The 60948-nt window shown below is 40.0% G+C and overlaps 1 protein-coding gene across 1 annotated transcript; it reads left to right on the forward strand.

The window, feature by feature from the left end:
• The first annotated feature begins 11834 nt into the window (after positions 1–11834).
• LOC121332961 (bifunctional heparan sulfate N-deacetylase/N-sulfotransferase 3) lies at positions 11835–60471 on the forward strand. The gene is made up of 14 exons (XM_041398930.1): positions 11835–11923; positions 18290–19416; positions 35711–35798; positions 36380–36534; positions 39318–39503; positions 41959–42087; positions 50892–51074; positions 52596–52692; positions 53534–53657; positions 56731–56905; positions 57286–57456; positions 58470–58579; positions 59060–59162; positions 60352–60471. The coding sequence occupies exons 2-14, from the start codon at positions 18436–18438 to the stop codon at positions 60469–60471; spliced, it is 2622 nt and encodes an 873-aa protein (XP_041254864.1). The 5' UTR covers positions 11835–11923; positions 18290–18435.
• Positions 60472–60948: the final 477 nt, after the last annotated feature.

Below are 60948 nucleotides of genomic sequence, written 5' to 3' on the forward strand. Positions count from 1 at the left end.
CATGAAATAAATTATTTTTAAAGAGATACATAGTTGATGAATATGAACAAAGACTCTCTTAAGTATTCATGGAAAAAACACAATTTCCTTTTCTGTAGTGGACTCTTCTTGTGATTCCTCTTCTTGAGCATAAGTCAAATATCAAGCAGAAGAAAAGAGTGATCAGCTTTAAGTTAAATATTTTTTTATATTTATTTTTATGTATTTTAGAGATCAAGAGACAGTAAAATGCTCTTCATTTTTTACTCTTTCCTTAAATTCCTCAAAGATAGGAGAAAATAGGATTTGGGGCTGGTTTTGGTTTTTTGGGTGTGGGTTATTTTTATGAGTGTGATTTAGTCTGATTGCTTCTGCATAGAGTGGATTGAAACTAAGGCAAAGCTCCACTAGCATCACGACATGTGCTTATGTTTCATAATTTTTCCAGGTCTGACAATAGAAAAGACATGCTTTTTGGTCACAGGGAGAGAAAACTAATTAAGTTTTCATTGAAAATGACATCAAGTATCTCTGAGAAGAGATTTATTTTTCCAGCTTTTGAATTATCTTCAGTTCTGGTATAGTTCAAAAGTTTCAGACCAAGAAGACTGAACTAAGCAGAGCAGAACATTCTTGTAAGAACATCTCCTGTGCCTCAGAGATTTGTTTGTATATCTGATGGTAACACATTTTGTACTTTTTCTGGTCCCAGCATCACAGCCCGCTTTTAAAGCAAAGCAGCCTGTAAAACTCAGAGGCTGCCAAGGTTGGCTAGAGCTGTCAAGTTGGCACAGCAGAGGCCCCTCCAGTCGTACCTGAGAGCAGAGAGACTGGATGGCTGCTCACAAGGCACCGGGCTAAATTCAAGAATGAGTTTGGAACATCAGGGCTTGGGTTTCAATCATATCAGCTATCAGCAGGGTGAAGGGTTTGCAGCCAAAGGGCTGCAAGTTGTGTATTCCTGCACTCTGAAGCATAAATAAACTGCAGGAAGCACCACAGGTAATTTGCCTCTAAAATGGAAATTACAAAAAAAAAGAAGAGAAAAGTTTGATGATTTTCTAGGGCACAGTCCTACAGTAACTATGGCAATATTGTCATTAAAATCACAGGGTTTTTGCCTCATTGAACAAGGTCTACCGGAGCAAGATAATAATGTAAGGAAAGGTAAAGCATATATGAGGAGAATCTAATTTGTCCTTAAGGAAGTCAAGCAAGTCAAACAATTATCTCACCAGTGACTTTTGAGAATATACAGAAGTTTAGTTTAAGGCATTTGTGACACAACACCCACACAGCATAGCAAGTGTAGAGTGGAATCCTTTGGTGTTGCAGAATCACTGAATGGCTGAGGCTGGAAGGGCCCTCTCGGGGTCATCTCATCCAGGCCCCCTGCTCCAGCTGTGTCACCCACAGCAGCAGCCCAGCAACAGCTCCAGGGATGGAGACTCCACAGCCTTACCTGTGCCTGTGCTCGGTCATTGCCACAGTGAAAAATAGGGGAACCTCTTGCCTTTCTTTCAGTGTGTGCCCATTGCCTCTGCTCCCTTGGACTCTGTTTATGTACAGGGGTGTCTCAGTTGAGGTCATCTGTGTGTCAGAGAACTGGAGGAGGCAGCAAAGATTCAGGTGCCCAACTGGTGTGACAGACCATGAGAGAACCATAGCAACAATTTCTGTCCAGCATGTTTTTTATCAATCTTCTTACAGCTCACAAGGCTCATTATGGATTCTCCCACTTTAAGTTGATCCACTTCAATCCCTTCACCCAGCCTGTCCCAGCAGTACCATCCAGTTTCACAGAACAGATCCAGTGTCACTGGATCCCTGCTATTCTGGACTTTGCTTACTCTTGTCAGTTTATGTCCCTTTCCATCTGTGTCCAAGCTTCATATCTTCAGTCTTAGTGCCTTCATTTTAAATAGGAATAGAAAAGTAGAAAACTAATATATTCTACTATTTGCAGTTCCCAGAAAGGAAGACAGTTATTTCTCATAGAGGTAAATGAAATTCAGCAGCAACATGGACATAGGCTGTGCTTACTCTCAAAAGAAATCTCTTCCTGGATTTCTACTACGTGACGTGATATTGAAAATGAGCCTTTAAGATTGGAACTTCAGTCTCATGGACTGACAGGAGAGGTTTCATTATGTAGGAATATTTGGATAAGGCTTAGAAGATGTTTTTCAGCCACTTGACAGACCACGTTGTCTTTTTTTGTGTGCTGTACTTTGTATGAAAAAAAAAGAAAAAGAAAAAAAAGTCCTGGGAATATGAGGTAGGGGAGCTCATTACTTATCAGGAAGTGTGGGTGACTGCAAAGTGCAAACTTTGTGAAAAACATGATACTGATGTTTTTATTCACTTTGATTAAGAGAGATGCCAGTAACTCTGAATGTGGGAGAAGTGCACATTATGAACATTTTTGAACAAAGACACTTTATCCCAGTAATGCTGCTGTCTTGTAATAGGATCAAAGAAAGGGTCATGTGGTTTTTGACAAACAAAGTGTAGAAGTCCTTCATCTCATTCCTTAGAGGCTAATTGATGAGCCACAGAGACAGAATAGTTGAGGAAGTATCCAAGGATGTTTTCCAGAAAATAGGACCAGTTCCTGAACAGCAGATTACATAACAGAAGGTTAGCAATGAACACATGCATTCAGTTTGCCATAGGGTTGGTTGTATATATAATTTGTTCTTAGCTCAACAAGAGTTTTTAAGGCTCTTGCCAATACTTTCAGTTTGGAAAGGACAAAATAGTGTCAGATGCTGTGACTTCAAAAGCTTGTCATTGTAAGCACAGAGGCCTTCGTGATCTGTGTTCTTTTTTTGTGCTTTACATTTTCCATCATGTCTGCTTCTGTGAGACTATGCATACCAGCACAGCTGGAAAAGGGAAGAGAATAAATCTGGGTTCCAGTACTGCCACTGAGCGCTGGATGATCTCTGGACACCCACTGGAGATCCCACAAAAGGTTTGAGTATACCCAGACCTCCAGCTGATACAGCTCTTCTCCCTCTTGTGCACAATAAAGTACGAATGGCTGTTCAGAAAATGTATAATTACAAGTAGCACAACAGGAGAGGTAACTCCTGAAATCCTACTGCTCCTGGTCAGCAGTGGAAGAAATTGGTTTACCTGAACAGGCACTATAATTTAAATACCTATTTGCCCACAGCCACCTGAGCATGAGACAATAGAAGGGTTCATGTCATTTAGCTTCTCCCAGTTCTCCTGTAACAATACTGCACAAGCTGGCAATTCAGGGCAGGAATAACAGAGTGTTCAACATGGTGACAATTTCCCAGCTCCCCAGTAAGTCTCACATTTTTCCTTTCTTGGCTTCATAAAATAGTTTTAAACACAAAGCTCTTGGTAACAAACTGATTTCAAAACATAAACCTAATGTACTCTATTAATGACCAGGGATATAAAAACATTTCATATTCTATCTACCCTATGAAAATTAACATTGCATTATACTGACTCTTGGCTTGATTTAACAATTTGAATTGCCAGTTAATATGTAAAGTTGGATTTCTGTTTTATTCTTTGACCTGGTAGAAGGCAAATTGTAAATGGTACCTCTAATTAAAAAAAAGAGAGAGAGAGAGAAAGGAAAAGCTTATGTGGATAACAACAACATGTACAAGCAAATGCTACAAAATTCAATTAAGGCTGAAAGAGAAAACATTGCACTAGGGAATGTCTACTGCAGAACAGGGGGACATTTTCTGTGCAATAGTTCTTCAAAGCGTACAGGAGTTGGCATCACTCTTGTTAGATCATGTTGGGAGTGTAGACTTATAATTATATGGAAAAGTATTGTTCTTTTTATTTGAAGGCTGGGAAAAGGGATGTGATTCATTGTTTTTAAAGGAAAAACCTATACAACTGTGTGTCTTAAGGGCATCATTACCCTCACAGAGCTTTTTGCTTCTAGAGCTGATGTTTGAAGCTGGCTCATGTCCACACCCGTTAAAAATCACCACCATCTGAGGCCTGGTCCTATAAAGCAAAAGATTCTCTAAGGTCAGTTGTAGCTTTGTATGCAGGGGATGTTCATAATGAACCTTTCCTGATTGCTGTTCTGTGGCTTTTGTGAAGTGAGAGTTCTCAGCTGAGAGCCAGTGGATGCCTGCAGCAAGGAAAGCACCCAGCTGCACCACAGGGGGTTTTGTCTGGTATCTTAGCTGGGACACAGGAGCTGAGCTGGAACCTGATAGCTGTGGCCCTGAAATCACAGGGTGTTGCCTCTTGCAAGTGAAGCTGTACTGAGTAAAATAAGAACACAGACTGTAATGAAAACACTTCACAAGAAATTATACGGTTGAAAAGTATTTTAATATTCTGGTCTGAGACTAAGAGGTAGGGACATTCTTCATTACACTGCTAGTTCTAGAAGAGGAGTTCTAGAAATGCTTTTGTAAAGACATTTATTAAAAACTGCAATGCAGCTTGTCTCACAAGAGTGCTGTCACTGTGTTACTTTCAGAAGAAGGAGCTTGAAAATGGATTTTATTCAGTGTTTGCATGGGTAGAGAGATACTGTGGGAGGAGACAAATTAAATTTGAGTTTGATCAGTTCATACTAAAAGCTAAAGAAAATGGAAGGAGAATGGGAAAAATTAGCTTATTTGTTGTTAATTTGGTGCTTTCTTGGTTTGAGCAATGGCTAATGTACCTGTCCAGTTAGTTAAGGACAAACTGTATTGGGCTTTTTCTGATAGCAGCTGAATATGTATCAACAATTCATGGGTAATTAAAACAGATTTTTCCCTAGAAGGAAGCATCAATTCCATACCGTAGCCATGCGTAAAACTTCTCACAAGATGCAGACCCTCGGCTTTCTGTCCAGTATCAACAAAGTTAAATTCTTGCTCTGTATGTAAATGGACAGGCTTGTCTCAAAGGTGGCTATGAAGGCAGAGAGTGCAGTGCGTGCAGTGGTATGATGGAAGGAAAGAGGGAGAGGATTCAGTCTTTTGCTTAAATAACGTTATCAGCATATGGCAGAAGTTGGGAAATGACACCTGTCCTAGAACACGAGAGCTGAGTCATTTGGAAGTGATAGGCTGGAGCTGTAACTTGCAGCTATGGCAGTCTGCTAGCAAGGCAACCTCCCTCAGTGCTCTGCCAGGGCCACTCTGCTGTGTGTGGCATCAGCAAGTGGAAAATGGCAATAGCATGCTAAAATATATTTGCACAAAGCATGAGACTGAGCACCAGAATCTACAAAGATGGATTTTTCAGGAGAATGTGTCCCTGTCCAGTACAGTAATTCATCTTCATCTAATAAGATATAGAGTGCAGTCAAGTATGCATAAATCATTCCTTGTTTGCTCTGTTTGTACTGGGCATGGATGGGATTAGAGTGCTTTGGACACTGTTTATGTCAAAGAGGAGAAACATTGCAGTGTTAAGATAAAGAAGGAGAATGCTGCTTTGCTACAGGCAAAACATGCACTTCCATCAGTCTGCAGTCTGCTTCAAACAGCAAATAGTGTTTGAAAGAGCAAAATACTAATTCTAGAAAAGAATTAACTAACAATGTTCTGTGCAAATTGAGAAGTTCTGATAGTGCCCCTCAGTGAAAAACACCAGTCTCAAAAGTGGACTGAGGGAGGAGCTCCTCAGCAGAAATCCCAACTCCTTAGTTCTTTGCTGGCTGTGGTGCTCACTTGTGGTGAACTTGGGCCTCCTCTCTGAACTCAGTGTGGCTCAGCCTTCCCAGAGCCTCCTGGGTCCAGCCCTCTGATCTCCTGTGTGTACAGTGGCACTTGAGTCGTTTGCAGCATCAACACTTCAAACACTACCGAGATAGTTACAAATCGTGTTGGAAGGCCCAGTGAGTTGTTACAGCATCACAGTCGTGGTGGTGTGCCAGAGATATCGGCTGTGCTCCCCCTGATGCACTGAAGGATGGCAGGAGCATCCCTTCCTGTTCACACATCCATATCACCACAGATGCCAGAGACACTTCAGAAGCAGGTAGTGGGCAGGGAGCTGCATCCAGATTTCAGATGAGTCCTCTGAGTTGTCCAGCTGCCTCTGCGCCGTGTCCTGTGGAATTCGTGGCACAGGAGTGGGCACGATGTGCAAGGGGTGTGGCACGCAATGGGTAAATGAAATTAAATGGTAAGGCTGACATGCCAAAGCAGCATTTTGTAGGCACGGCTCCTAGGAAACTTCACAGGCAATTACATACAAAATTTCTGGCATTATACATCATTATAATTCACTGCTATTATATGACCACCAGCTGCTAGCTTAAGCCTACTATAATTTCTGCTCTAGAACAACCAAGCTGAAAGGTAGAATTATGATGGGAGTCACCTTTTTCATATATTTGCACAATATCTGGTGCAGTGGGGCACTAATAACAATAGGAAATTTTAGCTTTTAATTTTAATCTTTAGTCCGTCTGGGTTAGCATTTGCCTTTAAGTTGACTTAACATTTTGCATGTAATTATAGTCTCTGGCTCTTTGAAAAGAACTGTTTCTCTTGAGTTTTCTTAGTGGAATAAAATATACTTATTAGCCTGTAACCTTTTTTAAATCCCTCTCCCATATGGTATTCATGTGGCATCACATATAACAATATAGGATAATACCCTGGATAATATGGGCTATCATGAATATTGATGAACAGGGTAATTAAGATCTCTGCGTGTAGTGCATGATTACATATGGGCAACCTATTGACGTAATTTCTTGTGATTAAATCAAAATAATATATGACAAATATAAGTTCTACCAGCTTATCTGATATTTCAATCCATTTCATGTTTGGGGAGAACTGAAATATTAATAAGCAGAAAGATCTGGTAGTCAAATTAATTCTAGCAGGAAAGAAAACAATTTTGCCTTTTTTTTCTTTACCTGTTGACTTGTGGGACAGGTGACAAGCTGATACGTTTCCCTGGAGGCTAACATCTTATGTTCCAGTATACAGGCTTTCATTAAAAAATGAAAGCCTGTATACTGGATGACTTGTGAGGAGATGTTCATATTCATATGAACAGAGTGCAGGTGCTCATCTTCTCTAGTGCCTACAGACAGCCTGAAACAACCAGTGTGACAAACAAACCACCACAGCTGAAACAGCTGATAGCAACTTCAACATCAGTGATGAGGATTTATTTGTGTTCTTGTTGGGTTTTATCTCCCAGCACTATAAAAACTCTGCGGTCACTAATTGATGGATCTTAAGCCATCAAGGCCAGTCCAGCACTGTGATGAACAATGTCTGATTGTCACTCAAGCTCCATCTCAAAGTTAACCACTCTTCTTGCCCTTACTACTCAGAACAGTAGTAAATCTTAAATCACTCTGGTGATTGAAGAGCTCCTTCTAATTTCCATCCTCACTTTCTGCACTAGTTTTACCCAATCATTATTATGCCAAAAATCTCTTTTCCGTAAATACTTGTGAGCTACCACTGCATATTGATGTCTCCCCATCGAGTGCTGCAGCTATATCACCTCTCAACCTTCACCTCGACTATCATGGGACAGGCTGTGTATTCACCTGATCATGGGAACAGCTCTTCTCTCCACTTGGAATCACTTTCTCCCAACTTTAACCAGCCTTCCAAGGGAGGGTGTACCTCAGCCATATGAAATAGCATCAACACTTCCATATATCCACCTCTTCTTTTCCTCTCTGAGCACTGCTTGCAGTATTTTGTAGACACATCACTTTGGCAGCTGACAGACACTCCCTAACTTTGACTGGTCCCCACGTCCTTTCTCACCTCAGTGATTCCCAGCTGATGAGCTCTCAGTCTGCAGCAGACAGTCATGTCATTGATCCTGCAGCGTTACCTTGCATGCTGAGTAACTTCCCACTCTTGTGCAAACTCCTCTGGTTATTGCTCTTTGTTTGGTGCCACAGGGAAGCAGGGCTGTGCTTTGGGTGTTCAGGAGCACAGAAGGAAGGAGGGACTCTTTTTATATAGAAGAAAGGGAAGGGTGTGAGGAAGTTGAAGGCAGTGCTAAAGCATGCTGCTTTTCTCAAAAAAAAATCAGATAAATTACCTATTTTCCCCAGAGTTACTTCTGCTAAGGGAAAGGAAAGATGAAACTATGATGATTTTTCCAGCTGACTATGAATGACATTCTGCTTTGGGAAGTGTTTGGATTATTACTCAGCTGAAGTGCTGGGTACAGCAGCTTAATGTTTTGCCTCTCTGCAGATTACAAGACTATTTTAGAACTTTTCCTTTATTATTGGTGTGGAAAATGATTTGATTTTAGGGTAATAATACAAATTCTTCTTAGCCCTATTTTATTATATATCCTAAAATCAATTTTTAACATAAGTTTTAATTGCATATTACTTTCTTTAAAAGGGCAAAGATGCTTCAGACTGTTGACTGTGCTTACAGAGACTTGGTTTCTTTTTAATTTTCTTCCATCCCCATTATCCTTTTCCTGTAACCAATTTCAATATTGCTAAGGAGCTTTCACTCAAATTGACATACATTCAAAACAACTCAGTAAAATTAATACATTATAAATCAGCGCTGCTATTTTTTTCGGTGTATTTATTAACTTGGAACCTCTGAACCTGATATAATGGGAAGGAAGAGTCTTTTCTCTCTTTTCATAAGCAAATTTCCTGGTAAATTGCAACAGAAAATGCTCAGTGCTCCTCATTAATGGATCTGTCTTAGACTTCACGTGGCATGACTTGAGCAGTAAAGGGTGGGTTTGCAGCTTACCACAGACACACCTCATGAATTCCTGAGCTGCCCATTTGATCATTGTACAAAGATGACAATTGTCTCGATACCCTGATTAACATGGAACAGAACATATTTATAACAATAGTTTATTCTGAGCCTGGAGATAACACTGCCTTGCTGCTGCCAAGCAGTCAGCGCCCACGGCATGTAATTAGCAACTTCCTTCCACTGGTTTGAAAGGTATTGCTGCAATGTATGCAGATAGTGGGATTTTTTAGGCTAAGGTATTGAAAATTAAATAGAAAGTTGTGAAAAGAAACAATAAGTGGGTTTTCCATCTAAAAGATAGTGGCTTTATAGGGAAAATCCTTAAGTGTGGCTGGCTTCCTGTATTGTTTGCTACAGAATAGTCATTACACACTTCACAAGTGAAGGGTATTGTAATAACAATACTGGAAAAATGTAGTTCAGTTATAAACTTGAACAGTGTTGGGGTTTTTTTCTTCTCTGAGATAGCCTCTTAGCTGATTACATTTTGGACCACACGCATTTCTTAACTTTTAGGCCACATTTTTCTCCTCATACTGATGAAACATGTAAGGAAAACCTTTCCCAGTTTAACAAGTTTCTGATTAATCCAAAGAGCATTTTAAATCTACAATAAGTTTGCCTTTTGACTAGTAGCATTTGTAATAGCTTTAAAAAAGTAATCACAAAATTACTAATAACAGGCAGTTGTCTTGATGCTCCTTGTTTTCAAATACCTATCTCAATTTAATGGCTTCCTGAAAGAAAATTCCAACAAAAATAATACAAATAAAAATGAGTGTTTGGTTAAAAGATATCTCTAAACTTGGAAATGGCAAGACTGGATATAGTATTTCTGTATTAATGGAAAAGTGTTGCTGTCACAAGTTACCAGTTGCTGTTACAAGTGTTGCTGTTACAATGCTCCAAACAATTACCTTTGTGATGTGCAGTATAATCAATCTGTCCATTGTATGAGCAATTTGTGCTGGGAGTTGTAGTAATGATCACCATACCAACAATAACCAAATTTTGCACAAGTTTGAGTGAGACCAAGAGTTCATTTGCAGATGTAGAACCATGCAATGGTTAGAACTGTTTCTTGCAGTAATTGCCTGAAATTGGTGAGACCCTGAGACAAGGTGGGATTCAGTTCATTTGAGGAAGAGAGGTTGCTGATGTTGCAGAAGGATATAGTTCAGGTGAAGACTTGAGTTGGAAGAAAAACATGACTGGTGAAGGGAGCATTCATGTGTAGAGGTCAGCAGTAAGAAAGGCAGAAAGCTGAGTCCTTACTTCATGGTGGAGAGTAGCAGTTGTCTAGATGTGTCTCTGTTTTCCTCTTCCCTAATTTCTTGTCTGGATTTACTACTCATTTTCCTATTTTTTTGTGAAGTACTGTGTGCCAGGCAGAAATCTTGGCCAGAAGCACAGTCAGCGGTGCCTTAAGATGTATTGCTGAAAGAATGGCTAAGACATGATTCCCAGTTCAGGCTGCACTGACAGCTCAAGAGCAAAAAACCTGAAAAGTAGCACCAAGAAAGATGAAAGCTGTTAATATTCCTGCCAGAAGCACTGTGTGCTGCAGCAGCTGACGTGCAGTGCTGCAGCCCTCAGCTGTGAGGTGTCTAGCACATCTCTGTGAGCAACCAAGTGCTTCTGAGGACAGGGACTCTCCTTCACGTTTCTGACCAGGCTGGCCAGTGATAACCTAAAAACAGCTGCTCAGAGAGAAGGGTAGGAGAGAAACCATGAGTTTGAACTCACAGCTGAGAATTTTGGTCACTTGTGGCTGACTTCCAGCCCATGCTTCCTAGCCTGTTGTAGGAAAAATCTGTCATAATAGAGAGTCCCCAAAACAAGACTATTCAACAAGGATATTCACCAGTCAAGAAGCTTCATCTGGGAGAAAATACCTTTCTGTAGACTACTGAGAGGGCAACAGGATTTCAGATGGACTCTCTATTCCAGGGATTAATAATGTCACACGTAGTAAACCTTTGTGACAAATTCTCTTTTCTACTCTAAATCTTGCTCATGGACCTTGCACTGTTTTGTAGCCCAGAAGGCAGTAAAATTTGGGGTATTTAGTGTGTAATGAGAATAAAAGGGAGAAAAAGAGGAGAAGGTAAATAACAGTATTCCTGAATTAAGAGCCGTGAATTTATGTTTGGAAAAGCAACATTCAGGTGACTGTAGCTTTTCTCCTTTAAGTTTTTGCCTTGAGTTAGTCACAGAAAGGAAGGTTTGGACAGACAAGCGCCAGTGATGGAGTTAATCCGATGTATTGAACTGGCAGCCATTAGGTGAGCTAACAATCATTGGGCAATTGCGAGGTAAATTAGCTAGATCAAGAGGGCACTTGTAAAATTTATTCATTTTATTTCCCATTTGTGAAAGCTAATGCAGTTCACACAGGGAATCGTAACTCCCTCACCTGCAGTAATGGAGCAGCTCCATCTCCAGAGCAAGGGATGCAGGGTATCAGTGAAAAATACAGTGGGACTAACTGTGTTTAACATAGGGTTAGAAAATTCAATAAAGAAAAGCAGCAAGGCTGCAAACACATTAACTGTCATTCTCTCGAGATTTTAACCCTACGTTGTTTTGACAAAATGTAATTGACCTCACGGAATTTCCACCCTTGTGTGCTACCTTTAGACCGGCTCAGAAATCGGCCATACCTAAAGCTGCACCGACGGCGAGGGATTTGGCGGGAGGGTGCGAGTTAAACATCCCCTCAGCGCGTCTGCACCAGGAGCTTCCTAAATTGGTTTTGGAGGAGCGGGGGGTGGGAATCGTACTTTATTTAAGACAGGGACTAAGAATCCCACAACAGAGGCAGCCGCAGGTGCCGTGAGGGGCGGACCCCGCGGGCCGCTGAGGGTGGGCGCAGCCTGAGGGCGGGCACAGCCTGAGGGCCTGGTGCCGGAGCCACCCCCGGCCCGGCCGAGCCTCGGAGGAGGGCGGGCGATGTGGGAGGTGGCGCAGCGGAGCCCCCGCCCGCCCCTCGCCGGCGAGAGCGGCTCCTCCTCCGGGAGGGCGCGGCGAGGCTGCCGGGCGGTGCTGCACCCCCGGCGGCAGCCCCGCCGCACCTCCGCGCCCCGGGCGGCTTCGCGCCCGCCGCGCCCCGGCTCCTCTCCCGGAGCAGCTCTGCGGAGGGCACAGACGGCGGCGGGATCTGAGGCACCTCGCGGGGACATGTCGGCGGAGCGCGCCTGGAGGTAACGAGCGGCGCGGGCGGTGCCCGCGGGCCCGGCGGGGCGAAGCCGCAGAGCTCCGCGCTCGCCGGCTCCGTGCCCCCGGCAAAGTTGTGCCTGAGGCGCCGGCAGGCTCCCGCTCCGCTGCGGGCACCGCCCGGGCCCAGAGCGCGGCGGGACGGGGCGGCTCCCGCTGCGGAGGCAGCGTTTACGGGCTTGTTCTATGGGGTTTCTTGGGGTTTGGGTTTGTTTTTCTTGTTTCCCGGCGCACTGAGCATCTGCCTGGCGCGGTCCCCGCACCAGCCTTTCAGTGGCTGGGCTTCTCCCTTTCACTCTGCTCGCGGAGTTATTCAGCGCGACGCTGTTGCCCTCTAGTGTTTGCGGGAATTGGTTATGGCTCTGTTAGGGGACAAAATTAGTCAGCCTAGTGCAGTAATTATTCATAACTTCAGGTGGTTATAGCTGCTTGGATTCCCTAAGTCCTGTCAAAAATTGATGTGTGCTGCTGCTCGGTTCAGCTGTCATGTCAACCCCCGGGAAATGGCAGAAAACTTGTATATTATTCAATTCGATGCCTGATATGCTGGATAATTGCTTCAGGTTTTGGTGTGGTGGGGTTGTCTCTTCCTAATAGAATGGGAAGTGAAAGAAATAGGATTTCTCTCACTGTCAGCATCCCCGATCAGGTGTCTCGGAAGAAATGGTGCTGAATTCTGCTTTATTAACTCTTTACACTTGGCAGCTGTGGGAGAAAAGAGAGGGGAAGTAGTGGTATGGGCATGGACCAGACAGTGTGCTGGACATTTATCTTAGAGACCTTGAGCAAATCATTTACTCTTTAGATAGTGATGTTTTTGCAATTGCTGAAAAATAACAGGGTTTATCTCAGAAAAATTGTGTGATGTCAAGAGCTTAAAGACCTTTCTGTAGAAGGTGTTGTATGAGAGTAAAGAGTAATTTGAAGACTAAACCAAACCTCTATGTTCTGTTGAAGTCTTTAAAACCTTCTTTTAAAGTGTTTTTAAACATTCTATATTTCATCTTTATAAATATTTTTTCTTGACAAACTGTAATGCTTGAATCCCTATCCTGTAAGGATCTCTAGTAGTGAGTTAGGCAATGCAGCATGGAACTTAGGATATCACAGGTACAGTAGAGACTGGGAGCTGCTTGCTTCAAGGACTTGAAAAAAAATTTCTATCCACCAGAATTGCTGTGCTGTCTAAACCATTCCCTTTTTTCTAACAGCTATGAGGGAATGTAAGCCTTTCAATAATCACACATTCCAGGGTTTGTTATGTGATACTGAAGGGTCTCAAAGACTTCCCTTGACAGCTCATGTCTCATATCACCTTTTTACAAGTTGAAAATGTCTTTTTAATATGCAGTTGTAAGGTCTCATTCTCAGCCTGGATTTACTCATATGGGCTGTTAATGCTTAAATATTTTAGTCAGTAAAATAATGTTGTAAGTAGGGCTACTCAGAGGTTACTTTGGTATTTTCATAACTGATTTAAAAATCTGAGCCCTGCTGTTCAACCCAGCTTTGCTTGTGTTCAGTTGTACTTTGCTGCTTCCTACCATGTCATTTGTGCATCCAAAGATTTCCATTTTAGTAACACTAAAATGACTTGAGAATACTTCTTTTGAAGTTGTATTTTATAGTGACTGGCCAGAGCAGACCTTTATGTTCAAAGCAGTTAAGCAGCATTCTAATCAGTGGAGATTTAAATGTCTATAGTAATATGCTAAACAATATGTCTCCTTTTATTCTGCTCTTCATTTAAAACTCATCCTTCATGTAATACATCCCCAGCATGTCACCAGCACTGGGGTAGTGTCTGGGTTGGTAAAGAACAGAAAGAGAATATAGTGATGGGGATTATTAGAAGAAAGTTATTAAAAATATGTCCCCAGATAAATGTAGTATACCTCAATAATATTGCTGACTACTCAATCCAGAACTAGCGCTTTTTAAGTAGTTCTTGATGAAAAGGATTTTTGTTACCCTTTAAGAGTAAGTTTTGTACCTGTATGTATGACCCAACCTTTCTAATCAAGGGTCACAGTAAACTGTTTCCCTAGCACAGGACTGGGGCTTACCCAGAGTTTTCTTACTGGGCTTTGATAAATTTGATTTGGGAACAATTTCTCACTTATTTATGGATATTTTAGTTGAACACATTGCTTTCATCTTGATAGTAGGACAGCAGAAAAAAGTTTCTTGTCATTTAAAAAATTGTGTTGATACTCATGATTCAACTTGGATAGACATTTTTTTTTTTAATTCTGTGCAGTTTTATGTGCCTGTGCAGTGTCTTACTTGAGCATTTGTTTTTACTGGACTGAGAACCCCTGTGAAGAATACAGTAGGCTGCATTCCCAGCCTGTGTTGTCTCCTGGAAGAGTTTCCATTAGGGTTATCATGGGGAAATTATTTACAGAAGTCAAGAATTTGGTCATTTGTGCTTAGCAATGAAACAACAAACTAAAGAAAGCTGCAAGTGGTAGGAACTCCCTTGTGGTGTGCTTCGGGTCTTTGGGGTTCCTCATGGTATTTGTTCTGTCATCAGTGCTGCTTTGTTAGTGAATTTAAAACACCTGAAACAGAGCAAGCGGAACAAATTATAAACCCACCAAACCAATCCAAATTGAAGATCTCTATTCAAATGCATCTATTTCATGCTGGTTGCCTGCAGATGCCTGTAATTGTGAGTGCCCAGCAGTGTGTTCAGAATGGTAAATCTTCTGCTTAATAGGGTGATATTTCTTTCCTGTACCAGCAAGATTCTCACAAGAGCTGGTTCTGGGCTGCAGAAACCACTTCTGCAGTAGATGACAAGAACACTGAGCCTTCCTGTCTGTGTTCATAACAAAATGTAAAACTCGCTTCCGTGACTCAGCATTCTCTCAACAAGATCTTCTCCACAGTGAGTCTGTGAGTTAAAAATCAAATTCTGAATATTCAAAGATGCTAATTTTCACCTTAAGGGGAGCATTTTGATACCTCCTGCTTTGAGCAGCAGAGGTAAAAGGTTCTGGTCTGAATTTTAACATGGTCGCATGAAAATGCAAAATAGGAGATCAAATGCAGGCTCTTCTAAAGCAATAAAGGTCTAGATAAAAAAAAAGACAGGCAAATTTTATTGCTTCAAACCACGAAAAAATACCATAGAAATTATTTTATAGGTAAAACTTATTGCATGATCAGCATTACAGAACTTTGGATTCGTATAATATCTGACTCCTGTTTTCAAGTACTTTGAGGTACAGGTGGAACCATATTCCTCTGTCATGAAATTCCACCTGACTGTAGAAATCAAGAAGAGCTGAAACTGCTGATGTTATCTATGGGTCTTTTTTATGTTTTTTCATCAAAACAATACTAACAAGCTTGAACTCTTGCAAAGACTTTCTAGACTCTTTCTGGTTTTTTTTCCTTTAAGTCTTTTTCTTATACTTGGATATTTTTTATTGATGTTGAAGCTATCATGACTTCTTTTTTTGGTGAAGTATTGTATTGTTTGGTCATGAAAGTAAGACTCCTCAAGTGTTGTCCTCTTCTGAAATGCTGCTTCTCACAGCTTACTCCCTGTAGGTACATTGAGAATTACACTTTTTGTCTGGTTTTACTGTAGGAAATGACAGCAAGCAGGGACCATCTTCCCTGAAGCCATGTCCAGAGATGTGTTGAAGGTCACTATCACGATCTCCATAGGTCCCACAGTGTGTGGTGTGGTGCATCCCAAGGATGTCACTGTCAAGGGGGTGCATTGTGAGTTCTTTTAGCCTGCTGCTCTAATGCAGCACTAGAGTATCCAGCAAGTACTATTGCTCAGGGGAAATGCTGCTGTCCCTCGAGGAAAGCAACTGTACCTTGTCAAGGCTTTGAGACCGTTGATATTGTAAAACACATGTTCTCTTTGAAATTTTTGTTTTCTTCTTTCTATGTTCTTTGGAACTCCTGCCATGCAAATCAGTCCTTAAGCAAGTGAAAATTTCCTAAGCCTCAAGCTGGTACAGGAGAGCGTGCATTTAAACCTTGTGCCTTGCTCTGTTCCATCCCACTTCCTGACTGCCTTCAGCAGGGAGTGTGCCAAGTCTGGCTGTGTCCTGCTGCCTCAGAGAATTCCTCATTCCTCACAGTCAAACCTCACATCTGTCTTGGCAGTTCCAGCCACTCCTCCTTACAGCTGCGCTCTGTAGCCCCAGGGGGTACCTGCAATTAGGAGGCGAGGATACAATGACAGGGCTTTTCTTGAAGCACACACGGTTTTCTGGGCTGGCTCCAGATTTTTCTCTCTATGGAATGGCATTAGGAACCGTGTCCTTGCTGCAAATGTTTCTTGGGTTGCAACCCTTGTGTAATACCCAGTTCAAAGAGCTCTGTCTCATCAGCCCTTCCTTACTATGAGCTTAGGTCAGTGTCAATTCTCATTTTTTCCATGTATAGACCAACCATATCTGCAGTTATCAAAGAGAAATAGGTGTATGTACAGCTTTTCTACAGAATGCAGTCAGTGTTAATTTTAGGCTCTAAAATTATGTGTTTCTTGGCACTCAGGCAGCTGAATTGGAAATGCAAAATGAAGAGAACCCTTCGTGTGTGTAATGAAAAATCATCTGTCTGGAAACCTCTCTGGTGTTAACTCATTCAGGATGGAACTTCTCTTTGTTATGTGACTTGTTACCATGTTAAATATCTCTGTTAAGCTATCCAGACTGATATTCTTGAAGCTAGTGTGGCAAGGATTGGACATTTCGGTTATTAACCATGTTGAGTTCTTCTAAAGGTACTTCCATATCACTGTTTGGTCTTTATGCATTCTTCGGGGGTTTTTTCAGATAGAAACCAGGAAGCTGGGGTTATGTTATTTTAGTCTAACACTACATAGTGAGCCTGGGTGAAAGGCAGGTCTCCTACCCAAAAGCTTGGAGCAGGACTTTGTGCAGCTGCAGGTGAGGTTCAAGGCTGGGTTTAAGTCTTCCCAGAAGAGAAGGGGCTGATAAACAATTATCTGTGAGTAGAAGGTGAGGAGAGTAAAATCTATCCAGAGTAGAATCTACCCAGACAGGAGGAATCTTGCTATGAATCTTAACTATGAATGAGACAGATCACATACATTTGCTCTTAATGCTGAATTTTGCAGTTTTGATAAATAGAATGACTTGGAGTTTCTTTTTCCCCTCATCTGATTTTTCTCATTTATTTTTACTTTATGTTCATCATGGCACTAGGAAGATCTGTCTTCAGGATTTAATTAAATTTGTGGACATTACATAGGTACTGTTAAGTACATATTTTTTAGCTTTTTTGAAAATCTGGAGTGAAACATGAGTTTGCTTACAGTGTAGGATTAAAAAAACCCCAACTAGGAATAGAAGGATTAAGCTCTCAGTTGGGAAATGAACATGTTAATGCCACACCTTATCCTAATCTCATTTCCAGATGGACCTGGGCGCACACTACACTGAAGTTACAGTGGCATGTTCTAGCTCTTGACACACTTAATATTCTTCAAAATCTGCTTTGAACCTTTGTTTATGACTTACGATCATTATTTTATGCTTGTCACACGATCCAATTGTTTTACTAGGGAGTTTTGACAGCAGTTGTACTGCTGGCTTGAAAAATTACTCTTTCCTTAAGTACAAGATAGAACATAAGTATATCCTTAGATGATCTGCCTGTTATGTTTAACTTTTGATTTATTACTTTCTCTTCTCAAATTTAAGAGCTTGATTATTCTATGGGGGTTTTTTGATGCAAAGAAATCCTTCTAACAAAAAAAACCCAAAAAAACCCCAAATGTTTCTAACAGTTTGCAAAACTCCACAGTCCAGAAAAATGCTTTGTTTTCCTCTAATGTTGCAGGAAGTTTTGCTTTAAAAAATGTCCTATAATAGATACAATATAGAGTGTATCAGTATATGTTTGTACAACAGTTAAGATGTGCATGTTCTTGGTTCTTTGAAAAACTAATACAAGATAGAATATGTTTAATCGTGTTGCCCTAGCTTTTTAGGAGTAGAGGGTTATAAATTTTCTTCAATATTTTGGTTGTTAGCAATTGTCTACTTGGAGTAAACTTTTATCTTTAGGTAAAAAGAATTTCTAAAACACGGTAAATTCTTTGCTTTTAGGTATTGCTTTTTAGTGCCTCTGCCTGCTTTATTTGATCCTCTAAGTTGAGGAACCTGTGAGATTTAGAGACCTTCAAATGCACATGGCAAGTAGTGGGAGCAGGAAGAAATATATTTTGCAAAATTTTGAGCTGTTGGTCTCCAAACCTCTGGCTGGCAGTGATTTCTTTGCTCCCCATTAGTTTAAGCAGATGATACTTCACAAGGTGATGCCTCAATTAAATCTCTGATTTTCTTTTTTTCTAGACTGTACCTTCGGTAAAGCTCTGTGGAAGATAGATGTGTGTGCTGCAATGGTGACATAAATATTTCAGAGGACTGGAACAAATTGTTGAGAATCTGTGTTTGTTTTTCGTGCTGCTGTTGAGAGCTATCTAAGGCAAGTAAACACCATGAGTTTTATCCTGAAACTTCACAGACATTTTCAAAGAACAGTAATTTTGCTGGCCACTTTTTGTATGGTGAGCATAGTTATTTCTGCCTACTACTTGTATAATGGCTACAAACAGGAAAATGAACTTCCTGAAACCTCTTCAGAAGTGGAATGTGGAGATCCTCAACTGTTGCCATACAAGCTGATGGAGATGAAGACCATGAAGACTGTTGATCTCCTGAGGACAGACCTTGTAGTGCTGGTGTTTGTGGAAAGCCAGTACTCAACGTTAGGCCAAGATATAATAACCATTCTGGAATCTAGCAGGTTTCAGTTCCACATTGAGATTGCATCTGGGAAAGGTGACCTCCCAGTGCTTATAGACAAAAACAAAGGCAAATACGCTCTCATAGTGTATGAAAATATTCTTAAGTACGTGAATATGGACTCTTGGAACAGAGGCCTTCTAGATAAGTACTGTGTAGAATATGGTGTAGGTGTGATCGGATTTCACAAAGGCAATGAGAACAGCTTGCAGAGCTTTCAGTTGAAGGGTTTTCCTTTCCATGTACACAGCAATCTGGGTATTAAGGACTGTTGCATTAACCCACATTCCCCACTGCTCCATGTGACTAAACCTTCTAAGCTTGAGAAAGGGCCCTTGCTTGGAAATGACTGGGCCGTTTTCCAGGTTAATCACACAACTTATCAACCAGTGGTATTTGCAAAAGTAAAGACACCAGAAAACCTTTCTCCACCTGCTGCTATAAGTGCTCTCTATGCCACGGTAATTCATGACTTGGGGCTCCACGATGGGATTCAACGAGTCCTTTTTGGCAATAACTTGAATTTTTGGCTGCACAAGCTGATTTTCATAGATGCCATCTCTTTCCTGTCTGGAAAGAAGCTCACACTATCCTTGGATAGGTACATTCTGGTTGACATAGATGATATCTTCGTTGGCAAGGATGGAACAAGGATGAACACCAACGATGTACAGGTAAAGTATGTGCACAAACCAGTGGTCATTACAGCAAAGTGATTTTCTTAATCTGGAAGTGAATAGTTGTTCATAGTTGGAATGTCAGAGCTCCACTCTGGAGCTGTTCATATTTAATGCACGTGTTGAGTCTTAGAAGCAGGAGGTAAATGTGGTGAGCAACAGTGAATGTCAGCATAAACTTGGAAGAGTGGACTGGGTTATTGGCTGTTTGAAATAGGTTTGGATGTCAGGAGTTGCTTGCTGCATTTCACCTCTCTCATCTCTGTTTTATGAAACTTGTTTGCAAGGAGGGTTTGTGATACTGTTGGTCTTAAAAGCTCATTCTGTCACTAAATGACTTGACAATTTCCATCTTTATGTTTAGAGTTGTACATTCCTGAAGGTCCTTTTCCATTCTGTTGTGCTGTTCAAGTGAGATGATAGTTGTTGGTCAGTAGCACTAACATCTTAACATTATTTCTTCCTGTAAGTATTTCTTATGTGCTTCTTGTGAGGAGTGTTGTCCCAAAGCAGGTAGTAGGAGGTCCCTTTTCTGAACTTGGTCTAGAAGCTAAAAATCTGTAACATACTGATTGTTGCCCTGTTTGTGCTAAAAATAAGTGAGAATGTTTTCTTAGAACTTGGTTAATGGGATGAGGAACTGCAAGAAGGAAAGACAAGGACAGCACTGCAATGCAGTGGGTTATTTTTGTTTCATTTTTGACCATGTTTTTGGTTTTTTTCAGTGTTAATATACTTGTTAAGCTACAGCAGCAATTCCTTAAGCAAAAGGCTTGACCCTGCAGTTAAACTTAAAATTTGCGTTAAAATTGCAGCATACATCGATGGCAGTGTTTGAGTTAGATAAGTGAGCATGCTTGGAGAATCTCCTAAATGCAAACTCAGATGGCAGGAAAAGAGTGAGATCTGATGAACATCACTGGCAGAACGTGTGTTGTTCTGCAGAAGCAACACTTTCTGGTAACAAAGTGGGTGAAATAAAGCCTGAATAAACCAATCCATCACTGTGTTGTGCAATAGCAGTTGGAGACAGCATGTTTTGTATTGTTTCTCTTTGCAAGTGACACCTTAGGATTGTCATTTTAAAAGAAGTTAGGATGTTTAATTGCTAGAGTTATATACCAGAAACAGGAGACTATTGAGACAAATTTGATTACAGCAGATACAGAAGGATAAACCATATTGTTTGGGGAAAATAATTTGCACTATGTCAGAAAGTAATCTTCCCAAAATAAAACTGTCAAATTAAATAGAAGTAACATCAAAGTGGAAATAACTTTTAAATAGGGTAATTTCATTTTTACAGGACTGTGTTCTGAAGCAATGGAATCTAAAAAAAATGTTCCCTTCTGATTCTTCATCTACTTGTAGTTAAAATGTTGTATTAAACATGTTGTTATGGCTGTCAGATGCAATGCATCTTCATTACTATTAATATCAAAAGAGTTATCCTCGGTGGTACAATGACATGTGGAAGGAATGAAACAAAATCAATTTGCAGTAGTTGGAAATATGTTATTGTAAAGCGTATTTGCAGATAAATGGCATCTCATTAAACAGGAGTTTTACTGAGTTCTGCTGCAGTGACTGTGACGGAGAATTGGGTGCTGCAAGTGTGAAAAGAGGTTCCAAATGTAGACTTCATATAATTTCAGTACTCAAGATTAGCTTATTTCCACTAAGCTTACATTTTAACTACTGGCAATATAGAATTAAGGAGGATGCTCTTTTGTGATTTAATTTTGTTTGCCATATCTCCTTTTTCATATTTTCTGGGTGTACTCACAGCTGCTAGGGCTGTGAGCTGGAGGAGAGTAAAGTGAATGTTTCTACCAGTATTCTATTAATGCTAATCAATCTGAAACTAAAGGAATCTCCCAAGAGCCAGAGGACCTCTGTGGTTGGTTCTGGCTGCTCTGTGGATAGGATGGAGTTCAGAAACTGGAGGGTTAATGCAGAACCAGAGCAAAACTCCGGTGGTCACCTGCTCTAAACCCCCTGCTCAACCTGGGCCATGGCCAGGTGCCTTTTGACTGTCTCCAAGGAGACAGTCTCTCCGAGGAGAGAGATCCTGACTGCATGTAAGATCGTGGTTTCAAATTCAAAAAAGAATTTCTTCTTTCTTTGGAAACCTAAAATAGGTTTCCAAAGTGGCCAGAATAGTTAATATTTGGGGGCTCAACCCATTAAAGCTTATCTTCCCTCTCCTTTAAAGTGTGTGAATTGGAGTTAAGCACATAGAAAAATTACTATTATAAGGTGTAGTGGTAATTTTTTATCAGTGTTATATAGTGACCTCGGAAGAGGTCAGATTAAAAAGCAGGCCTTCCCACATGAGTGTCTTCTGTACCTCTATAAAGAGGAGTCAAAGTGGTGCCACTTTAGCTTGAGTACCTATAGTGTCAGGAATGCAAGTGTAAAGAGCCCTTCTGAAAATGTTTTACATAGTTTATCAACCTAAATCCTGTTGTAAATGCTTTGTTTTGTTAAACAGCAGATTAAGTTTATTCTAGTTTCACGACATCATCTCCAATTACAAAAAAAAGGTCCCCAACAACTTGAAGCAGTGGTTCAGATTTTTAGAACAAGTACCTGTTAGGGATTTGCTTGTCTCTGTGTAACATGTGTGCTGATGGAACAAGTTCTTCGATGTAAGAAACTGAGTAGCTGTCACTGTGCGTCAACAATAACCATCCATCCTTATATTTATGTACTTTATCTTCCTCTGATAAAATAGAAATAATGGAAGAGAATGTTTCCGTGGTCTAATTGCCTCCCACTTTGAAAATAAGCTTGGTAATAATCAACTCAACATTCATCTTTCAGTCAGTTTTTTCCTTTCCTATTGTCTGTCAGGAAGGAGAGACCATTAGGCTGTGACAATGTTATATTTTATTTTCTTTGTTTCTTTTAGAAAGACTTAAGTGCCTGTGCAGTGCAAATAATTCGTTTAAATGGACTTAAAGAGAATAATCTATCTAGATATCCACAGAATAAGTTTATCTTAATAGACCATGATTGTCCTGGCTGACAGTCTACTAATTTAATATCTTCATTTGTTAGAGTTACTCTTTGTGAAATTTTTATTACTATAAAGCATTGAGCTTTTTCAAGGGAGAAGCGGATGATAAAAGAGGGGAAATTAAATGTGGGTTTTTTTCCTGATGACAGTTTGTTCCATGCTGGTGGTCTGGCCATCTACCTTTCCCTTCATTGCCCCAATATATGCACTTGCTGGGGTTCCTTGAGAATTAATCACATTTTTCAAATGAAAAATTAGAACACTGGCAAATTATTTTTTTTCCGAATAATTAGCTGTGTGAGCTCCTCTTGACTGTCTGGTCCTTTGTGTGCTTTTCAAAAGAGACTGAATTGAAGTCAGGATGGAGATCTCTTCAGGTAAGCCTGACCTTTTTCTATACCTGCAGTTATTCTTTATAATTGCCAAGGAAAAATCTTTGTATTAACCATATCCATTATTGAAAGGGGATGATAGATCCTTATCTGTCATTCTGGTTTGGGAGCGCTTGGGCAGTGCATCTGTTAGTGTATCTCTGCATTGCAGTGGGCAATACAAGATTCAGGCTGCAGTCTTCCAGCATTAATCAGTGGAGAATTGGAGGAAAGAGCTGTGCCAAACATTGTTGTGATAATGGAGAGTGTTCAGCCAGAAGGAATCAATTCTTAGCCCTTCAGTCTCCTTACAGTTTCTCATCTTGCCAGGATGATGATGTTTATAAGGGAGACACCTCTAATGGAGCTACTCCTCTAAATTCTCACAGTAGACATAAACACAGAAAAACAGCTCATCTTCAGGGAGGCCCTGGTTAAGTGAACTGCACCTTAAAAGTGACTTTGTTCATAAATTGTTTCCAGAGTGACTAACATCAAATATAAACATTTATATTTGATCAGATCAGTCCTCTTCCATTTTCCATAGCCAGTGCTGTCGCTTCTTTGTTGCTTTCTTAGTAACATTGGTGGCCTAACCTTGTGTTTAATATAGTTCTGTTTAATAACAGATTTCCCCACTAAGAGCTAATTGCATATTCCCTGCATTAAATTCATCCACATTACTCAGCACTGCTTAAATTATTGCAGTTATTTAAAACCCATTAAGTATCTTTTCACCCTCTGCAGCATGCATGGAAAGAAACCACAACTTCCCAAGGCAAAGCAGACCACTTGGCTATAAATTTTAAAAATCCAGTCATGAGGCTGTTCAGTTTTTTGTGCACAGAAATGACCTAAATATTTGTTTTGGAAGAGAATTTTCCATGTATATTGTGTTAAGACAGAGGGGCTAAAAGGTTCAGGCAGAGAGCCTGAACTGTCAAGACAAAGGATAGTCCCTGTCACAGGAGGAAGTCTAATTCTCTAAGTTAATTGCTTCTTTATCTGTAGGATCACGTAGAAGGTTATCAGAAGAGAAATGACAGATGTGTCATCAGATGTGTCAGCTGCAGAACCACAGAGCCATAAATGTTTCCTTCAGGGAGGTTCAAAAAATCTTTTTAATCACATCTTTAAATTACATAAGAAATTAATGATTATGAACTTTTGTTCTGCTAAATCATTCTGCATTCCCAGTTGGTTAGCTGTAATACCTGTATACCATTGTGGAATGTGTCTGCTCTGTGTGTACACACATTCTTCCTTAATTTGACCTAAAGCTCCTAAGCTATTTCTTACTCACTTGTTGGAAATAGCAGGTAAAAAGTGCATTCAGTTCTTCAGAAGTGTCGAGGAGAAGGGAAATTACTGACTGGGATGTTGCTGTAGCTGTCTGATGCCCTAGCAAGACTGCTTTACTCGAGCATATTGTGTCAGCTGCAGTAGTGTGGAATATTGCACACTGTGAGACAGTAGAGTTAGAATTAGATTTCAGAACTAAAATACAACTTTAAAAAAAGTTATAAAAATAGTCTTACATATTTTATGGGCTGCTACCAACATATAGTGCACTCTACCAGTCAATCACCGTAACATCTAACTTCTAAAAGCAGTTTGGATTATGTGCCAGCCTCTGTGAATTTTAATCTAGTAAGAAAGATACAACTGCTGCTCAATAGAGCCTAGCTCTTTTTGTTAAAGTCATGCTGATGTTTGAAGTTGAAACCAGGATAAAAATCCTCTCCCAGAGCAAGGGGACGACAGAGGGGCCACGGGGATGCAGACAAGCTGGTTCTGCTTTGAGTGTGACACTTCTGGGGGTGCCAGAGCAATGCTGGTAATTCCTCGTAGGCCTGTTCCTCCTGTTCTGCACCTGTGTGAGCTGGACACAGCCAAAGCCATGGATAAGCTTCGTGCTGAGTTTAATTTAGCAGTTTATCCATAGTGGATGATGACAAAAACCGTGCATGCAGTTTTGGTATTGCAGTCTTCATTCCTGTAAATTCAGTGGTTTCCATTAGTTCTGCTTTCGATGAAATTCTTGTTTGTTTCGTCAGGTATTTTGTATTTGGTTTTCTTTGAAAAATGCATTTCTGGGGTTTTTTTTCCCCTCTGTTTAGTTTTGCAATACTGGAATAACTGAATCTTTTGTTTGGTTTGGTTTTGAATTGTAATGTTCTGATGCTGTACGTGAAAACCTAAAAATTTTTCATGCAGACCTGAGTCTTGAGACAGTGACACGTCAAGGATTGCCCCATCTACCACCTTTACAAATTCAGTGGCGGGTAGCTAAGAGAAGAATAATGCATTTGAGTTGCAATTTTTTGTTGTCAGAGAGACTGCAGAAACTGTTTCTTAGCATGGTAAATCCCATGAGGTCTTTGAGGGCAAAGAGGCTGATTTGCTTCAAGCTTTTGTGCCCCAGCACCTGATCTGACTGTTGGTTGTACACTCCTTGATTTCTTCAGGATAGAACCAAACTAAGGAAATCATGGCTTCTGTGGATCTGCTGGTGCTTTCCCAAGTAAGATCATCTGCACTGTGGGTTCAGTCATTGGCATCTTACCAGAAAATCAGAGTGATTTGTTTTCAGGTCTAAATTCCCCATATTTCCCTGTGGTGGTGAATACTTTGCTATCCTTAGGTTTAATGTGACAATGGTGTCTTCCTGTTCTCAATGGAGTTTTCTGATTCAAGAGCTCTTTTAAATTAAACTTAAGGAATGACACTCACCTGAGATCAAGTGATCTGACTCTGATCACTTTCTGGCTTTTCCCTTGACTTAATATATTATGCAGAGATATCTTTACTCTTAAGCATAAGGCTTCCCATCCAAAGGGATCCATAAGAAATGCTTATGTCCAGCCAGTGTGCCAGCCTGCACTGAGATAATTCTTGGTTAACAGCCACATGGTTTGCAAGCCCTGTCTTCCTCTGTGTACTTGAAAGTACACACTTCAGGAAGGTAGGTGAGTGTTTTCATGGGCATGATAAAAAATTCACGTGATTCTGCACACTTTGAGTGTTGTCAGCGTGACCTAAACTCTGCGGTGGTTGGGACCCATCTGCCCATGGAAACACAAGCTGCTGTCCTCTCTTTCAGTGGACTTCAGTCAGTCCCTCTCTTTCCATGGATTGCAAGCTCTGTTGGTCAGAGGCTCTTTTTCTTCAGCAAGCACCTCAATAATACAAACAATAACAATGCATTACGGCTTCCCGCAGAGCTGCACAGATTCATCAGCAGCATACGAGTGGCTGCTGCAAGATTTATTCTGGGCTCTTTCAGTGACAAGTTAGCCATCCACTTCCTGCTGCTAACAGAAGGGAATAAAACTTTCACAGCCAACAAATAAAAACCAAACTGCAGACAGATCTAGAAATCAAAGCCATTAACTGTAAAACGTGATACCAAAAGTGAGCCTGCCTCCATCCCACTCTTCAGTCACATCAGGGGGCACAGTCTGGCAAGAAGAGAAAAATGAGAGTGGAAGTGGGACTCCTAATTCATTTGTTTCCTTTACAGTACAGCAGCATGGGAAGTGGCCTTGCTTGTCCTGTTCAGCCTGGAAGGTCAGTGCAATGACATGACTGATTCTAGGTGACCATGCTTACAAAACCATGTGAAGGAAAAGCGTTTGGTTGCCAGTTTATGTGTAGCCCCTCATGGAATAACAGTTCCCTATCTATTTCCTATTCCAGTTGATTTTGTGTGCACAGACCATAAAAACCTTACGACCAATTTTTAGAAGTAGTTACTCTTTAGGAGATTCCTTCTTTCGCTTTGCAGTCCTGGAGATGAATTACTGTTGCTCCTTAAAATGTAGCTTCATATCTGAGATAAGTAATAAATTAAATTTAAAACCGGTTTATATTGCAGAAATTATACTGCAATCCATTTGAAAATAGAAACAGTGGTGAGGACAAATAAAAAAGCCTGTGACTGTGGAAAAGTATGCTCCTCAAATCCATTCCAACCCAGGTCAGTAAATCCACATGACAAAGTCTCTCCAGAGGAGACAGGTTTGATTTGGTTTGGGAATACTGGTTGAATTTTTGTGGAACAAATAAGCCACAGCCCTTCCTCAAGCTCCCATTTACTCACCTTTTAGTGTTGGCAATCCTAGGAATAAGCCGATAAGCCAAGTGTCTCTTCTCCATTTTAAAATGGTCTTGGACTAAAGATACCTCAGAGTTGTCTTTGATAGAATGCTAATGGCACTCAAAAGGAGGCTGAAAATAAATTTTGCATTTCTGTAAGAAATGTTATTTCATGCTGCAAGATGTTCCTCTTATCCCTTGTCCTTTCCCACTGCCATTGTTGAAGGTAATAGAAATGTTGAAAATGGTAATCCTGAGACTCTCCTAAAACAAGATGAATACTAAAATGTATCTAAGTTTGTAATGTAAGCTGAATTTAAATTCAGACAGACCATGAAAAATATTTTACATCAGTGAAGTACTTCATGTTACTGACTGAGGAGATTTCTTGGTTGTGCTCAGTTCTTCACAACTGGATTATAAATATTTGGAGAGTGCTTAGAGACACCAGAATAGTCAGGAAACATCTGAGCAAAAAAATGAAAAAAAAAAAAAGGCTAAAGAATGCAGTAAGTAACAACAACCAAAGCAGAAAGCAATAGGCTGCAGATGTCTGCAGGGTATAAACAGTGAGGATGGATAAAAATATTTAATGTAAGGCATAGTGATATTAAAGTGTAGACTGAATAAAAGCAGCAGAATAGAGGCTAATATCCAAAAGGAAGTTGAAGGATTGTGTAAGTCTTTAAAAATTAGATTTGCCGAAAGAGTATGAAATATGCTATTGCAAGGAATATAATATTGGCAGGGGATTTGTATTAAGATATGTTCTCAGTCTCGTGCAGTAAATCAAATGCAGAGCTCGGATGGATTCCTGTGTGTTGGTTTGAGGCTGCAAGTGTAGTCTTTGCCAGCTGGGACGTTTATCTAGGCACACCTAGCTTTTGTCATCTTGTCTTTTAGGAATGCAAGCACTGCTGAAAATAGGTAAGACCTGCGTTAACACTTGTAACAAAACCATCTCCCTCCCCCACCCCTTTTTCACAGAAGTCTTGGGATTTTCCGCATTTATATCCTTTAGACTTGGTACTATGTGGGAGTCAATGAAATTGTCAGAGTTCTTATTAACTTGAAATAAGTTTTTATGTTATTTCTGTGTTGGCTGCATATAATCGTGAATGTATGGCTTGAGAAAAGAGGTGTATTTGTTATTTTGTGGAAACTTTCTCTTGGATTTTTTTTTGTAATTTCTTTGATACCAATGCTGATGTAGCTGGGGAATTTCATTCAACAGCTTTAGAACTACTCATAAAGAGAAGGACAAAACCATAAATTGTGACCCTTGGCTGGTGAGCAAGCTGAACATTGAATTCCCATCTGTATCTTACCTGGAGCTTTCAGACAGAGTGAGAAAATGAAAATTTTTTTGTTAAAGATTGTTTTTTCTGTCAGTAAAGATGAAACAGAAAAGGAGCTTTTGGTTTTTCTTAGCTCACCTGAAACATAAGGACAGAGGTAGATAGCCATTTTTATTCAGAAAGAGTATTAGAAGCAGAGGAATCTTTTGGGCTCTATTAGGAATAAAAAGAACATCTAAGAAGCATTTCTGAATGAGGTATGACATCAATGCATTGCCCAGCATGTGCAGTAATCTTTAATATGCCAGTAATGTAATTTTGTTGTGCTTTGCTAAGCAGGGACAGCACCCAGTTTATTTTGTTTTTTATCTAGATTACAGGGTTTGAGTCTTCATTCATTTGCACTCTTTGTTCTCCAGTATGTAGAACTCAGCATTAACACAAATATTGTGCTTTAGTCTTACCTGGGGGGAAAAGTATCAGCTGAGAGGCGAACAAACCCCAGGGTGTTTCTCTTTGCTTGGTGTCAGCATTTTAGACTTGTCGTCTTCAATACTTCCAAGGTACCTAAATAGCAGCTTGTTATACCTTGGTCTGTGGAGTTGAGTTCTTCTGTAATCATGTAACAGGTTTGTATTGTAAGTGTGGCCATTTGTTAATCTGTGGAAAAACAGTGTCGAAATTTAAATACTTTGAATGTTGTATGAGTTGGAAAAATAGATGAATTTCGCTCACTCTTGAGCTCTGATTGTTTAGATAATTACATAGACCAGACTTGAAATCTTATTTATTTAATATTGTGCTGAGCAGGAAGCACAGCCTGTAGGCCTTTTGGGGATAAGTGGGTCTTAGTTTGTCCAGGCTCAGGCTTTGATGTCCAGAGAGTATTGGCACTGAAGATAAAACTAAGGCTGAGGTTTTTCCAGAAGGCCATATTCACACTCTGTTGGATTTGATATATGTAACACTGACACTACATTTTTACTTTCATTACCTAAAGAAATGGGTCTTTATTTTTTTATTTCACAGTCTGCCTCTGTCAGTCCAGGAATTAAATTGAAAGAGGGTGGATTTTTATTGGACATCAGGAAGGAGGGATTTTTGCAGTGAGGGTGGTGAGGCCCTGGCACAGGCTGTCCACAGAGGCTGTGATGTCCCCTTGAAGTGTCCAAGGCCAGGTTGGACGGGGCTTGGAGCAACCTGATCTAGGGGAAGGTGTCCCTGCCCTTGGCAGGGGGTTGGAGTGAGGTTACCATTCCTTTCTTATCTGGGTAGGATGTGTGGGGCAGAGTGGGAAGGGAAGGAGGTGCTTTGGAGACCTGACATGGACAGCAGGTCATACACAGCAGCAAGAAAGGAGCTGCAGGCTATGGCACCTTGGGAATAGCAGTTTTGGAATCAAATTTGTGGTAAACTGTGTTTTACAGAATGTCACCTTTTGTACAGGAGCCGTGGTGTATAAGTAGGCCTGAAACTGCACCCCTAAGGTTCGGTGCTTTGGGCAGAGGAACGTGGCCACAGACCAACTTGCCAGAGCAGAGCTGGTGCAGTGCCCCAGCTGCAGCTGCCCGCGCATCCGCTGAGCCCCGAGCTCTCTGCTGCTCAGAGACTGGGCCTTGATCTTCTTCCAGAGCCGAGCCTCGCGCGTGTTCCCAGCCACTCGCTGCCAGTGGCAGGGTGAGAGGGGCCAGTCAGGGATTGGGATGTGCTGCAGCCCCAGAGCTCGTGGGCAGCCCTCCTTGTCCTGCAGCCAGATCTGCCTGCTGCCTGCAGTGGGAGCTGCAGCAGGAGCTGGCCTGTGAGGAAGCATTAAATAAGGAGCAAATGTGCTGTTGATAATGAATGTGGAGCTGGGAGCTCGGATCACAACCTCTGTCCTTTCCGAGCTGACTATAAAATACGTGTCCAGTTAGACGGAACAGCCATGGCACTGTTTGATCTGTGACACAGCACTGTGCACCCTTGCAGACAGGATGTGAAGCTGCAGAAGTGTGGGTTGGCTAATGAGGGGTGCAGAGGTGTAATGCCTAACATTTCCTGGGAGCCAGACAAATGTCAACACGAATCAATGAACAACCCTTAGAATTTATCTGCTGCTGGTGGGATGCAATGGAGACAAGCCAGACTAAGCAGGCAGAGCAGAGTGGCCCAGAAGTGACCTGGAACAGCATCTGAGGGATGGCCTGTCGTGCTCAGGGCTGAGGCAGCTCTGGGGCTGGGTATGACTGCAGCTCAGGAGGGCTTCCACTGGGGGTAACAAACCTCACATTGCCTCTGTACCGACCATCACCACATGACAAGAACTTAAAAATACCAGGATATTCTGAATGCATGTTAGAGCCGCTGTGGTTTTACTCTGAGTTCTGTAATACTCTCAGAATTCACCTCTTAATACTTGGTGTTGCATAAGCAGGTCAAGTATTAGGTAGAAATGCAACCAGCAAGATTTCTATTGAAAACTGACCAAAATCCAGGAGAAAATAGGTAGCAGTAGGGTGTTTTATTAGTTCTGTTTCAACCAACTTGGGATTTTTTTGACCTTTAATTAAAAGAAATGCAGGATTTTATTTCTGCTAACTGCAAAATAATGAGATCGTTTAGCTGTTTAGTAACAGTAACCTCTTTCATCTAAGTACAGTTTAATTAAGAGCTAATAAAGCTGAAGTTCAGACAGAACCCTGAAAACAGCATGCTAATTACTTTGCTTTATTAAATACTATTGGCACCAAGTATTTATAACCTTCAAGTTACCTTGCCGTAATTAGCTCGGTTCTCATTAGCTGGTACCTCAGGCTCCAAGAAGTGAGAAGTTGGTGAAGGAAGTTAGAAATATTTCTTAAATCTCTTGGTTGTCCAAATGATTTACCTAGTTGAAAGAGCCTAATTACTTCAAAATACGTAATTGCAGTATCATCAAGATAAGTATTGTATGGGATAAAAAAAACAACTCTAAAGGAAGACCTGGTGGCATTTAAAACAGTGTGTCCTGATGAAAAAACTTTTTATTGAAATCATTTGAGCAACATTTTCCAAAGTGGCTCTTTATATTTTAAGGATCCTTCACTGGACACATAAGTTTGAACCCTAAGGTGAAGTTGTGGCTCCTAAATTTTTTTCTTCTATTGGACACTAAAAAACTTAGGGTGTACATAATTGGGCACCAGCTGATACTTTATTGACACTTAGAGGGAAAATGGGGTTCCCTGTTCTCTGCCAGCAAAACACTTTGCAGAAAAAGCCAAAAGTTTTCTTTGTTTTTTCTCTTGCCCTCTCTGTAGTGTCAGCTCTGCTAAGAGAGTGCACAAAGACAAATGAAGCTTTCTTGTCCTTTTGTCTGAAGGATAGATAAAATGTTTTTTCCAGGTACATCTCTATACCCAAAGCAATTATTCTTTCTCCCGCATAGATTAAATGTTTATGGTAATGGGTGTCAAATTGCTAATCTTGGAAATCCAGAAAGCGTAGTCATTGCATTTTAATGATGTTCCAAAATACATAATTTATAATGAAGGAATCATTTTTCCTCAGAAGCAAAACAGTCAAATAAAATCCTGATTCCCAGACACTTGGGCTGGGCCTTCACTGAGGCTGTCTTCTGTTGCTGCTCGTCGTGCTGCTTCCCAACACCCCAGGATCTGCAGGAGGAGGAGGTTGAGGGAGGCAGGTGGTGTGCCAGCACCTGAGCAGCAGCTTCTGCTGCAGCACTCCCAGAGCAGGAAAAGGCAAAGTGATGTCCCAAAAAGTGCAGAGTAAAAGGACATTGCATCTGTTACAGCTCATTGAACCTCTCTACACCAAGAGCTCCACTCAGATAATGTTCTTCCCTCTCTTGCAGGGGTTACAGAAGAAATACAATATGGAAAAATTAAAGTTACTTCTGAAAAAGAGCTCCCCTAGAGGGGCTTGCTCTGCTTAACTCAGGTGCTTTCACATTGCACTTTTTATTAATTTGTCCTTCCTTTTCAGAAGGTCCTTGCCTTTATTGAAGAGCCAACAAAACATCAAAAATTTTACTCAAAAGCAAAATAACTCCTAATTTAATGGCCCCTTTGATAGTATTTTCAGACAGTAAAACAGTTAAGCAAGCAAGTGTTGAGAGATAAGATGAGATCTGTTCCCCAAAAAAAGGAGGAGAAAGACTCTGGAAAATGATGAAGCTGCCCTTGCATTTGTTGCTGACATGAAAACATGTACTGATGTGAAGTGTAAGATGTTAGTGCTGCAGCACTGTGAGGCTCTGTCTGCTTGCCAATTTAGTTGAAATGTACGTGATTACAAATAGAATTACCAGCTTATTGAACTATTTCTCTTTTCAAGTGCCTGAGTTCTTTAGCAGCTTTTCAGCAAGAAAATAGTCATAAATATGTTGGTGTGACTGCACAAAGAAGGCGTCATTCCTCTTTGGTGAACCAGAGTTCAACAAGGCAATCTTGATTTATTCCTTTGATCAGTCAAGGCTTTTGAGTCTGAATATTTGTGGTGTTGTTGAAGAAATTACAACTGGCTCTTTGCTGAAGACAGGCTGACACTTGCAGCTTTTCTGTGGCAGGCTCTGAAGTGAAATCACATTGAGGTATTTGAGGGCAGGAGTCAGGATGGCTTCCTGGCTATGGAAGTGGGAAGCAGGATTATGAAGATGGGAGTTTTATTCTTGGCTTTTCAGCTGATTTACTTCAAGAAAATCTTTAGACAGCCCATGTCATCTGACCATGCCTCTATCCTCTGTTTGAGAGATGAGAAAGTCTGTTGTTTTGCTGTCAGGATAACTTGTGTCTATCCCTTGATTTGTAACAGGACCTTTTTCTGAGATTTTGATTTTTACTATTAGTGAAGAAAGGGGTCTTTCATCACATATTGAACACTTACATTTGATTTCTGGCACTAGGAATTTCCTAAACCTAGTCTGTGAGCTTAGGAAAACTTCAAAAGAAAGTACTCCATTGAAGCTGTGTACATGAAAGGAATTATGCAGCCAAGGTGTTTTATTTTCCTTATAGTACCAGCAGAAATACAGCATGCACTAAATAATTATTTATAAACATATGAAGACTTGAATAGATGATTCTAAAATGTAATCTTCAGTACTGGTGTATTTATGTAACATCTCATACAGATACCCAGAGGTGCTGTTCATAAACAGTTATAAAATATCCAGAAAATACCAGCAGTTTACCTTCAGCTTATAAAACAGCGTGTAAAAATGAAATTTCAGGCTTTTAGACTCCCTACATTTCTCTCTTTCTGTCTTTCTGATGGAAACTCACAGTAATACACCCTGCCATCTGCTACTGTATATTTTTCATGAGTTTTAACATTTTGTTTTTAGAACCTGAAAGATGAGTAAAATGTCAAGTCGCCCAGAAAATAACCATAGGCACGACAACTCAAATGTTAGCTCAGTTTGTCTGTACCCAGAGTGGTTCACAGCAGATCTGTGGCCTCCCTCTTTGCAGGCAGAGCAGGTACACCCTTGGAATTAGCTGATATGCTCCCAACACAAGGCAAGAAGGTAGGAACCACACCGGCAAAATTAATTCCTAGGGAAGAAGTGAGCTCTGTGTTGCATTGTTGCAGAAGTGTCTTGGGCCTTTTGCCACCTTTCTCCCTCCTCCCTTTTAAAAGCCTGTTTGTCATTCTAGTTTTCCATCCTGCTGGGTGGAGACCAGATTGGGGCTGACAAGCTGGGAAGGTGTTAGGTGTTAGAAAGGTACAGCATAAAACCTTCAGCTCAAAAAATGCTCCCGGCTCTTAATGTGGAGGGACAGAAGTGAGCAGCCCTTCATGCCACCTCGCTGTCAGCCTGTGTTCAGGGTCCCTGCCCCTCAGCAATGTGTCCCCTTAGCACAGGAAGGGAATAGCTGGATTTTTTGCCTCCTACCTTTTTAACCACACAGAGATAAAGTTGTATCATTGAAGAGGTTCCAAGCAGCCCCGGGGTTGGTTTTCATTTAAGTCCTGCGCACATTTGCTGCCTTTCATTAGAATAGGAAGCCTCCTTGGAGATCTTTGCACTCTCAGACTGTGCAAAAGCCCTCGTTACAGCATTGCAAAATTTTTCTCTTAATATTCATCTTCGTAAGTCTGGAGCTTGGTTTCAATTATCTCCATTCTGTGCTTCATTGTGCTCATTCCTTTAGAATGTCTCTTGTTCACAGGACAGTTTTCAGGCTTTGCCATGAAAGATTATGATCTTTACCAGGTGAGCCCTGGGAAAGACCTGAAAAAGAGCTTGTATGTTCTAATAAGGTGGATATTGCCTCAATCTGTAAAATGGGTCATATTTTAAGGAATTGTAAGTTGAGTGTACTGTGCTTAATACCTTAACTGGTCTGGACTTTCTAGTATTTTGTTTTCATTGGCATATAATTGTAGGCAAATCACTTATGTAATGAAAATGTCCAGGGAAAGTAATTAAAATTACTGGATCATATTTTTCAAGGCACTAAGTTGTCTTTGCACTTCAAGAGTAGGGTGTCTGCTAGTCCTTTCAACCTTTGAAAATCTCCAGTCATTTTAATCTTTTTTGTGCAGTTAAATACATTTCCCATTCATAACACAGTTATGTTTCTCTGACAATAGTAATGTTTTCAACCACTTTATTAAAATCATTGTGCTATACTATATGTTGACTTGGAAAACTTTTCTATGACCTTTGTTCATCTGTTTTGTTTTTGCTTTGCAAAGTTTGGAAGGCTGGATTTCTGTGTTCCACCTGGAAGACTGAACGAGAGAACAGCAGGGTGTAAGAGTCTGGGAGAGAACTCCTGAATGTGATATGTAAATTTTAGGAGTAACAAATCAAGAATAGCATATTGAAACCAACGAGTGAAGCTGTACCTGATGAATAATGCTTCCCCCTTCTTCCTACGTGCTGTTGTTTTGTTTGTACTGCTTTAGTGCAAGTACACAGATGCTGACAGTCAGTATGCTCACTGTCTGAGAAATGAGTCAGAATTTGGGGGAATCTGCGATCCAGTTCTTTCATGTGGAATAGGGTTGATTTAGCTTCTTGCTGTCTCTCTAGATTTTTCTTTTGGCCTTGCCCATGATTTTGAAACATGACTGAAATGCTGTGGATGTACTTGAGCTGATGCAGAGAAATGTAGCTCTGACAGTTGCTCTTCACCCTTGTGAATGGAGCAGTGCTGGGAGGCACAAGACATTTGAAATGAATTCCTGGCTGTGGCCCAGGTTTGCTGAGTGACTGGTGGAAGGTCTTTTCTCTCTATGTGCCTTTGTTTTCCTATCTCATGATTCAGGGAGTAACCTGGCATTTAGTAGCTGGTTATCTTCATGAGGAAAATGATGGAGTTTTCATGCGGTCTTTAATCTTTATGTGCTAGTAAAAATACCTGTACTTCTCTCATACATAAAGAGCTGTTTTTAAACAGCAAAACCAATTGAAAAGGCACTGTAAAAATATTTCTATTGTTTTATTAAGTTTGTGTGCTGGGTTGGGTTCTCTACAGATATGTTTATATGCTGGTTTGCTTCTTTTTCAGGCCCTGCTTGATACTCAGAATCTTTTGAGAGCCCAGATTACAAATTTTACTTTCAACCTGGGATTTTCAGGAAAATTTTATCACACAGGTAGGAATCAAACACTAAAATTACTTTGATTTTGATGGTGTTCTGTCTGGCGTGAGGACAAGTAGGAATGATGGAGTCTTAAGGGCTTTAGTGTACTGTGTTCCTGCATTAGTTGCTGGTGTGGAACAGATTAAATGTCTCTCCCCTTTTATTAAAATTTAGCTCCGTTCAGTCTACTTTTGAGTGGTGAATTCCACCAATCACATACAATTTTGTATTGATTTCACTGAGGGATCTGTTGAGCCTACCACAGTTCATCCTTGTGATTGTTTCATCTCTACTTTAGAAATACAGTAATATAGATATCATCCCTTAAAATAATTTTGTTTTAAAACCATATAGAAATAGGCGAGATAAAAGAAAGAATATTAAATAGGATGTGGGCCAGCCCAGTGGTCCTGACTGTCCCATTTTCTCACCAGTGCCTCAGTAGGAAGTATTTTAACTGGTCACAGTTTATTATGTTAATATCATTCTTACTGTTTCCAGTGTCTGTAAAAATATAATAAAAGTAGAAACTTTACTTCAGAAATGTATGAAGGGGGTTTTTTTGTTCTTTTTTTTTTTCATTTCCTCTGCAGGGACTGAGGAGGAGGATGAGGGCGACGACCTGCTGCTGAGATCTGTGGATGAGTTCTGGTGGTTTCCCCACATGTGGAGTCACATGCAGCCACACCTCTTCCACAATGAGTCCTCACTGGTGGAGCAGATGATCCTCAACAAAAAATTTGCCTTAGTGAGTTATATTTTTGCATTTTTTATTTAATTTAGGTACTCAGAAGCCATTATTCTGTTTAGACTGGAGAAAAAAAAACACGTTTCTGAAAGAATAAATACTCCATTGAAAGGTAGCAAATGACTTTGTGAAACCCACTGGATGTTAGGGTTAGGTAAGTGTACCACATTTTCAAAGATGCAGTTCTGCAGTGATACCTAATAACATCTTATATATTCCCTTTGCATCAACTTTATGTACACTTGTTTTGAAAAGCATTGCCTTTACTAATTATTTATTCACAGCAAAGCTCTGAATCAAAATGTTTCAGCGAGAATATAAGAAAAAATCAAAACAGATTTTAGGTCTGAGGATATTGGAGAAACAGATCACAGTTAAATTCATACAATAAACCAAAATTGCCATACATAAAACATGTTATTTGTCTGAAGAGGGAGTTTGGTGTTAAGACCTAATTATATCAAAATATCTCAGCAGACATAACTTTTTTGCTGAACTGCTTTTGCTCTTACAACAGCCTAATTTTACTTCTTCCTTTTCAAAATCCACTGGTTGCTCTTTAGCTGGCATGTGATGGCTTTGTTCCTGGAAGGAGCAGGGGGATTTGGAATACCAGAAGAACAAAGAATGCGCTTAATGGTCATGTGTCAGTGAGTGTAGGAGAACAGGATAGACCTGACTATCAGCCAATTAAAGTTTGTATTGGAAATCTTGGCTTTTAAGTGAGACACATGCTTTCTTTCAAACAAAGACTTCACATAGCTTGCTGTAAATTGTGGTTGTACTGAGTACAGGACAACTCTACTTCAATGTTTCCTTTCAAGAAAGCATTGCAGTAGGTGTTAGATTCCTGAAAATTTAAAAATCTTGTGTCCAAAATTGCACTTTTAATATGATTCTGTGTACTGGTGCAAGCTCCACTGGAAGTAAAATGGGTCCTTGTAGTTCAGTGTGACCTAAGACATCCTCTGGGATTAGTGTGCAGGATGTAATCGTTAGAGTGTTATAAGGACAGTGCAGTTTCAACCCTGGTTTATGTAACTTCAGCAATTGCCATTTTCTTCACTACTTTCAATGCTCTTAATGCTTACAGATACTTGCTATTATTTTTTTTTCATGTTTAGGCGGACAGATATGAAGCTATTCACTGTGTTTCATCTGCTCAGAGGATTTAAATTAAAACAGAGAGAAGCAGCCACTTTTTGGAAAGAGGCCGAAATTACCGATGCCTCGTGCATTTTTCATTCAATGTGTGTGTTGTGTGGGAGATGCTCAACTGGGGAATAACAGTCAGTGAGGAATAATGGAGACATTAATTCATTGAAGATGATAGGCCCCTTATTAGAGTGAAAGATTTAGATTACCTTCTTATTACTGCCTATTGTGAAACTTGAGGGGAGAAGCCTTAAAAATCAGGCTTTTGTTTATAGATAAATGAAGGAGATGCAGTGGGATGTTAGAGAATGCAATTTCTTACATGATCTGTGAACATTTTCCTTTCTGATGTTTGTGCATGCTTAAGGGCAGTAAGAAAGATAAAAGGAAGAAGAATTGGATTATCTGCGATGGAATTAAATAGTGTAAAGCGGCGTAACTGATGGAGTATCTACTCTTTATCTTCTCCTGCAGTACTATCAGGAGGGCAGATGTTACTCATTCCTGGTTGGCAGATTACACATGGTGCCCTTTATATGTGCCATAAATTCCTAAAGGGAAACAAGAATGTTACCATTCTTTAAACATAGAGAACTCAGGCTTCTCTACTGTGATTGAACCAGGCGTGTCTGTTACACACAATGAATGGTTTTACTAACATCACACGCCCATTTTTCTAGAGATTTTCATGTTCCTTAGTACCTAGTTTATTCAAAGGAAGAGGTCCAGGTATCAGCCAATGCTTTGCACACACAGCATGATTAGGAGATATGGTGAAGGTGACTGTATCAATTCAAGCCGTATTAAAAACTCTAAGAATTCAAAGGCAGTGCAAGGGCAGTCCTCCTAAATCATGGCAAAATGCTATCTTATGGCCTGTGCATTCCTCTGACCAGACTATGACGGAATATCTGCTATATACTGTTCCTTTGAAAAGTAACCTGAAGGAAAATGCATTGGGTGTGAAGAGAATGTAATGGCACCAAGGTATGTGCACACCATAAATGCCAACAGCCTTCAAAAACAGGCAATGTACTACAGAAGGGCTTACTGTACACCGTCTGCCTGTACACTGTTACGAGTGGTTTTCTTTCTTCCATTTTTAACATGACACTGAAATAGTTAAGCTGGATTTTGAAAATGGATTTGTCTTTTGAATGGACTAGAGGGAAAATGCAGTGACTCTGAAATTCAGCTCCTCATCCAAGTAATTGGGAAGGGATATGTAGTGGAAATTGTGGTTTTGTGGTTGTAGCTGCCAAATGCTACGTGTTGTGTTCAGTATGTGCCAGAGATTATCTCTCTGAAATCAAAGTTTGTGAACAAATTCCTTGCAAGAACTTGAAAGTGTGCAGCTTTCTGTTTCATGTAGATCGAATTAACCAATGTAAAATGCATTTATATCCTTCTTCCCTGCCTACTCACAAAAATATTTTCTAAAAGGGCTTCTGTCTTAAAATCCTTTCTTCTTCACCACGCTGCCCTCCATCTCCTTCCAGATCATCAAAATATGATGTTACTGTTATTTGCATTTCAGACCTGTTTCAGACAAACAAAGCATTTAAGAAATGTCAAAACAACAAGTTTCTTAAATTTTTGAGTGCAGCCATTGTTCTGTCATGTTTTAGGAACACGGTATTCCAACTGACTTGGGCTATGCAGTGGCTCCACACCACTCAGGAGTCTATCCAGTACACGTTCAACTTTATGACGCCTGGAAAAAGGTCTGGAACATCACAGTAACCAGCACAGAAGAATACCCACATCTGAAACCTGCAAGGTATAGACGAGGCTTCATCCACAAAAACATCATGGTGAGTTGTATTGCTGATGTTCATTTTGTTCATCTGCCATTTCATGAACCATTTCCTTTTAAGTGGAAAAGCAGGGTATCTTGAGAGTTCACACTGTGAGAAGCACGTATTGCTGTGCATAAGTAGCAAGGTGTATTTCACAGTGTCTTGTTAATTAGAATCAGTCTGTTGCTGGTGATGTTTCTGCTGATGAAGGTGGCATCCAGGCACCCTGCTGACAGCAGTTAACAGGCTGTTAACTGTTCTAGTCCTGTGGTTAATGCTGGTTCAGAGAGCTCAAGGAAAAAGTCAATTTTGCATCATTTAACACAATATGCTGGGTTAGATTTCTATCAGGTTTTTAATTTGCATGGTACCATTAACTGCAGAAGAGTATTGCCGGGTTATGCCACCTCAGAATCTGGATCTGGGTGGGTACATATTTTTGTCTACCCTAGGAACTGTGCATGGTTGCCCTTGTTTGGCTTCCTGCCATGCACAAATACGGACTAGGCTTTGCAGCCTGGTTTAACCCAGAGCCTCAGGAGCTGCAGAGAAGGAAGACACCCCCCACACTACCTCCAGGCTACCAAAGTGCTCTCAAGCCCCACTGTTTTCCTGAATTACATAACTCCCAGCACTGTCCCTGACAGCCACGTGTGCCAAAGGAAGGGCTGGTACCCAAGTGACACGGAAGGCGTTGTGCTGTTGCCATCAGGGCACTGGGGTGGAGGCTATTTCAGGTTCACATCTCATCAGTATTACCTCAGAAGTATTTCAAAACAGCTTTCCAAAATACTTGGTGGCATGTTCCCAAGTAACTTTCTTTTGGAGCGTGTGGGAGAGCAGTGAATGGAGGCCCTGTTGTACCTCTGGCTGCAAGAGGCACTTTTGGGAGGTCGGGAGCCTTGGCACAACACTTAGAACAGAATTCTGGTATTGTTCTTGGGTTGCCATGGATACCACTTTCCTGAGCTAAGTAGTAGTATTTAAACGTTTTGATCTGTTTTTGGGTGAAGCAAATGAAAATGATCTCCGGAAATCTAGGAACAAAACTGACACCAATATAGGGCTGAGCTACAATTTGTTCTCCTTGAAGCAATCACTGCCTGTGAGAAAATGGGTTTGTGGATGTGCTTAGGGAGCACAAAGCATTTGGGGAAGACAGATTGACTCAGAATCTCCAAAAATCCCTTCCATAAATATTTGTAAAAACATGTCATTTGAAAACACATAATGAGATTTAACACAGGGACACTGCAGCCAAAAATCTATTTCCAAAACCAGTCATATAAAACCACCTGTTCAGGGACTCTCAGGCTTTCAGTTCTCCAGGGCAAATGCATCAATATTTGACATCTGCAGGCTAATAGTAATGAGCACACTCAGTAGGGACATTGTTGTGTAAGATTTGTCAGAGCACCTCCCATCCAGTACAGCTTCGTTCCCTGCCTCTGTGAAAAATTGTTCTCATATTTCCTCTATGAAATCCAAATGTTTTTTAGAAATTTAGGCAAGTCTATAGCAGATGTACAGATTCCATACATTTTCTGACAACACAATTTACAATCCACAATCACAGTATTCTCTACGTCACAAGAAAAAAAATGTTGAGAAATTAAACTGCAAGAAATAAAGAGTATCTACAAAACCACAGCCAGTGTTAAATAAGGCATTTGTATGCTTAAAAAGTTAATCTATCATAACAATCCCAGTGAAGCACTATACATGAACTTCCATACTCAGCTGTTGATTTTCCATAAGGAATAGACATAATTGAAATACTCTCCAGTAAATAATTTTCTGAATGCAGGAGAAAATATTTTGAGTTTCTGATGAAAAATATAACTGCATTTAGTAGTGCTTCATATTCAAAAGATTTGTTCTTGGAATGTTTTTAAAAATAATTTTGCTTGTACTACATATTTGAACCAGTCTTAAAAAAATAGCACAGTTGAATAAGAAGTAAATATTTCTTATAAGGTGAGCATTACTGGTAAATTTCCCCATGTGTCAGAGTAGAATTATTGGTGGTGATGCCTAAGCCAAAGAAAACCCAATTTGCCTTTCCAATTACAGTTTAAATTTACAACAAAGCCATCATTCAGATAAAAGTGGAACTGATTGATACGATATAGACTGATAATATTTTAGATTATCTTTCACATTATTTAAAAACTTTAGACTTCAAATACTTGGATTTAGGATGAGGTGTTAGGGACAGAATGAGTTGGAGGAGGCTCTGGAATGGTAATTTGGTGATAGAGATCAGTCTCCAATTTCAAACGAAATATAATGAATTTTTGAATGTTACAGTTTTAGTGATAATAATTAATCTAGATTAATATTGATTTCCAGTAAAGTTGAGAGGCCAAATATACCCAGCAATTATCTGTTCTATGTTATTTCTCTGACTTTTATCATCTCATTAAAAGTATAAGCTCTTGAAATTTTTATGTATTTTGTATAAATTCAGGTGCTTCCTAGGCAAACCTGTGGCTTGTTCACCCACACCATTTTCTATAGAGAGTATCCTGGAGGTCCAAAGGAATTAGACAAAAGTATTCAAGGAGGAGAGTTGTTCTTCACAGTGGTTCTCAATCCAGTAAGTACAGTGGAATTTTTAAATGTTTTTTAAAAATTAATTGAAGAAAAAGTAACTGAATGTTCCAGAGCTGATCAGCAGGGTCTCCCAAACAGTAATGGTTACTGACAGTGAGTTCTTTTGCTTTTTCAATTGTTTAAATTGAGATCTAATATTATCTATGTTCTGTTAGTTGTACAAAGCAGTCTGCACCTTTTTTTGACATCTGTTTTGTTAGTAATGCAGCAGTGCCAGCCTCTCTTGTTCTTTACTTATTGCATGAAATAAGACCCCTGAGATTTAACATTTCAAAGAATTCCAATGTGAAGAACTGCTATGAGTATCTCAGGTCAAGTTCATTTCTCTGCTGTGCCAAAGTTGTGATGCCAAGTGTTGGGAGCACTTGTGGAGGTGAGAAGGCTGCAAGAAAGGAATGCTTGGGCTCCAATCAGTTTGGAGAAATTTCAGTTGCTCTCTTATAGCAGCTTCAAAGAAGAGATACAAGTAAAAGAACCACACAGTTGAAAGAAAAAGATCTGAGTAAATGCACCATATCTGCTTAACCTTTCATTTGTCTTTAATGGAAGATAAACAAGAAGTGAGGCGCTGAAACTACAGAACACTGACAGAAGAGAGCAGTGTAGTACTTCATAATGGGTGGGATTAGGTCAATTGCCTCAAAACTGACCTTTTAGACAAGGTTTTCATTTGGGATCCAAATAAAACATATAAATAAAATCCTGCTGTTTTATAGAAATGTAGTCATGGGCAGCACCAAAGGGAACAAAATATATTTCTACTCAAATCTTTTGGAATAACCTAAATATTTTTTGGAATAAGCCTGAATATTTTGTGCCCTTTTTTAATCTTTGCAATGTAATGCAAAAAAAAAAAAAAAATCTGAAAGCTATTTCAGCAATTTATATGCAGGTGTATTTTTCAAGCCCCAGATTCTTTCAGGCTATAGTTCTGGCTCTTTGAGAGCAGTTACTGTATTTTGTTCCCCTTTTTCATGTTCATATAGCAGAATTGGGAAATAAAAACTTCACTTCCTCAGCACACGTGTGGTTTCCCTTTTAGAGGGTGGCAGTGGTTGCAGTCTTACCTTTGATGTGTATCATTTCAGGCACAGCATAGAATCACTCATAGAATGGCTTAGGGTGGAAGGGACCTTCAAGACCATCTGCTTCCAACCCCAGGTTAATAGAGCTGAGACCTGGAAAATTCAAATTAGAGGAAGGCACAGAACAATATATTCCACCTTGAAATACAGCCACAACAGCCAAAAACTATTTTACAATGTAGGGAAACATCAACATTTAATATGAGTGCTTGAGGCATAAGCCTTTTAAATAAAAAGAATGAAGAGAATGGAAGGGAAGACAGGCAGTGAAACATCCCTGATTTTTTATATTTATCATGGAGGTTTGATCATGTCTGCCTGACATCCTGGAATGTGAGTGCAGTAATGTCTTTTTACACATTACAATTAGGTCTTTGATTCATGCATTGCTGCCTAGACTGTGTGATCACCTACTTCTGAAAATTATGATATCCCAAATACAATACAGGCTAAAAGAACAGAAGCTAAATGCAGTGTTTTCTAAATATAACTGTAAATTAATACTATGCTGAAATCTGCCCAAGACTCCTTCTAAGGAATGCCTTTGAAAAGACAATGCATCTGGTTTCTAAATATCTGCCTATAAACAGTTCCTGAGGTTCTAAACATTAGCCTGGCACATAGTCAGTTTAAAGACTGAGGTTTTTATATTTGTGGGGTTTAGGTTTTGCGTGTATTTATGTCATAGTTTGCAAGTCAAAGTGGGGCAAAAATTTAGGCATTAAAATGAAGACTAAGTAGCTTTAGGAGTCTGTCTAATTATGGAGCAGCATTTTGGATTTCATAAGCTTTCCTGTGTTTTCATTAAAATTGCTGGGGTTTCTTTATGTGAAACACACAGCTGTTGAGAAGATGCAAAAATTCCATTATGAGGCATTTTCAAAATGTTATTTTTCACTGATACAAAGCTAAGAACAGAAAACACCACCCATGAATCATTACAATGTCAGCTAAACAATGTTCTCAGCAAAGAGTACATAAATAGTTAGTTTCCAAACCTGGGAAATGTGAGTGTGGATTAAATGTTAATCTTACCAAATGTATTCATTATAATATAATGAATACATTATAATATATAATGAATATAATTTTTGAAGTGTAAGTTACCAGGCTGAAATTTCAGGAACTGAGTACCCTACTCTGAAATAAGTGCCCCTAAGAATGAAGCCCAGAATTTCTCAGTGCTTTGGCTGTGCAGTGGTGTAAGTCTCTGCCTCCTTACGGTGTGCTCCATCAACCACCGTGTGCAGGATAAGCCACAGGAAACCACAGGACCATGTGTGCAGCTGTGAGTTTTTGTCATGAGAACCAGTGGGATGGCCCTGTTCCCAGAGTATTGTACAAGCAGACGTTCTGTAGGTATGGAAGGCCTCAGGATATCCTGCTCTGCAGATGCTGTTTGTGGAACTGGGAACCAGCAGTTGGCTTGGTGGAGTAACAAATCTCACGGCTGGCAGGCCCTGTGGTTTGCATTGGTACCCCTGTTCTGGTGGCTGGGACTTGAGCCTGACCACTGTTCCTGTAAGCCATCCCAAATTCTGAAGTGCCACCAAGCTGAAAAAGAGCCCAAGCACTAAGAGAACACTGTTACCCACTCTTGAAGTAATATTTTGTGTGTCTATCTCCTGTTCAAGATCTTGCTGGCTGCAGCAGCCCTCGGGCGAGATCGTGCTATATCAGGATCTTGCACAAAATGTTTCACAGGAGAAGAAAAAGCAAGCTTCAGCAGCCTGTGTTATTGGCATACTGGCATTATTTCTCCCACATTATAAGCTGAATAATTGACTTACAGGGAGGTTGAGGGACTTGCACTGATTTAGCCAGGGATTTCTGGGGCAAAGCCACAAGGAAAACATGCCTTGTAGAAATGTGTAGTGATGAGTATCTTATCCAGTCAGACACATCTATGGTTTATTGTCTCACATTGTTACTGGTTTTCATGCCACTGCTCTGTCATTAAAACATGTTAGCAAGTATTTTTCCTGATAAACTAGTTAGAATGTTCAGTGATTTCAGATTCATCTCTCTCTGCAATATGTGGCTAAGTTCTTGGATTAGTAAAACAAATTTCTGCTCAGTGTTTCTTAGAATAAAATTGTAACAGTTTCCTAAATCTGTCCCTTGTAGGAAGTGAGCCATTAGGTTTTGAGCTATGTATAATGAAGGGGTCAGTGTAGACACTGCTGTCAACTGTACCATTGCTTCTCAGATCCTTTGAACTGCAGAAGATACAGATCTGGAGCTTTTCTATCCTATGAGATGAATGTTGAAGAGTAACCAACAGTTCATGAAATTTTTCTATACCTTTTCTACCCCTAAGAAGAACAAAAAGAATGCAGTAATTGCATTAGGTGCACTTACATGCACTTCCTTGCAAAGTACTGTGTGTCTGCAGATGGAAAGAAAAGGGAAAATGCCCTGTGGAGAGGAATTTGGTGAAAGCCTTCAAATGGTTGACAGCCCAACAATGAAACTAATGTGTAGCCAGCTGTGTGCTTTTGACATGGTTACAGCAGTGCTGATGAAGAGGAAAGGCTGTTAATGCTTTAGGCACTTCGACTGATCTTAAAATAATGGTAATCTTTATGTGCGTTCAGTTCTAAGTATTATTTTCTTCTAATTTTTACCTCTCCCCAGTTGCAGTGAGTAGAGCTGTTATGAAGCTAATTGACTTGCAGCAAGGGAGAAATTATCTCCTTTAGCACTGAAAATGAGAGGATTTGTATGAGCATCAGCAGAACTTGCTGTATCTTAATGTGACCCTGAACTGGCACTACGGAAGAAAATCCAAATCAAAGACATTCAGACTCAGATCTTCCCTTTCTGTCCATCTTGCTTGGCACAGCCTCATATCTAACTGTACTGAGTGTGAGAAGCAGGAAAGATGGTTCAGTTTGACAGGCTTCCTCCATTTTATAGGTGACAAAGGCATCGATTTAATTTCGTCCCTCTCCTCTCGTGCCTGTAACTCCAGCAATAGTTGTCATCAGTTGGGGCAGGGGAGAAATCAGTTTGGCCAAGCATTTTGGCTGACTGCAGAGCACAAGTATTCTTTGCCTTCCTATTCTTTAAAACCCACTCATAAAAGCCAGACAGTGTCTGATATTTTGTGGGTGGAATAAGGAAAAAAAAAATCCAAATCCCAAGTGAACCGGCAGTGTGGAGAAGCTGTAGAACAGACAGAAATAGCTGTCTCTTTTCAGTTGATTCCTTCTAACAGTGTGCAGGAAATGCATTGAAACTGTGGCAATCAGAAATCTTTTCTGTGATCCTTAAAATTCTTGAATGGAAAGCTTTGTGCCAGTGGTTCAGAGTGAAGCAAGTCTTTTGAACAGTACTACCATTACTGAGTTAGAAGGGAAATGAGCAGCAGCAGAAAATAAGCTTGAGGTTCCTGACTGTCAGATCAACAATTCAGAACTACATCAAATACATGATTTTGTTTGAGCTCATAACTCTTCCCTGGCTCCATCGTATTTATGGTGAAGAGACCACTATGTAAATGAAATTCCACTCGCTGGCAGTCTGTGAGTGGACAGGTCCATGGCAGCTGTGAAAGCAGCAGGACAACCTCAGGGCTAAAAAAGGAAGTTGTAAGCTGGAATCTCTGTGGTGGAATTGAACACAGCTTTTCTGCAAGCATCCAGGTCTGAAAGGACAGTCTTTCAGCTATTAAAAATACTCATTCAATGTAGACCCTGCTCTGATTTGTTATTCCATCCCTTTGGCAGTCTAATGGAGCAAAACCTGCTGTTACTGCGTCTCTGAATACCTGAAACAAAACTGTTCGGAATAACTTGGAAACAATAGCAGAACTGCAAACAGTGTGCACAATGCCAAATTAATTGGAATATAGGTGTTCTGAGAGTTAGATGTGCTCTCATGGCCTGTAAACATGTGCTCAGTAGCTAAAATACCAGCAATATTCCGAACTGGTAATGCGTCTGCTGCGAGTGCCTAGCTGAGACCGCAGAATTAATTGTCAATCATAATTTAACTTCAATTTGAAGGGTTGTGCATAACTACATTTAGTTGGGAGGCCTCAATGCTGTTGTAATGTTGTTGCACAGATGGGAGGGTGACATAGTACCTGTGACTAAAGTACCTTGATGACTGGTTTATTAGCAAGAATTTATTCAAGCTGGAAATGCCTGCAACAGATCTATATATGGTAAAAAAATCAAGTGCCCAGTATGTAATAAGTATTCATTACCTGTTTTTTCTTATACCAGCTCTGTTAGTTCTAGATTTGAAATGGCAAGTAATTAAACTCTTCATCGGTGTTCTGCAAGTCTCAGACTTCACTTCCCTTGCTGCTGCAGTTGATGTCTGAAAAAAAAGCCTTCTCTCTGCTCTGGGGTCTGATCCTGGCAGCTTAAGAGAGACCCCTTGACTCCAGGGGAAGAAGCCAGGAGCCCTAGGAAGGGCTAGTCACTCTTGGGAGTGGTAATATCATTCCTTTGGGAGATGGGCACTTCTGTTGTGTCAGGAAACAGCAGTTGTTACCAGGACTCCAGAAGCTTGGTTTGAGTAGTGTCCTTGTATAATTTCAACAGGTGCAGCACCCTAATAATCATGATTTTGTTGTGATCAGTATTTTCTAAAATACCCAGCCAGTTAACATCCAGCACTAGAAGCTGGGTAAGTTGTTGAATTGTTTCATTCTGTGTAAGTTGTTTGTCAAACATCTCTCTGCTCTTGATACATAAATTAGATAAGGCTGGTTCATCTTTTCCTGAGACATGATTTAACAGCAGCAGCTCCTTCTCGATCTCAGCTCTGGTTTGTTGACCTAAAAGCTATTGCCTCTAACTGGGAAATGTTGTAGTAAGGAAAAATACACTGTATAGAATGAGCAGTCAAAAAGATAAAAGCTCTTTCTCCTGACTGCTTGCTCTCATTTCCCTACATTTCTGCAGTACCAGTCAGGATCCCAAATAAGATCAGGACTGGAGAAGGAGAGCAAATGTAACTTAGACCCTCTCACTCTGGGGAACAGAGGAAAATCCTGAGGAGAAGCTGGAAGGAGAAGGCAGAGCACAGGAAAGCACCTTTGCAGCTCTGATGTGAAAATGTGTGAGAGCAGCAAAGAAGCTGCTGCCCAGAGGCCAGATTTAGTCCCAAACCTTCATTTTAAAAACTGTCTGCATTCCATTTCAGTTCCCTTGTGAAGGATATTAAATCCCGTGGAGAGTGTGCATTGAAGTGCAACCAAGATGATGGTTTGTTTATGAGGAACAGCTAAAAAAGGGTCATCCTTCTGCACTGAAATAAAGAAAATGCTGATGTCTGAAAGAAATTATTTGAGAAGAGTACTGGAAATAATAAAATCAAATCGCTTTTTTTTTCTGAAAGGGAGGTTAAAATGCTTGTTAGAGTAAATATAAATCTATTCACAGCTTCTTCCCTATTGAAGGAAGAATAAAGAAATATATGAAGTTCTGTTTGTATTTTACAGCATTTCCCAGAGGTTGAAGATTATTAAACAAATAGTGTTATTTACTAGGTCTAGCCTTGGGATATGGTCACAAAGGATTCCTTTTAGAGCTCCTAAAGGAATCCTAAAAGGATGGTGGTTCCAAGAGAGTAAATATTTAGAAGCATAGCATGCTATTAGTTGCAGAAAAAGAATAATGATTCGTGTTGATTAGAACTGGTTTGAATGACTCAGGATGTGGTATGATAGAGCAAAGTATAGCATCATAAACCCAGTGTGGAAGGGAAAAAACAATCATGATGTTTTGTCCTGGTGGGAAATGGCAGGTGGAAGGGGATTGCTGTGTGTTCCCATCCTTCTGCACAGGGAAGTGGGGAGTGATCCACCATCCCTCTCAGCTATCTGTGATATTTATGATGCCATCTAGAAGAGTCTTTTTCCACAATGTAAAGTCATGCATTAGGTCATGTATCAGCCTGGCTAAGTATGGATTTCTTCACAAGATTTGGCCATTTAAGTTTTCAACCAGCATTTGATCATCTTTGTGCTGTAAATAATTAACCATAAAGTATTTGACTTAAAAAATATAACTGAAATGGGAGCTTAGGTCTCTGGTAATTTTTCCCATTCACTGACACAGTTTTATATGCTGGAAATTATTTATGATGATATGTCCAGTCAATTTCTCAGCCTGTACTGACATTCTTGAAATTACAGTGATATTCTCTTCAGGGAAAGAATAATTACATTTTTCCTGAAATCTTTTCAACTTCTCTTGCTTTTTCTTTCACGGCAGTGCAGTAACTGTTGGCAGGTAAGGAGCTGCCAGGAGGTGAATTGACATTAAAATGTCAGAGGTCAGCCCACGTGGAGGAAAGAAAGGGGCTGTCAGGAAAGCAGGTTAACCTTTTTTATGGAAACCTGCTGATTGTGACTTTACTGAGAACAACGTAGTCCTGTGGCTGCTCTGTTCCTGCTTTGAGAACTGAAATGAAAAAGGAAACTTGAAAAGGTTACACATCTGGTGCCTGAAGAGAAGGGGTTTTCAATCTCAGTCCTACCCACAAAGAAAGATCATCTCCTAGAGATTTGGCAGAGTGTATCTCCTGATTTTACTGTAAATACCAGCTTTTCATTATTTTCTTTTTCTTTAAGCTGAGGACTGGAATTCCTTTGCCAAAGATTAACTTCAGTTCCTGAACTAATTTCAGCATTATGACCATGATAAGCTTTTCTATTTTTTAAGTGGCTTACTTCAAGTTTTACTTTAAATAGAAATTGCTCATTCATGGCATTAGCAGATTTATTTATAAAAAGAGTCATGTTTCTAATTTTTTAATGGAAATTAGTCTGGAGAATTTATCTTGGGTGAGTTCTACTTTAAAAAGAACTTCAAGAAAGAAATCACCAGTGGAGAGGCGAGGGTTTGCAGATTTCAGTGTAAAAGCAGACTGTTGCATCAGTAAAAAATTTCCTTGGAAAGGGATCCCTGTAGAAAACAGGGGATTCTGTCTGCAGCCCTTCCTCAGTCCCTGAGAGCCCATCCTTGCAGTCTGTGCATTCCTGCTCTGTTCACCAGCTCGGTTTAGGTGTATCCAAAAATGCCCCTCCTGTGAGAAACCATCATGGAAGCAATGCTTCCATTGGGAGTGCAGAAGTTGGAGCAAGGGCTGGAATGGGCGGGCGTATCTGGGTGTCACCTTCATAGTAAGATACTGGGAGAGTAACATACCGGCAGCCTTAAAACTTCTGGTGTTTTTTGTTTGGGAATATTACATGCTGTTATTTGAAAGTACTCAGGTTTCAGATTTTTTTGGTCTGTTTTGCATATCACAGTAATAGAGCTCATCTCCTTCCCTGGTCTGTGGCTTCTTTACTCTTCCATGAAAACAGAAATTATATTTTTAACATTGCATTTGTATTCCTCTTGAAGTAAAGCAGTGGGCACTGTTATTGCTGTATCCTATGAAGTAAGTGCACATAAAGGTGCTGTCAGTGTTGCCCAGCCCCAGGGTAGCTTTGCACATCCTGCAGCTCACAGAGCTCATGGGACCTGTTCCAGCGTTTTCCTCATTGCTTGCATTGAGTTGACTGGAGCAGAAGGATGCAATTCGATGAGGGGCCAGGGTTGTAAGGGATGTGTGAATGTGATCCAAGGCTTGCTGCTCAAAGAGCAAAATGCAAATGACATTTACATCACCTGGGGCTGCACTGCCATCTAGTGATGAAGGACTCGTGGTGTGCTCTTCATTTTGTCTCCCACAGATCAGCATCTTCATGACGCACTTGTCTAACTACGGGAACGACCGCCTGGGCTTGTACACCTTTGTGAATCTGGCCAACTTCGTGCACACCTGGACAAACCTGAAACTGCAAACCCTTCCCCCGGTCCAGCTGGCTCACAAGTATTTTGAGCTATTCCCTGAGCAGAAGGACCCTCTCTGGCAGGTGAAGGCTGAGCAAGGGATCAGAGAAAAATTGTCTTGGTGGTTTTTTTTTTGTTTTTTTTTTTTTTTAATCCATTGTTTCAATTTCTTATAGAGAAAAGCAGTATATTTTTAAGTTGGTTCCATGAAACAGGCAACTGAAGCTTCAGGATGTGACTGTGGTCCCTGTCACTTGTAAAAGGCCATGAAATTAATATGCATTAGGATGTATAATTAAAATTATCTTTAATTTGTTTTATTTGTGACACTACTTGCCTTTAAAAATGTGGGGAAAGGCAGGCAAGTGCATGTTGTGTTATTTCTCTTCTCCTTTTGGAACTAACAGGAGTAAAGCATTTGACAGGCAGATTTACGTGCATCTTCTAGCAGTTAAAGAAATTTTTCTCCAAGTGTGTAAGGAGAAGAGGGCATCCAAAAAGCGAAAAGAGCATTAAGACCATGGATACCCTAATTAGGCAAGTGGAAGTAGATGAGATACATCAGAAGTTATTCACAATAGGCTGGGAGCTGCCCAAAGAAGAAGTTTGGCAAGAAGCTGTAAATACCAGCATCCTGACAGTGATAATATTGCTCCAAATAGCATCTTATTAAGGTGGCTTGGTGGAAAGACTCTAAAGAGAAAACTTTACTAAATCAAACATAAAAATGTATTTAAGCTTGCTTACTGAAATGTTTTCCAGAGTTGAATATCGAATTGCCAACTTAGGGTCTGAGATTGCAAATTTGTACTTAAATAATGCATCTTGAAATTCATTCTGGTTTTGAATAAAACATTGAACTAGAGGGGAAAATGTCAAGGATTTTGCATAATACTAGGACAGAATCATTTTAAAAATGCAAAATTAGCCTGTAGCCAAATTACTTGAAAAATTATAATTACTTAGAAAAGACATTTTTAAGTTACAGCGACTAAGACTTACTGTATGTGGTGTATTTAGTCCATAATTGATGTGATTTTGAATACAGGTATATATTCTTAAACCTCAGAGGGGTATGTGAAGATAATTCTCCTCATATCTCAGTGCAGTATTGCCAAACAACAGTGTCAAAAATGGTTTGTGAGTAGCATTTCCAGAACAAATTAAAACCAATTCATTGTGAAGCAGTAAAGATTAAAGATTAATATTAGGTAATGATTTGAAATGGAAGATCAGAATATGTATTGTGAATAGAAAGCCTTAAATCATAATCAGCTTACTCTTTTAGTTTTAAAATGCAGCATGTATAGTGTGGTAGCTCTTACAGGAATGGGCAAACTATGTATGTGTAGGATATATTTTTTCAACTTGCTTCTCCTTAAAAAAATTCCAACTCTTAAGCGAATCAGGTTCTGACCTGGTGACATTGGAAATACCATTGTGAATCACTGGAATAGTTCTGGAATGCTTTGGTTTTCAGTCGTAAGGCAAAATAATAATTTCTGGTAAGAATATTTGTACATAGGCAAAAGATAGGTAATTTATATGTGAACCTTTTTTAATGTGATTACCAATGAAATTCTGAATTTTCTTCTCTGTTTTAGAACCCCTGTGATGACAAACGGCACAAAGATATCTGGTCTAAGGAAAAAACCTGTGATCGGTTACCAAAATTCTTGGTTGTAGGACCCCAGAAAACTGGTGAGATTTTATTTTATTCCAACAAGATAGGCTGTTGTGTAAGTTAAAATGAATAAAACAATTAATCACTGCTGACTCAGGCTGCTGTGTAGAGATCTTGATCATCCAACAGCATTCTTTTATTTTTGGATTCCAAGCAAATACAGCTTAATCGCGTAAGTTACAACAGTACATAGTGAAATGCAGGGTTCAGGTGTGTGTCAGGTTTTTGGGCTTTATGTCAAAATGAGTAAACTTTGATCAAGAGGTGAACAAGACAGACAAGCTCTTGTCAAAGTGGAAGGAAAAGGACAGGACAGAGACATTTTTCAAAAAGGTTGGATTCTGAATTGCAAATTCTTGCATGTGTTTTGTTTATAGAATATTGTTATTTCTTAGCATTTTTTTTCAAGTCAAGAAGTTCCTAATGGGCAGTTTTAATTACAAGATTGCACTAGCTTATAAATTTACTCAATGGTTATTGTTCTTCTCTGTAATCAGAAAATTGCAAAATTCCTTTCATCATCACCAATCCCCAAAAGTTACTGAATGCAACATTTTAAAATCATTTTTGTGACAGTCTTATATACATAAATCATTATTTTTAAAAACACAACTATTTTAAGTTGGAAAACCAGATTTCAACACTGGTACTCCAGTTGTCTGTGTTAACAGTTCTTTAAATGTCCTAATTCTAGAAGTTCAGAAAGTGCAGGATCTTGGGTTACATAAATCAACATCCCCTCAGTGAACTGAAAGGGAAAAAAACTGATTTACTCCCAGCTGCAGCAATGATTCCCCCCAAAAATACGTGTGTATGTGTATTTTTATTTTAAATCTTGGACTTTTATCCTATTTGCAGGTACTACAGCCTTGTATTTGTTCCTGATCATGCATCCTTCCATCATTAGTAACTCCCCCAGCCCAAAAACCTTTGAGGAGGTACAGTTCTTTAATAGAAATAACTACCACAGGGGGATTGATTGGTAAGATGGGTTATTAGTATAAATATAAAAGTTTATATATTGTGAACAATAGAAAAATGACATTACTGTTGGTAATGGTAACTTTACATATATAAAGTGAAATAAGAAATAATCTTCAGTGTCTTTCTAAAATGAGAAATAAATGCAAGTGAATAATTATCTTACTACAGAATATCTTAAATGCACTACCTTTTGTGAGGCTTTCTTGTAAATATCCACATATGAACATGTGCAGAGCAGTAACAAAATAATGTATTTCTGTTACACATGCCTTTGAAAGTGGGACAGTAATGGTTGGTAGGTGGATGTATGGACACAAAAGTTACATTCCTGCTGGAAATCTTATTTCTTAAGAGAAAAAGAAAGGAAGAGGCATTTCTTCCTTTAAATAGGATATAGCAGTAGCAATCATGTAAATAATAAAAAATGGGGGCAGGGAAAGCCTCTCAAAGTGTTCTTTAAAGATCAGGTAATTAGGAGAATGTGTCTGTGTGGCTCAGTAAGTGTGCTGAGACAGAGCCTGTGTCCCTGCTGCCACATTCACTGTGGCTCCCTAGGAGTCCCCAGGCACAGCTGCACCTGAAGGTCACTCCTGATTCCTCTGTTCTCCCAAAGTGCTGCACTGTAAAGCACTGCAGCATGACAGCTGGTGACGTGCTGCAGCAGCTGGGGAGCAAAGGTGAAGGATTATTGATTTCTTGTCTTCTTTCTTTATTTTGTTCTCAGTTTAAGGGAGAATACTTTCATTGCCTTGGACTTTGTATTCATCCATAAAATGAACAGGGTGAATGCTGCTCTGTGGTCTCAGTGCAGACACATCAGATCCAGTTTGTTTGCATGCCACTCGTTTTCCCAGAGTTGTAATTGCTGCAGTACATTCTCACTGGGAAGGGTGGTGAGTCAGCTGCTTGTGCCAGTGGAGAGGTGCTGGATGAATGGCTGGCACTGGGAAATTGCTGCTGAGGAGGACATGCAGGTGAGGCAGAGCAGCTCCATGCTGATGGAGCAGCCGGAGTACAGCAAGCCCATGCTTCCACAAAATCAATGTTTTCATGTTGCTGGAAAACTACTGTGCTGCTTCTCTCTTTCCTCCTGCCTTATCTGCTTCCTGAAGGTGCAATTGGCTGCCACACACACGTTAGATTATCTTCATCTTAACGTGGCACCGGTGTGTAAAGCTCACAGTGGTCAGCCTGTCTAAACGAGGCACATCCCTTTGACAGGTTCTCACCACAGCACCCACTCTGCCCCACTGTGGTCTTTGTGAGGGTCTCCAGGACCAGGGAAGAGATGAATCTGACTCCATGTTCTCAGAAGGCTGATTTATTATGTTATGATATTATATTAAAAGAATGCTATACTAAACTATAGAGAAAGGATATGAAGAATTAATACTAGAAACTTGTGACTGACTCAGAGAGTCTGACACAGCTGACTTTGATTGGTCATTAAGTAAAAACAATTCACATGGAACCAATCAAACATGCACCTGTTGGTAAATGATCTCCAGACCACATTCCAAAGCAATCAGATAATGATTGTTTTCATTCTTTTCTGAGCTTTCTCAGCTTCCCAGGAGAAGAAATCCTGGCGAAGAGATTTTTCAGAAAATATGACAGTGACACCTTACCACCCCTGCCAGGTTCCCTCAGTTAAATCTCAGATCCTCAGAACTCCCGGTTGGTGTAGTTGCCTAATTCTTAGATTTGCATTCTGTCAGAATCTCTCAGACCACCTAGTCTGATAGGGTGTTTTAATGCTGGCTTGTAATGAGCTTGTCACTTTGTAATTAGATACAAGGGCTCTCCTCATTAGTCCATTAATTGGCTAGGATTCCTGCAAGAATCACAAATAGCAATCAGTTCAATTTTGTTTACGGTTGTGGAGATAGGGCTTTTATCCCTGAGCTGACTCTTAGTCTTTGTCCAAGGTTGGATTTAGAGCAGAGCCAACTACAGAAGCAGAAGAGGGTTCTTATAGCCCTCAGAACCTCAGTATTGCTGTTTTGATTTGAAAGCAGTGTAGGTGTAAATTGTAGGCATCCAACAGACATGGCAGAATGGTAAGATAAGAACTGATCTTGCTGTTGTCAAAATGCAGAAGTCTAAACAGACCAGTCCTGCATTTCTTTGTCAGCTTTGTTACAGGTTTCTTGGACAAGTCTCTCTAAAGCCTGCTCAGCTTCTGGGAAATAAAAGTCCATTGACTTCAGTGGTTACAATTACTGAGCCAACAAGAGCCCATCATTAGTATTGGAAGTAGCTCATTTGTATGAACAGAGCAAAGTCTAAGCACTGGAGGAAATCTCCTTAAGCATGGTCTTCAGAAGAGGCTGTTTAAATAACATTTATTTTCTCCATACAGGTTAACTGAACATCAAGAGGGCCAAAATTTCCTATTTATTGTTTTCCCCAGCAATAACAAGTGATCTGAGGGCCAGGGATAGAGAAGTCCTTAGATGACAAAGCAATTGCAGGAATTTACCTACAGCTTCATAATGGATGAGGAAAGCTCACAAAAACCCCTAAAACAACTACAAACCAATTTTACCATAAAATGTGACTCACGGAAAAAAAGTGAATTCTGTCACTGCTCAGGAATCTTTTACCTGGTGGAGCTGTGGGAAATTGTTTCAGTGCATCTTCCCATATGAACAGCCTCTTCTCAGTGAAAGCAGTTCTGATTGATACTAAGTAGCTTTTTCTTACAGTATTGCACTTCAATTGGTGTCAGCAAAAGGCCAGATTTGGAAAACTCAATTTCTACTTCAGACTTCAGCAGTTTGTTCTGACTGAAAAGTGAGAACTCACTAATTTTAAAATGCATAAATACTGTAACATCTTTATCCAGTTTAAAAAAAAATAGCTGCAATGTCTATTTACATGTAGTGAGAAGCAAGCTGGTACCAAGTAAAATAGGATCAAAGATACAATGTAAGCTTTGGTTTGTTTTCTTTTTTTTTTGCACTTAGACTTTTATTTTAATTGAGTGCTCCAGAATAAAGTATGCTTAACAGATGTATGAACCTTTGTGTGATTTTTAAGTACTTCTGAGGATGATGTTGCTTTCCCAGGTACATGGATTTCTTTCCAACTCCTTCTAATGTCACCACTGACTTCCTCTTTGAGAAAAGTGCCAACTATTTTCATTCTGAGGAAGCTCCCAAGAGAGCTGCTTCCCTTATCCCCAAGGCCAAAATCATCACCATCCTCATCGACCCGTCCGACCGCGCCTACTCCTGGTACCAGGTATGCACTTGGGAGAGCATGGACAGGCACCAGGCCAGGCTTCCACCCTGAATCCTCTCTGTATGTCCTCTCAGGATATATCCCTGTAGTCAGTGACCATCTGTGATCACCCATGGGCTGAGATATCTGTCATATTTTAAGGGTTAAAATAACAGTAACCACTTTTTCAAGTTATCTATGATGCAAGCATGTAAAAATGATTACTTGATTAATTAATGTAATCAGCACATACAGAAATTGGTATGCAGACACCATTATGTAGTTAATGCTCAAAATACAGGATAGGCTAAGAAATTTTTGTCAGTAAGAGCAGCCAGTTTTGCCTTGTTTCCCCAGCTTTTGTAGTGTCAAAAGTTCCAGCAATGTCACTCCTTTTACAGCATCAGCGATCCCACGAAGACCCCGCAGCTCTGAAATTCAGCTTCTATCAGGTGATCACAGCTGGCCCTCGAGCCCCCTCTGAGCTCAGAGCTCTCCAGAAAAGATGCCTGGCACCTGGATGGTATGCTATCCACATTGAAAGATGGCTCACTTACTTCCCACCTTACCAGGTGAACAAGAGACTCTTAACATCCTCATCCTATAGATATAGATATATGTGTATATATATACTGTCCTTGAAGTTTACCTTTGTAAAAGTCTTGCCTACTGACTGCTGATCTTGGGGATAATCCTACAAATCATTACCCTCCTGCTGGCCCCGTGTAAGGTCAAGCTTCAGAAGATGCACATCCTAAGCCCTGAATGTCATGTGGTAACAGCAGACCAGGCAGACACTATCACATGATTGGTATCTCCTTGGGGATTTATTTCTGGAATGGAATTTTGTGACATTGGCAGCATGTCTGGCACTGCTCCCCACCCAACAGTTAGAGGGAGGCTGGCTGCAATCCCAACCTTCTGTTTATCCAGGGCTCTTATAGCTGAGACAAGTTGGCTGGAGTCTGCACCTTCTGTTTCCCTGGAGCGTGCCAAGGAAGCTCCAATGCATCTAGCTGCTGTTATTCCCCACATACTCTCCTTTCAGCCAGCCTTGTATATCTCTTCATGAGATGCACAACGCTGTAATATTCTGACTCTTGAATGAAATTCTCCTCATTATGTTTTCATTAGCTTTTCTCCACAAGTAACCTGTGAATATTGAATAATATGCATTGTCATGCAGATTTTTGCCAGATTTTATGTCCCACAGTGATAGTGAAGAATCAGCCCTAATGGCCTTATGTTTTATCTGGAAAAGTAGTAGCCATTAATATAATTTTTTCTTGGCTGGGCCAGTCTCTCTCAATTTCCTGACAGTGTTTCTTATCTTTCTAGATCCTTCACTGCTATTTCTCTGTTGTCACAACAGCTTCCAATGCAATATAATTTCAGATTTAATTAAGATGTTCTTTACCCTGCTCCCAGGTCATTAATGATGATGACAATTAAGACTGGGCCCATAATTGTTTCCTGGGGCAGTACTCTCCATATGATGAAAGAGTTTTACAGAGGTGGAAGTTCCAGTTGCAGGCCTGAAATAATGAATTTCAAATCAAACCTCCATTTATTTTCTCTGTTGTAGTTGCTGATTATTGATGGACAGCAGCTGAGAACTGACCCATCTACCGTCATGGATGAAGTACAGAAGTTTTTGGGAGTCTCTCCTCATTATAATTACTCTGAAGCCCTAACGTGAGTTAATCAGTTTTTTAATTAGTTTTAAAATTAATCAGTTGATTTTCACATGTTCCTGCATTCCTATAATACCGGCTAGCCTGTAAGTCAGCTCACTGCAGAATAAAGCCCTTCATGGTTCTTTGAGCTGTCGGTAGGGTGAATTGTTCAGAACACAATTCAGGGTTAAATTTTCCATGCATCATTCACTGAGCCACTTGGCTGTTACAGAAGTAGAGCTCTGACAGCCACAGTGCTGCTTTGTGAGAATTGCATATGAATTTTAAATGGATCAAAATTAATTTTACTTTCATAAGTGGAACATGGAATGCTGATATGCAGAAGCAGAAAGCAAATAGAATAATTTCTCTTTATTTTTGGCATTATATGAAAAGCAGATTCAGTTATATCAGTCAGGAATGTAACATCCACTCCTTTGGAATCTGACTCCTAAATGTGGTTACACACAAATTTTACACCACACAATGTTTGTTTCAGGTTCGATTCTCATAAAGGATTCTGGTGTCAGCTCTTGGAAGAAGGCAAAACCAAGTGTCTTGGAAAGAGCAAAGGCAGGAAATACCCTCCAATGGATTCTGAGGTAAAGCATGCTGTTCATTGGCCTTGTACAGGAATTCAGTTGACACATACAGGACATGACACAAGCAAAATCATGAGAAGGGAGAGAAGACAAAATTAAGTAGCAGTTACTTATTTGGCTACCTTTCCCTACAAAGGAAATGTTTAAGATGGCTGTGGGCTGCATGGAGGTTCAGTTCTTTATTTCAAATGTGAAGATTAAGTAATTAAAAAACAGCAATGAAAACCCCCACAAATTCTAGAACTTGGCACCCCTTAGAAACTACATGTGCTGCTCCTGAAGTCCTGTCCCCTTTACCTTATGGACTTAAGCAGCAGAAGTTCCACAGTGCAGGTTTCTTCTCAGTCATCATCAGATAATAGGTGTAGTGTGGTTCCTTGTCTATGAGACTAGTTAGACTGTGACAGGTAATGCAGGCACTCCTATAACCCAGTTTTAAGAGAGGTTCTGTTTCTATGAATTTTAAAAACACCTTTCCCAAACAATGCTCAAATGGGGAAATTTCAATTGGATCAAATGCTGCAGCCTGTACCAAGGGCAGTTCAGTCTCCTGTTCTAGCTGTAACTTCCATGTTGATTCTGTCTTGCATTGCCATTTCATTTAGCCTGGCTAAAATGCAAATAAGAACTTAGAGTTTGAACAGCAGTAAGAATTAATGTACCAGGGATTTTCTCCTCAGAGTACTTAAATTATAAATAACTTCACATCAGTAGAGTCATACCGATACAAAACCATTGGGTGAGAAGGATTTTGTTCAGAGATAAGACTGTGTTTGTGCAAACTTTTGTCTTTTTCAACTCTAAATGAGTCTGAAAATGGAGGTTGCTAACTGATACAAGTTTACATACAAAGATATTTTAGAAGCTATTACTTCAATCACACTGCAGTAAAAAGTATCTCCATACCTTCAGTATGATTCTAAATGTACAAGACTAAGTGTAGAATTAAATTCTGCTTTGTCTTTGGTGTTCATTTTGGACTTTTGTTTCCCTTTGAAACCTTTGTTTCCCTTGAAATCAACCTTTCAGAGTACAGTTCCTTGCATGCAGTAGATAGCATAAAACAATATAAATTGCTTAAAGGAAGTAAAGTTTTCAAACAGGTCAAACCAGCTTTGAAACCTCAAATTCACAGCACCTGCAGTACAGCATTTTATTAAATAAAAACCTCTCCTTTTGTATCCCTCAGTGTAGGGCCTTTCTGTCGAGCTACTACAGAGACCACAATGTGGAACTGTCAAAACTCCTCCACAAACTGGGACAACCCCTGCCATCGTGGCTGAGACAGGAGCTACAGAAAGTGAGATAGCATTGGAAAAGAGCTTTTTGAAATCTCCTTCCACACTTCAGTTGTCATACCTGAACTTTCCTGCAGCTACCAGAAGGTCTTGTAAAATATACCTCTTCAAAAAAGTGTAAAGGATAGAAATTATTTCCATGTGCTGGCATGTGGATTGTAAAAATACGTGTGTTCCTTAGAGCTCTGGTGGGCCAAATCTTTCTCATAAACATTTCTGGACCTGTGGACTATGTGCACATATGTGGAAGTTATTTACAACTGGTATAAGCGTCAGAGATACATGACCTGTCCAATTCCACGGTAAATATTCCCATTTTTATATATCAGTTTTAAAGTATGGTGTCTCATGTAGGTTTTGTAGCCCTTCGTTGGACCACTGGCAGTTTTTCTTAGGATTTGATTATTGTGTTGTGTAGGATAAGATAATGAAATGTACCATAAAATGTCCAGAGTACTTCTGCCTTTGGAATCAGCTTGCTAATGCCT

Source organism: Onychostruthus taczanowskii, unplaced genomic scaffold (genome assembly GCF_017590055.1).
Source record: "Onychostruthus taczanowskii isolate IOZ18803 unplaced genomic scaffold, ASM1759005v1 scaffold150, whole genome shotgun sequence".
Classification (NCBI taxonomy): domain Eukaryota; kingdom Metazoa; phylum Chordata; class Aves; order Passeriformes; family Passeridae; genus Onychostruthus; species Onychostruthus taczanowskii.

Coding starts and splice junctions, on each gene's coding strand:
- LOC121332961 (XM_041398930.1), top strand. CDS start 18,436: ATGAGTTTTATCCTGAAACTTCACAGACATTTTCAAAGAACAGTAATT. Junction 42,088..50,891: donor TCACAGTGGTTCTCAATCCA/GTAAGTACAGTG, acceptor TGTCTCCCACAG/ATCAGCATCTTCATGACGCA. Junction 51,075..52,595: donor AGAAGGACCCTCTCTGGCAG/GTGAAGGCTGAG, acceptor TCTCTGTTTTAG/AACCCCTGTGATGACAAACG.